Source organism: Wolffia australiana, chromosome 6, assembly GCF_029677425.1.
Source record: "Wolffia australiana isolate 7733 chromosome 6, ASM2967742v1".
In the NCBI taxonomy this organism is placed as follows: Eukaryota; Viridiplantae; Streptophyta; class Magnoliopsida; order Alismatales; family Araceae; genus Wolffia; species Wolffia australiana.
In genome coordinates, this window is record NC_135840.1 from 18,680,956 (window position 1) to 18,753,044 (window position 72,089).

General features: G+C 40.0%; 3 protein-coding genes and 1 long non-coding RNA gene across 7 annotated transcripts in view; 2 read left to right on the top strand and 2 right to left on the bottom strand.

Moving 5' to 3' along the window:
- LOC144704583 (putative beta-1,3-galactosyltransferase 2) overlaps nt 1-2,836 on the top strand; it is an 8,290-nt gene extending 5,454 nt beyond the window's left edge. The window contains exon 11 of the mRNA XM_078577047.1: nt 2,420-2,836. Coding sequence (XP_078433173.1) covers nt 2,420-2,568 — 149 coding nt within the window. The 3' untranslated portion in view covers nt 2,569-2,836. The remainder of the gene's footprint in view (nt 1-2,419) is intronic.
- A 19,665-nt stretch (nt 2,837-22,501) lies between these two features.
- SS3 (starch synthase 3) lies at nt 22,502-46,755 on the bottom strand. 4 transcript variants are annotated; one of them, XM_078577598.1, is made up of 18 exons: nt 46,626-46,755; nt 46,220-46,473; nt 45,133-45,202; nt 43,675-45,060; nt 42,739-42,953; nt 42,327-42,597; nt 39,753-39,928; nt 39,516-39,623; nt 35,993-36,102; nt 35,510-35,615; nt 34,832-35,002; nt 34,625-34,753; nt 30,762-30,944; nt 30,556-30,687; nt 30,300-30,411; nt 26,776-26,899; nt 26,116-26,278; nt 22,502-22,803 (listed from the first exon to the last, which is right to left on the bottom strand). In XM_078577598.1, exons 2-17 carry the CDS (start codon nt 46,277-46,279, stop codon nt 26,149-26,151), a joined length of 3,483 nt encoding a protein of 1,160 aa, XP_078433724.1. In that variant the 5' UTR covers nt 46,280-46,473; nt 46,626-46,755; the 3' UTR covers nt 22,502-22,803; nt 26,116-26,148. The 4 variants fall into 4 exon arrangements, with proteins under 4 accessions (XP_078433724.1, XP_078433723.1, XP_078433721.1 ...); XM_078577597.1 differs by having other exon boundaries at nt 46,591-46,746; XM_078577595.1 differs by having other exon boundaries at nt 46,220-46,745.
- Nucleotides 23,901-25,728, bottom strand: LOC144704616 (uncharacterized). Its single transcript, XR_013581862.1, has 2 exons — nt 24,140-25,728; nt 23,901-24,067 (listed from the first exon to the last, which is right to left on the bottom strand). It is a non-coding gene; the product is annotated as an uncharacterized LOC144704616 (long non-coding RNA).
- A 19,257-nt stretch (nt 46,756-66,012) lies between the features above and the next one.
- On the top strand, nt 66,013-67,568 carry LOC144704276 (putative membrane metalloprotease ARASP2, chloroplastic). Its single transcript, XM_078576633.1, has one exon. It carries the CDS (start codon nt 66,114-66,116, stop codon nt 67,389-67,391), a length of 1,278 nt encoding a protein of 425 aa, XP_078432759.1. The 5' UTR covers nt 66,013-66,113; the 3' UTR covers nt 67,392-67,568.
- Nucleotides 67,569-72,089: the final 4,521 nt, after the last annotated feature.

The window sequence follows — 72,089 nt, forward strand, 5'->3', positions numbered from 1 at the left end:
CAATCCCTGCCAAAAGCTGGAAACCCCTCTGATTGGCCTTGATCTCAGTTCCCAATTCAAAAGCATGCTGTACATATCTCGTAGCACTTTCGTGACCATGTCTTCCTCCGGGACCATAATCTTGGCCACCCATTTAGTTAGCAGTGCTATATTCATGGATTGCAGACGTGGTACCCCTAGTCCGCCATGTTCAACTGGTCTACACACCACCTCCCATGACACCCTTGCTGATACCCGGCCAACTGCCGATCCAGGCCCATTCCAGAAGAACCGCCTCATCAGAGTTTCTAACCAACGACCAATCCCCTTAGGCAACTTGAAAACTGAGAGGTAAAATATTGGTATTGCCGATAATACCGATCTCACCAAAGTCAGACGTCCCGCTTGTGATAATACCCTACTCTGCCAACCCTCAAGTCTCTTCTCCACCTTCTCGATCATAGGAGACCAATCTGTTGCAATTAAATGCCCCCTCTTCAGGGGTAAACCTAGATAACGCATTGGAAGTGTTCCAATGGGGGTCCCCAGAGCTTCTGAGCACTGGACCTCCTCCGGTCTAAGGCCCAATCCCACAAAAAGGGGATTTGGAACGGTTGATCTGTAGGATGGAGAAGTCAGCGAAGAGGTCTAATAGTGTTGACAGATTTTGGGCTTCCTCCACTGAGCCTTCTATGCAGAATGTAGTGTCATCTGCATACTGTAGTATAGGTATACCCGTTGGGAAGCTTGCAGATTAAAAGCCCTTCAGTTTGCCCCGTGCGCATATCTTTACCGTGCAGATGGCCAGGTTATCCACTGTAAGGACAAACAAGAGCGGGGCCAAAGGGCAACCTTGTCTAACCCCTCTTTGGGGTTGGATCCAACCTCCCTCTGGTTTACCATTCACGAGGACCGAGAAGGAATTTGATGTCACACACCTTCGCACCCATTGTATCCATTCCCTCGGAAAGCTCCGCTGTCTCAACGAAGCCCATAAAAACTCCCAATCAAGTGTGTTGTATGCCTTAGCACTCGACCGTCCAATGATACCCTCCCAACCATGGTTGCCTCACGAAATCTCTAGACGACTCTTCAGTCAAATCCCTCATTGGCTTGGCAATCTCCTAGCGGCTTGTCCATGAACAAACCTGTCTCTTTCGTTCAACATTTCATTTTCCCCCCTTCCCTGATAGGAATCTAAATGATCTTATCAAGGTTGGTTTGTATCAGGCCTATATTCAGGTAGGTTGATCTTATTATGTCATTGAGGAATATCTTGTATAAGTGGATGCAGACTATTCTATTTTATGCTCATGGATCATAGGTAATGAACAAAACCCATGACGTGGATTTCTGACAGAGCTGAGTAGCTGAGTTCACTCCTTTTATTTATTAAGTTTAATATATTTGGTTGTTGATTCTGAACATTTATTAATCTATTTGAGCCAAGTCAAAAAATACTTTGAGACTGAACTTATGTTCAGCATTGCATTTACAAAAACATGATCATTGGGGGGAGTTAGGAGATCATCTGTTCTCCTTCAGAGAGAGAATTTCAAAGAGAGAAATAAAGTATATAACTTAAAAAAAGGAAAACTACATGGGAATATGAGCGGTCATCCTGAGTTTTGGCATGGGCTCTTGATACGATCCTTGGTCGTATCGTATAGTTCTTGTACTCAAACAGATCTCATTTCAACGATGAAATTTGGCGTCTATAGCAATGTTCCACGGGAGAGGAGAGGAGGGAAGAGGGAGGAGAGAGTTCCCGGGGTGGAGAGAGGAAGGGCGAGAGGCGGGAACGGCCGGAGGTGGATTGTCGGCTCTGCGGCAAGGAGGACGCGTCGATCTACAATCACGAGAGGAGAGGAGTGAGGAACCCGGAGAGGGGGGTCAGGAGAGGAGGGGAGTGCTTACTTTCTGAATGCCTGCCTTCCCCATCCTTGGGGACGGCTTAAGTAGGCGTCGGGGTCGGGAGGGTCTGTTCCGGTGTGACGGGCCCGGCCCAGTCCCTACGCCTCGTGTAAACCCGTCGCCGGATCATATCAGCTCTCATCTTATAAAATTCAAGGTTGATTGATTACAGAGATAAATGATCGGAAAGATGGGAGTAAAATGCCATGGAAAGATGGGTATTGCTCCAGAGTTTTTTCTTGTGTTCTCATCATTTATCTTTTGCTCCAGAGTTTTTTCTTGTGTTCTCATCATTTATCTTTTAGTTACTGTGAAATCATAAATAAAAAAATGATGTTAATATTTTTTGGAGAGAGAAAGAGGTGGAAAAGTGAGCAGTGGCAGATATTCTCCGTGAGCTCTTTCCACTAATATTTTTCTTTTTTTCGTGTGTTACCGTAAAATTTTTAATTTGATGAAAAATTTGACTCTTTTCCAATGTAACTACTGAAACTGTTAATTTGATTATATTTTTTTACGCATTCAGATTGCGAGTGGAAGGCCCAGGCAGGCAATGTATGCGCTGCTTCGTTCGACTGGACTTGCAGCGGAATCTGCAAGTCTGCAGAGCGGATGGCGGAAGTTCATCAACGCTGCGGTGAGGGTGAGAACGCCCTTTGGAGCTCAGATTTTTGATGAAGCTCGTCAGTTGGTTATCGTTCCAGCCAATGTGATGGTTATTTTTTTTAAAATCCAATTGGTAGAAATATTATGTATTGTATCATATCCTTGTCATGCCTCCCAGCAGAAGACAGCATCTTCATATTGATGCATCTGCTGTGGAAGGTTGGACTGAGTTTCATCTTTCTCTCCACAGACTGTAATTCTTTTTTTTTTTGAAAAAAGACTGTAATTCTTTTTGGAGGCCTTCTTTTTGTGGCTTTGGCAATTATCATTGTATCTACTGTGTGGGTCTCTCTTTTCCCAATATCATATCATATCATATCATCTCTCTCTCTCACCATTTCCTCACTTGATTCAATGAAGTGCGAATGAGAGAGATAAAGGTCTGGCAGCTCTAAGATTCAGATCTGTTATTTCAAATTCTCTCTTTCTCTCTATTATTTCTCTTTATTTTTAATCTCACCTCACTCCACTCAATCCATTGAGGGATATGGTAAAAGAATGAAAAGAACCACGGAGAGATGCGGTGAAGTCATAATGAGACCATCTTTTGTAGCATTGGTACTAAGAATTAGACCTACTATGTCAGTCTCTCTCTGTCTCTATAATTTCTCTTTATCTTTTATCTCACCACGTTCCACTCAATCCAGTAAGGACAATTTTAAATGAAGTGAAAAAAGGAGAGAGATACAGTGCTTGGAAACAATATAAAGACCATCTTTTGTGGCATTCACCCTATGATGCGGAACTTGCCCTTGCTCCGCCATCAGGAGATATGGTACCACCTTTTGAGGAGACAACTTCAGTCATGACACGCCTTCATTGTCAACCCCGGATCTGGCATCTAAACTTTATTTATTATAAAGATATAGGGTTTGCCATCTTTTACCGAAATTCAGTAAAATTGAACCAAAAGAATACCGTCAGTTAGGGAATGTCGAGTTTACGAAAAGTTTGGTACCGGGTTTGGTATCTCGAGTAAACCAAACTGAAAACCAGACCAAAAAGTATAAGGGAAAAAATATTTACAAAAATTTGGACAGCCGGGTTTGAACCTGGGTTGGTGTCATTGAAGAGGCGTTGTGCCTACTGTACTACTCATATTACTCTTGAGTTATAAATAAAACATTAAACATCTATAAATACCAAAAGAAAAGTATGCAAATAATATGTACAAAAAATTACATCAATATGAAAAAAACATCGATAAGCAAATACTATTAATATGCAAATAACATATCCAAAAAGTGAATAAATATGAAAATGAGATAAATATGCAAATGTCACATTCAAAAAAATTCATAAATATGAAAATAATATAATTATGCAAATACTATTTATATGCAAGTAACATATACAAAAAATACATAAATACAAAAATAAGATAGATACATAAATAATATCTACAAAAAACATAAATACGATAATACGATAGTTAAACAAATAACATCTAAAAAATATATGCATATGAAAACAACATAAATATAAAAATGACATAAATACACAAATAACATAAATATGAAAATGAGAGAAATATGCAAATGCCATGTACAAAAAAACTCAAAACTATGAAAGTAACATCATCTGACAAAAAATATATATACAAATAAAAAATACAAAAAATACATAAATACGAAAATGAGATCAATATGCAAATGTCATATGCAACAAAATCATAAATATGAAAATAACATCAGTATGCAAATAAGATATGAGGGAATAACATACACAAAAAATAAATAAATACGAAAACAAGATAGATAAATAACATCTAAAAAATACATAAATATGAAAATAAAATAAAAACACACATAACATAAATATGCAAATAACATATACAAAAAATAAAAAAATGTGCAAATGAGATAAAGACAGGAATATCATATATAAAAAACACATAAATATGAGAAAAAAAAATAATGTAAATATGAAAATAATATAAATATAAAAATACACAAATAATATAAATACACAAATGACATGGATATCTAAATATTCAAATACATGACTACACAAAAATGTAAGCCCCTAGATATGTAATTGTGTAACTACCTAAAATTCTAAATATATTAATATGTAAATCTATGACTAATATTTTAAAATCCTCTCTCTCCTCGGGCAGAGCTTCTCTCTCCTCCGAAATCGGCGATTTCTTCATAACTTTCGCTAGAGAGCTCGGATCGACGTGATTTTTATTCCATTGGAATCAGAAGGTCGCAATCTATAGGAGTCAACTCAAGAACGTCAAAAATAGATTCCTACAGCTCCTGTTCAAGAGTTTTGATTCCAAGAGGTAAGTGGTTCTACCCGATTATTAAATTCACGATATCCTATGATTTAGAGGGGCTAAATAAATGAAATTTAGACTCTAATTGTTCGTCTTGACGAGCCACTTTGTTCTATATCAATAGTTTTGCATGAAATTGCTTCTTTAATCAGATATTTTGTTTTTAAAATACCTCTTTCCGTTTGAATGAACTCGCAGCCCGCAATCCAATGCGGGCTGCTGAGTCAGACGAGCCGTTGCTGGCCGCCGCCGCCAAGTCGGGGAGCCAGCTGGCCCAGTCAGCCCATGTGGCGGAGGCTGACGGGTCCACAAAAACTATTGTGGACCCATCAACAACGATGGGCCTAGCTGGATGCGTCCAAGCTAACGGATCTGCCAGCATGGACGCATCCAACGGCCTTAAAAAAGAAAAAAAAAAGAAAAAAAAAAGAAAAAAAAAAGAAAAAAAAAGAAAACGACAAAAAAGGCGCTCTAGAAGCATTAAATGCTGCCGCTCTCGTGGTCTATGAGCCCATTCGGACCATCGCGATGGACGCGTGTCACAATCGCGACAGTCTGATTGATGGACCCGCTGTAGACCAACCAATATATCAAAAAAATGAGCCGTTGAGGCCAACGGCCGACGGCTAATTAAATATGCCTTTACACCTCGGGAACCCAAACGACGCCACATCAGATCTGGCGGCCAGCATTGGATCTGGCCGCCAGCTGGACGCTGCAGGCGCCGTCCGATCTTCTCCCCCAGCCTTGGAAGAGTCAACCTTTGCGGGCGCCGACAACGCAGTTAATGCGTTGCCGGTAAGTTCACCCCCGCCCGCGGCCGACTTTGTTGACTTTTCTTACCTCTTAGTGCAGTCCGATTCCCACATACCATACCCGTCAGAAGGCCCAGATGTGGCCACGTCGATGGATCTTCCACTAATAGAAATCCCGTCTGACGTGGCCGGGCTCCACCGAGTCGACTCGGCTGAGCCGCCACCAGTCGACTCGGTCACGCAAAACCGAGTCCACTTGGCGGATCTCCGCCGAGTCGATCGGTCTAACTCGGCCTTTCTAGGGCAAGTCGACCAGGTCGACCATGGCCGAGTCGACTTGCTTGACTCGGTCGATTTCGACCGGGTCGACCTGGCTGATTCTGACCGAGTCGACCCGGTCGGTTCTTACCGAGTCGACCTGGTCGACCGGGTCGAATCTGACCGAGTTGACCTGGTCAAACCGGTCACTTATGACCGAGTTGACCTGGTCAACTCGGTCAACACTTACCACGTTGACGCAGATTATTTGGTCAACTCAGACCAAGTCAAACTAAGTGACTCGGTCAACCAAGACATGGTCAACCCTGATTGAGTTGACTTGGTCAACTCTGAACGAGTTGACTTGGCCAACTCTGACCGAGTTGATCCGGTCAACTCTGCTCAAGTTGACTCGGTCAACCAAGACCTGGTCAACCCTCATCGATTTGACTTGGTCAACTCTAACCGAGTTGACCAGGTCAACCAAGACCCGATCAATCCTGATGGAGTTGCCTCAATCGACTCAGCCAATCAGGATCACGACGAGCAGGCCGACCCGGTCAACCATGACCGAGTCCAAGACGAGCAGGTCAACCATGACCGAGTCAACCAGGCTGACCCGGTCAATCGTGACTGAGTCAACCCGATCGCCTCAGTTGCCTCGACCAATGTCAACCCGACTGATAGCATGGAGGACCACAACGCATCGCAGACGCAAGGACCGGTGCCTAAGGAGCAACAAGATGAACGAGTACCACTGAGGACATGAGCGGCGCGCGTGGCGGGACCTGCACACACGGGCGCTAAAACCACGAGTACAACACTCCCACTTCCCAAACTCGCACTCCCCCCCCCCACTATGATGCTTTGACCCCCAAACGGGGATACACTGACTTGGACGGTATGCGCGTAGTAACCTTCTCCAAGGAGGAGGTCTCGCGGATGGCCGCACCATTTGCTTTCACACTGATTGGGCGATTCACTACGAAACACCCACTCATTCATGATATTACGAAGGTATATCTAGCGCCGGGACACTTCCTCGGCCCGGTGGTTATTGGCGCACGCAACCATCGGAGTGTCTTCATCCGCTTTCAATTGGAAGACGACTTTAGGAAAGCCTGGAGTCGGACTACATGGACGATCAATGGCTCCACCATGCACACATATCGCTGGACGACTGAACAGACGAGTACCACCCGGGAGCACTGCCCCCACTCCGTGTCGGTATGGATAGGCTTCCCAGGGTTACGACCCCATCTCTTCACGCCGGCTGCTCTTGAATCTCTAGCTGGTGCAGTAGGAACTTTTATACGTCTTGATAGGGACGTACATTTGTTTAACCGCCCAGGATATGCGCGGGTATGTGTTGAGATTGATCTCCTTGAGCCCATTCACCACATGGTACTTATTAGGAATGGGGATGAGTTGATCCGTCAGCCGATCGTGTTTGAGAACCTTCCACAGTTCTGTACACACTATACCCTCCTCGACCATACTATCCACACGTGCCGCCAAAAGGCGTCACAGACCACACCAACTCCTATAGAGGAGTACCTCCCCCCTTTTCCGTATAACGACTATATATTAGCGGCAAGGCCGACTACCCACGACTGTCGTCCTACACAGAGGCCACCCCAGACTGGCCGCCATACCCCTATAGCGCAGGGAGTGCCTTGTGCTTCGCCCTCACAGGGGCCCCTGCTGTCTAAGCCGGTCTCGGCCAAGCTTGGCCAGCCTACATCACAGTGGGTGAAGAAGGTCGCTAACAAGCGACCTCCAACCCTAGCCCCGGAGACATCCCCTACTAAAGCGGGGGTACGCCATTTAATATGGGTGCACGGCTGCAATTTAATCGCAGCCGTTGGGCCCAGATGAGCCCCATCTAACGGCCAGGGGCTGTTCGGTCCAACTCTGCCCCTAGCCGTCGACGCCAACAGCCGGGCGGTAGTTGTTGGCCGGAGGGGGGGACCGCCAGGCCATTCAATGGCCTGGGAGGACCCCCAAGGCCCTCCCCCTCAATTGGACAGCCTGGGAAGTCCCTCCACGGCCATTAAAGGGGGCTCAAAGGCCCCCATTTCAAGCATCTTTTGACCATAAGTCCATAGTGACGACGTGAATCCCATCCAACAGCGGCGAGAGCAGGAGGGGCATGGCAAACCTCCAAGCATTCTAGAAGCTCCAGAAGGTGCTGAAGAAGTTCTAGAGAAGCTTGTATTCGCACCCAGACGGAGGAGAAGAATGAGGGAAATCCTAAACTGAAGCTCGCTGCGGCGATCGGCGCCGCCACTCTCGTCTTCAAATCAGGGCAATTCAGGTCATCTTATGAGTTACTTTGGTTGAGTTTATGTTTTCTGTTAGTCTGGATGTTTTTCTCATTCAATCTATATCATGATCGAGTTTTTGTTGAAATTGGTACCGCAGACTCTTTGTGGCATTTCATCGAACACCTCGTGTGTTCGATGATTATTTGTTCAATTTGTATAAGTTTGACTTTATCAAGAATGATAAAAACTAAATACATCCCTCCTATTCTGCCTTCTATCGGGCATTATGTCGAACACCTCACAAGCATTTGACAGAAATTCCCCCTTACCTTCGATTTTCTATATAAAACCTATATAAAATACTTATAAAGAAATCATAATATAAGTAATTAGACTATTCATCTATCTGTTTTTGACTTCCTATCGGGCATTGGGTCGAACACCTCTCGGTTGTTTGACTAAAGCAACCTTTATTTCATTAACTCGATTATATAAAAAATACATAAAAATATAAATCATTTGTTCATCTTGGCGATCTGTGTCAATTGGTACCCTTTTCTTCCACAGTTTTTAAGTGTTTTCTTTCAATTTTATGTTTAAAACTCTCTATTCTGTCCAAAATCTGCGTCGCCCGCAATCTGATGGGGCCGCCGAGTTGGATGTCCTTCCTAGCTGGCCGTCTGACGTGGTTAATATGTCAGTCAGCCAGCTAGGCTCATCCGCCACTGTGTACTAGCTAGAGGGCCATTCTTCTAACATGTCCACGTCAGAAGAAGGCCGAACGACACAATTAGCATTGAGATCCATCCAGGCCAGTAAATCTGACAGCTTGGATGAAACTTAAGGCCAGGATTTGAAGAAAACAAAAAGAAATTATACAGAAAAAAATTAAAAATGTAATTTCTCAGCTCTTGACATCATTAAATGCTATCTAGAGCGAAAGAGTCAACATGAAAATGTGGGCTCTTCCGATGACACGTGTCATGAGAACGACAGTCCAGATGATGGACCCTCGTGAACCAACTACAGATTCAAACCAACGAGCCATTCGCATTCAATGCCAACAGCTCAGTAACTCCACCTTTTCTCATGGATACCTGATAACACCCTAAATATAGTATTTAGTTCAAGTAATTAGCATAATTTAATGCATTTAAAGAGGTTAAAATACGGTCATTATCATACATTTACATGTTAATTAATTTCTGATTTTCACCTAATTTTCTGTTAATTTCTGAATTTTATGGAATTTATTTAAGCTTAGAATAATTATATTTAAGTGAAAATGGCAGGTTTAAAAATTAATTTTAATGTTAATTATTTTGGGGTTGAATTACTGAATTTTCTAGATTTTTTGAAACCTTTATTGGATTTTTTGGGAATTTATTAAAGGAAGAAACAAATATTTAAATAGAAAAAGGATGTATATAAGGAAAATAGAAGTTTTAAAGATTTCTAAAGTTGTAAGGGTTATTCTGAATTTTTTGTTGCAATTATGCCCTTAAAGCAGTTCTGAGTCACCCATTGCAGGCGTAAAAATCCAATTAAAATAGTCACAAGGTTTACATCGAATTAATCGAGATGTTTGTATGTTTTTTTATAAAATATGGAGGAGGGAAAAGGCGGAGGGGCATATACATTAATATGTTTTGGGCGGCGTCCATTTTTGCACACCCATTTAATCACGGACTTTTCTGCAGAATTACGGGAAATTGAATTATAGTGCTACATGGCATATTCTCAGTCGTCGCAAAGGAATCCGAGAGCTTTAATGCATTCAAGTGTAATTCTTCCTCTAGGCGGTAAGTTCACCGCTTGTGTTGTGCATAGAAAGCGCATGCACGAGAGGTGACGTGGCCAAATATGAGTGGGTAGTGCATTTAAGATGTATTTCCACATTTTTTTTACTCTCTTATTTCCAGGACGGGGTACGTGGTGCATCGAGAGAGGAGGTGCCAAAAGCACTTTCAAATGCACCAGCCAATCAGGAGGCGACACGTGATTGCGTGTTTCAAAAATTAAAATGAGTAAATAAAAAGTGATCCAATGGCTTAGATCGTTCAATTTTCATTTATTAATAAATTTTGAACCTGAAGTCGGATTGAGCTCAAATTTTTATAGATTTTCTTTTCTAGGCCTCCTATTTCTATCTGTATGGTTGGATTATTCAGATAAAGCTTACACCATTGGATAAAAATTATTTAATAATCGGGGATAAAATGGTAATTTTTATGATTTAACCCAAGTATAAAAGTAGAATTTTGAATGGAGGAGGTCATTCTGAAAGGGGCTCTTTCACAGCTACAAGACAGAGAGGAGAAACAGATTGCAACTGTATTTGTTACTTTTTTTACTACATTGTATTTATTTTTATTGTGAGTTGGATTAAGTGTTAGTGGATTTTTTTATTCTTCTTCTTGCTCTTGGTCTGAATTTCTAAATTGCTAGACTTTGAGCGGAATGTAAAAGTCATTTCTAGGATTAAGAGGAGTGAACATTGAATTGATCTAAATATTCCACTTGCAAATCAAGAACAACAAAAAATAGATAAAAAAGTTTAAATTTTAGGAAGATTAGGGTGTGTTTATGAGATAGTAGTTAGTGAAATGGATACCCAATTCCCCCAAAACAACGAAAATCAGATTTTCTTCTCAAGCCCTTTTCTTGACTTCTTTAATCTTTTTTATTGGATCAAAGAAGCCAATTTAGAGATCCCTAATTATTCTAGTCTTCCCATCTCTTGCACCCTCCTTTCTAAAGACTTCATCTAATTAGGGTGATTTGATCTTCATTGAAGGGTAATTAGGGTCAAATTATTCATATAGATCACAATTGAATTACCTAACTAGCTTCCCTTCAAAGATACTGATACTTATGATTATACATCTTAAGTTAAGGTTTTATAAGGGATGACAAAAGTTCATAATTCACCCCTAATGTTTGGCTTATCAATAACCAAGAGACTGCCATGTCAGATCTAACAGCGAATCATGACCTCCCAGCAAGGATGAACTCGCTGGGGTCCATTTCCATCTTAGTGAGACCTCAACAGCCATAGGATTCATCCAACTTGGTCGAGTCAAACCGAGTTGACATGCTCGAGTTTGAACGAATTGACAAGATTGACTTTGTTGAGTTTGACCGAGTTGACTTGGTTGAGATTGGCTGAGTTATCTCGGCAGAGCCTGACTTGGTCTAACCCAGGCGAGTTTACTCAACCGAGTTTGACTCTACTGACCTGGCCCAAGTCGACCCGGTCGATTCTAACCAGGTCGACTCGGCTGAGGACTGCATCACCTTGGTTGACTAGGGTAGAGTCAACTCGACCGAGTCAGGCTGAGTTGACTCAACTAAGTCAAACCTAGTTAACTCAGCCGAATCATGATGAGCCCAACTGACTGATCTAGGCTGCGTAGACTTGGTTGACACACGCCGAGCCGACATGATCCTTTGAGGGTTGGTCAACCCATCTGAATGGGTCGAAAAGCTTGCGTTTGACAGACATAGGTAACAAGCGCCGAAACTGCCCATCCCAAGTGGGGGAGAGGGGGGGAGGGAGCCCGTGCCTGCACGGTTTGACCAGCTTGAGGCCCTCCAGGACTGGCAAACTGTGCCCATAGGGATCGCATGGGACGGGCAACTTGAGCCTCAATAGGACATGCATACTGATAAGCCAAAAATAGGGGTAAATGTTATGCAATTTTTAACCCTTGTCATTGTCAATTTTAGCTTATACAATAAAATTTACAAAAACTCTACTTAAGATGTGTAGTGATAAGTACGAGTGTCGTCCAAGGGAAGCAAGTAAGGAATTCAATTTGATGGTTTTCTTGGTAATTCAACCCTAATTAGAGTTAATTTGATCTTCAATGAAGATCAAATCACCTAATTAGATGAGAAATTTAGAAAGGGGGGTAGAAGAGATGGGATGAATAGAAGAAATAGGGAGCTCTAAATTGGCTTCTTTGATCCAAAGAAAAGGGTCCAAGGGGTCAATTAGAGAGGTTAAGAGGGAAATTTTGATTTGAGTTGGTTGGTTTTGTAGGTCTTATAATTCAGAAATAACTACACAATTAGATAATACAAAGGGAAATTTACTCTCCTAGAAATTGAAGGTTTTTATAGTTTTTTAATTTGCACTTGGAATAGCTAGGTAAATCTCTCATTCTCTCCTCTCAATTTTAGTAAGGGCTCGTACCTTCAGCTCAAGCCTAGCGATTTAGAAGTTCAAACCAAGATCAAGAAGAATGAAGAAGAAATTTCACTAAAACATCATCCAAAATACACTAAAAGTTCAAATACAAACAAGAAAAAAGTACCGGATAGGTTGATCCAAGCTAGAGCTCCTCCCTGTCCTGCAGCTGTGATAGAGCACCATCAAGAATGACCCTCTCCTCTCGAAATTCGGCTTTTATACCTAGGTAAAATAGTAAAAATTACCATTCTACCCCTAATTAGTAATTAATTTTTATCCATCAATGTAGGCTTGATGTCAATGATCCAACGATAGAAATAGAAAGAGGGATCAATACGAGCAAATCCATAAAAAAATCGTCTCAATCGGACTCCTGGATCAAACGTTAGGAATAAATGAATTTAAACCAATATTAGCCATTGGATTTAAATTCATTTATTTATTTTATTTTTTTTCGCGTGCTGAGGTGTCTTCCGGTGATTGGCCAATGGCTCTTCAACTCCTCCACGCGGATGCATCCTCGTTGCGCCACGTACCCCCCTGGCGAAAATAAGAACAAAAAGAAATGTCAAACGTCGCGTTTTGGATACGTTTTGATACACACTTACATGTGAGTTTCTTCATTCGCCACATCACCGCCCATACACACGCATTGTATGCGCTGTGCAAGCGGTGACTTTACCTCCCAGCACTGGCTCTCATTAAGCGCCGTCGAATTATCATCCGACGGCCACGCTGAGGCCACGTCGGTCGGACGGAGACTTCCTTGCAAATTTGTAAAAAGGTCCCTCATAAAAACTGGCATTGCTGTATGACGCCGCCCACAGGTAATTGCGTATATACCCTTTGCGCACTCTCTCCTCCGGTTTTTTTCCTAAAACATTAAAATAAATAATAAATCATTTGCAATAAAACCCTAGAATATTTTAAATCATATATTTACACCTGCAACCACGACCGAGAGCCGTTTTGGGGGTATCATTGCAACAAAATTTTACAAAAAGGCCCTCCAAAGTTCAAAAATAATCTTAATACTCATTTTTTCCTTATAAATACACTTTTTTTTCTTAGAAAAAATGCATTTCCTCTTCAAATAAATCTCAGAAAATTCCTAAAAAATCGTAAAAAACCCTAGAAAATTCACTGGTTCATCCCTGTACTGATAAATCTCAAAATCAAATATTTAACTTGCCATTTTCATTCAAAAGTAATTATTTCAAGCTCAAATAAATCCCTTTAAATTCATAGAATTAACAAAAAATTAGGGAAAAATTAGAAATCACTTGAAAACAGTTTTTTCATGTAAATGGATGATAACAACCCAATTTTAAGCTCTTTAAATGCATGAAATTGTGCTAATAGCATGAAATAAATACAGAATTTAGGGTGTTATCACATACTAAGCCCGACTAGTTTGCATAGCTAGGATCCGCACAGCCTGGGCAGACTAGCGAACATATGACGTGGGCGGTTCGAGTCGTTCACCCTTTCATAGGCGGCTCTTGTACCACCATTTTCGAAGACGACACTCATGCCACATTATGATGACATGATTCCAATGCGCGGCTATACATAATCAAAGGGAAAGCGACTAGTCAATTCTCTAAAGAGTAGGTCTCCCGGATGGATGAGCCATTCACATACACCCTAGTAGGGAGTTTCACTATTAAGCGTCCCCTAATAGACGACATTCCACAAAGCGATCTCACTCCTGGGAACTTCCTCAGTTCTATCGTCATTGGCACCCACAAGAGCATCTTCATTCACTTCCTACTAGAAGCCAATTTCAGAAACTTGGAGCCAAACTCTAATGACAATTAATGGCATCCCTATGTACACATTTCGATGACAATTAATGGCATCCCTTGTCACCGTCACATCACCGTCATGGTGACAGCGTCACCGTCACCGTGACGGAAATTTTTTTCATTTTTATAGGTTATATATTTTTATTCACATAACGGCACGTCCGGGAGAGAGAGAGATTGGGAGAGAGGGAGAGAGAGAGAGAGAGAGAGAGAGAGAGAGCGATCGGGAGAGAGAGTGCGAGAGAGAGCAATCGGGAGGGAGAGTGCGAGAGAGAGAGAGATCGGGAGAGAGAGTGCGAGAGAGAGAGATCGGGAGAGAGTGAGAGAGAGAGAGAGAACGAAAGATAGAGAGCGAGAGAGAAAGAGAGAGCGAGAGAGGGAGAGAACGAAAGAGAGAGAGCGAGAGAGGGAGAGAACGAGAGCGAGAGAGAGCGAGAGAGGGAGAGAACGAGAGCGAGGGAGAGAGAGAGAACGAAAGAGAGAGAGAGAGAGACTTATTAAAATACCATCACGGACGTCATCCGTGACGGACGTCACTCGTCCGGACCACCCCGTCGCCGTCACGTCACCGTCACGGACCATCCGTCATTGTCACCGTCACCGTCACGGGCCCTCTGATTTGTCAACGTCACGGTGACGCGTGACGTGACGGATGACGATTGTCGATCCCTAATTGCAGGCTCTGGTTACTACTATAGGGATGTGTCCCCTCCGCCCTATTTGAATGCTCATGCTTGATGGAAATTTCTCTTGTCGGTGCTGTTGGGATCATTTTCGGGAGCGATCCTCTACACAGCCCTAGGGCCGCCGCATCTGGCATCCTGCGATTATCACTCATGTATCCTTCTTTCTTTGGAGACTCATCCATCGTGGCCTCCCTACTGATGATCGGGTGACCCGTATCAGCCACTCACTCAGTTCGCATTGCCGTTGCTGCCCCACTTCTCTCCATAGTGAGATTGCGGTAAATTATGGAACACCTTTTCTACCATAGTGATATTCCTCTAGACTATGGATTACCTTTGCTACGATAGTGAGTTTTCTCTAGACTATTGGCGCCAACTCTCACATCATTGGCGCCCATTTCTACGCACGTGCACTACTCTAACACCGTAGAGTGTTTTGACGTGATGTTTACTCGTCAACACGCTCTAAGAAAAGCCCCTATCTACACATCATTATGGCTTACTTACTATAAGAGATATGGAAAGGGAAAAATTCTTCTCGTTTTGCATGGATTCCCATGCACGCTTTGGATATCATGAGACGAGTCAATCAATGGATACAATGCACACATCACCTCATACCACCCCTTGCACTATGACACAGCCCCCACATGTGATCTTCTTCACAACTGGGGCATTCTGGCGACTTTGACTCCCACTACCGCTTGGATACAAATTGGTCATTGGCATATGCCGCCAATTAGAATTCTAAAGCTGAATGTGGATGGTGCAGCCAAAGAGAACCTGATCCTAGCGGGTGGATGAATGTGGAGGATCATGATCACACAGGGAGTATCCTTTTTGCTTTTTTTCCTATTTTTATGGAGTCCAAACTAACACAATAGGCAAGGCTATCGCGATACGTGATGGCTTGCTCTTTTACGAGGAGGGAAACCTCCACAATATCATCCTAGAATCAGACTCATAGTTGTTAGTCGATATGCTCAATGCATGTACATGCTCCTAGTGGCGTCTCCAGAGCGTATGAACATACATTATATGGTGTCACCACTGCTTGACAAGCATCCATCATCAGTTGTGCAAGGGGAACCAGATGACTGATGCCCTTGCAAACTATTCGATATTGATGCAACACATCGATCCAGGATCATTTGGCACGTGTTACACCACAGGGGAAAGGCAAGAATGTGAGATGCAAACATGTATGAATGATGCGTAATTTAAATTCAATGAATAAGGTGGAATACCAATTGATCCGGGACATAAGCACAAGTAATGACTCGAGGGGTCGGATCAAGCTCCCAAAGACCCGAGCGATCGGATTGAAGGTCGACGGAGTGAGGGACGTTCACTGTCTCGGCGGGTCCATGCCCATCGACGCGAGCGACGCTAATCCAACACTGACAAATAGGGTCCCTAGCATAAGTGTTGTGGCTAATTCTATAACATGTATGAGGACTCTCGAGGCAGCGGAGCAGGCAAAAGACGTAATGATACTCTAATGAGGGCTAGGGAATACAGACTTTTGGTTCGGTACCAGGTGATCTAGGGGATGTTCATGACCAGAGAAGATGGATGAGGGCAGTTCGAACGGGAACGACACCTGGCACCGTAGTCGGGCGATGATAGCATGTAGGAGCCGGCGATAGGGCATGACAGGTACACTGTGGAGTGCAGTGTACTAGGTCATTAGGGCAGTAGTGGCGTAGCAAAAATATAATTGACTCAGGCAATATGCTGATGTGCGGCAGTGTCGCATGGTCGAGAGCAGATCTCATGTGGTGGTATGTGGCCCCATGAAGGACTGCCACCGGTGCAATTGCACGCCCGGGCATAGTACCGGAGAGTGACCTACGAGGACTACGAACGGCCAGGATGATGCAGCGGCAATCGGACGAAAGGGGGTAGGGGGGAATCGAGGACCATGTAGGGCAGTCAAAGACTTGCGTTCAACGCTCGTTGTACATGGTGATGTGGCTGACCCGACATAAAGAAAAACAGGAGCCCGGAGTCCTTGACGGGGTCGAGACAACAGTCGAGAGGCGATAAGCAACCTTCGCGTGCCTCGTGCAAGGGAAAGGATGGGGGACGATCACAACGATGTTGTTGGACGTCATCGGGGTTGAGGGCGAAACGTCAGTCGCAAAGAGAGGGCACATGGGCTCAAGCCACCTCTAGGAAGCAATGCGGCTGTCGATGGTAGTGCAAGTTCCACGACCGCAGTGGAAACATTTCTGGAGGGAAGGGGAACTCGATCTCCTAGAAACAAGTGGGAGGTGGCCGGTGGACACACGTAGATGGGGTGATGGTGCTGGAACTAGAGGGAAAGCCCCAGAGGCACCCTAAGGTGGGTTGACATAAAATAACGAGCAGTATTTTCCCCCCAAGGGAGGAGGTGTAGGGAGACCCCTGATGAACAACGAGGTGATACTTTCTTCTTCTCATAATTCTCTAAGTCCAAAGTGAACCCTCCTCCTTTTCCTTTTATAGTAAAAGAGAAGGGCGGCTTATGGGTGCCCTAATGGGCTCCTTTAGGGGGAGAAGCCAAACATGGGCACCCCCCCATAAACAGTGTAAACAAAACACACAAATCGAACAAAGCACACACGTAGGAGGGGGCCTCCCTACAGTCAAAAGGAACGACGAGATGAGACCTAAAAGACACGAGGGGCCCGTGCGCGGGGTTGGGACTCCATAAAACCAAAAGAAGACACAAACACAAAATAACATGATGCAAACGCAGTTTCCTCAAACTTGGTAGCCAAAACTAGAGTTCTTCACGTCTGCTCGGGCTCCACGATGCGATTGATGATGAGTCTAGACGTCTTGTCGGATTGTCCCCCATCAGGTATGCTCTCGTACCCCTACCTCCCTATTTCTTACTTGGCAGAATCTCCCTCGGGCGGCTCATGACTGCCATCATGTTGAGCTCCTCGGCCTGCCGGCTCTTCTCATGCATCGCACCCTATCAAAGGATGGCCCCCGCGAGTGGTGTATAACATGGAGTATTAGAGGCGGGAGCATTCACCCTCTCACCTGATTACTGTACCTGCCACGCACCTCAATGACATCTACTGAAGGCGGCGGATCACGGACACTCCATGCACCACCATCGCAACGGGGCATCAGCACGCTGCAGGTGCAAAGTGGCCTCCTCCCGGAACTGCCTAGGTATCGCTTCTGTATCATTTCTTTTACTGCGGCATAGGCATGGGCGAGTAGGGTCCATGTGTAATTGGGACATTTACGCTCGCTCCACGCCTATAAACACTGATAAACACTACACTTTTATATAAAATCCCCTTGGGTGGAAACCAAGGCACGACTGGATCAGTCTACGGGGACAACCGTAGGGTTGGACGTATTTTGTCAATAATATAAAAAAAGAAGGACGAGAGGAGATACATTAAAATAGAAGATTGTGATGTGATGAATACGAGGTGGTGAGAGGGTGATATAATTATTTTATAAGGATGATATAAATTTTAGTATGAGGCATAGGTAGGAGGATGTTGATAGATCAAAATGGAACTAAGAGAGTGAGATAAATGAAAATGTGAAGTGATGGCGGATGTAGAAGATAAATAAGAAGATAGGAGGATAAAATGGGTGAATGGATGTGAGTGGATGTGGATGGATGACTGTGAAATATAGTGGTGGAAGAAGAAATGATAATGAAATAATTAATGCACGTGATGAAAGAACAAAGAGGTGGCTGTGAAATGAAGAAGATGATGATGGACTAGATGATTAAGCATTTTTATATGAGACAAAGGTGACGAGATCGAGATTGAGATCGAGGTATGAGATGGCTATGGTACAGTGAGATGATGGAGGACGCTGATGATAAAGAGATGATGAAAAGAAGGATATAGATCTAACTAAAAGGATGTGAAGGAGAGAAACCAATGCAAGGCGAGAGATTAGCCGTCGAGATCAAGGAGCTTTCCTGATGCTGAACAAGCTTTTCACTTCTATGGTAAACTTTCTACAAGCACTCAAGATACTAAAAACACTGTTGATGGACCTTCAAAACTTCAGGTTCTTTCAATGTGCCTCTCTAGGAAGAAGTGAGCATAAAGATAGTTTATAAAAAAAATCTGAGGCTCCATTTATAGATCCAACTATATGTATGAAAATAAAGTCTTGATCAAGATTTCAGCCGGAAACTCCTTTTGGATTGTTAGATATTGTGATTTGAACTTGGATCATTATTAACCATCCAATTTTCTCATTTTATCTGATTTTAGAAGACCAGAAAAAATAGATATTAGTTTCTAAAAATGTTAGATATATATATATATATATATATTGAATTTTTAAAAATGATATGTCTTCGAGTATAATGCCAAACAATTTAGGAAAAATCATGTTTGGACTAAAAAATATGTTATTTCAGAATATGATGCCATAAAAATAATAAAAACATTCTTAGAAATTAATAAAATTGAAACTATCATTCGAAAAATGAATTTAATCGTTTAGACTTGATATCAAACATAAACAACAAATTTAATGCATATAAACATGGAAATACGGTCATATTAACATACTAAAAAGGCATGTAAGCATGGTTTCTATCACATGTACCTGTGCAGCTCTCGTTGTGGCCCACCATTGAACACACAAAATTAAGGATAAACTATGTCATTATGAATTGGAGTTTATCAATAAAATTTATAAAACGTATTCTCATGAATAATTTGACTAGATACTAATGAGCATGGGTCGTCCCCACATGGAACAAATCTTAGGGAAATAGCTCTATTGGGTGAAGATGAGATGTTGAGAAGGGATACATATAGTGTAATAGATAGCGGTAGGATGAAAGCAGTGCTAAAATATGTGGATAAATCCTATTGAAGAAAAATGAGATGAGTATTACACTAGTAGTGGTCGTGATCGGAGCAAGTTAAAACAAGAGATAAGGATGAAGGAAGATATGAAGAAGTGACGATAAGACAAGATGAGAAATAATGATAAGAAGTATCTGATTTAGGGTTCAATAATTTAGGTTTTAATAACATCGGGTTTAATAAAAGATACAAGGGTGTGAAGGTGAGACGTGATAAAGATCATGGCATGAGACGCAGTGATGAAGGTAGTGTAATAGAGTGATGAGTGAAATAGAGGAAGACAGCGTTTAAGTTTCCTTAGACAAAGGAAGAGGGAGACACGGAGCGAGATCGTGAAGGGCGTAGGTGACATGTGAGGTGAATGGTAGAAAACGATAGACAAGGATTTTGGTAGATATAGATGATGGATTATCGACCTAAATGAATGTGTTGAAGAATGACCAATATAAGGCAAGAGACTAACATTAGATCCTTATTATCTGTCGGGATCAAGGCATCTTCCTGACACAGGTCAGCCTCTCCATTTCTCTATTGATCCTCTCCAAGCACTCAAGACACTAAGAACACTCTTGAGAGAGCTTCAAAAATTCACTTTCTTTCAATATGCCTCTTTAGGAGGAAGTGAGCTTAAAGAACTTTTTATAAAGATTGAGAGCTCAATTTATCGATCAATTTATGGATGGATAGAGGACACAAATACGAAGATACTCTTAAATTTTTCAGCTCAATCTGAGGTTTAGGTTGTCAGATACCAAGCCTAGAACTGTACTATTCTCAATCGTTGATTTAATATGAATATTTCTCTGCTCGTCACCATCGCTGTTGTCATGTCCTTTTGTTTGGATTTATCTCATGGTGGTATTTAATGTAATCGTTGGCCCAAAGTAGTCCTCATCATTTGCGATTAGCGAATCCCATTATGCCACGTATCACGTTCTAATAAAATAAAAGGTAAATTTTTAATTATATTTTATATTTTCATAATTTAAAACTGAAGAGGATGTGTGATGTGGCGGTGCGTCAGCGTGCACCACATCAGCACGCCTCTTTAATGAATTATGAGTGTAAGACACGTGCACACCACATACATGTGGCGCCACATGTCTTGCACTATGCCTGTTGCGGCACAATGTTGGGCTGGTAAAATTATTCTAAAATCATTGTTTTAAAATTTGAGCCATGGGCTCTGAGTTACATTTATTGCTCTGAGTTACATGTTTTCATTGGGCCATATCATCATGGAAAAAGAGAGAGAAGAGATAAACTATTAGTAAAAAATGCCATAATGATTTGCGTGAAATGATTGGTTGTTGCTCAACATATCTAATGGTGAGACGTGGCATGGAGCAAATAAAGGCTTAAAACTTCATATAAATTAAATACAAACCTCAAAAATATAAATAAATATGTATTTTGACTTAGAAAAATCGTATCTTTACGTACATAATGTTGAAAAAATTAAGAAAATGTGACTGGAAAAATTATTTTCTTTGAGAATATTTTGGCAGAAAAAATTCTAAAAATATGTACAAATGCATAAAATTCAAAACACCATTCTAAAAATAGATTTAATCATTTAAGGCTTGATAAAAGGCATATATAACCAATTTAATGTGAATTAATATTTAAATATCATCACATTAAGCTATTAATATAGTGTGTTATCAGACATCATTCTTTGTCAAAATGATGTATTGCACCACGATTTATCGCACCACCTATGTCATGGCACAATGTTCTGGTCCCTACCATGTCGTCTAGTGCTGCCCACATTGCACAACCTCATTCTCCTGGCGCCACATCGCATTTAACATTTATATTTTAGGGTGTTTCCTGAAAACTACGAGGGGGTGGCTTCCCCTTAATTCCCCCCCCAACTGACCACACAGTTGGACGAGCATCCGACCTCTATGTAGCACATATCTCCTTTGTCTGAGCTCTCCCAGTACTGAAAATTTTTATTATCTTCTGTGACATACAGTAGATAATCCACCTTTTTCTAGAAGAGCAAGAGTCCACTAATACATGCCCAGGTTATACTTACTCTTTACTTGAACTAGTCACTCACTTTATAGTTTCCTTTTGGAAAGAAGAGGAAACTGTTTGCCCAAAATCTGAAGATATACCATTAAAAACAGCCAGCACGAAGAAATACATGAAATTGAGAAGTTTTCCTTAACCAAATCATTCAAGTTGATGTTCGACCTCATAACTTGTTCTCTGAATGCCCTGCTAGTTTTTTACATGACAGGTGTGCGAAATCTGCTGCATCAACGAAAAACAGTATCTATCTCAAACAAAAAATGGGAAGCGAACACTTAGACAAGAGAGATGGAGGATAATTCGGTCATCTCACTCTTTCAGTTTCATTTAGACACATTTTCATGGTATAGCCAAATACCAGCACTAAATCACCTCTAAGAAAACTGCATTAGAAGGCAGTTTTAACAGAAGTATGAGGTTCTTTCACATAACTAATAGCACAGAAATGTTTTTTCCCTGGGTGAAGTATAATTGTACACATCCGAATATTTTTCAGAACTCGGAATTAAATTCAAATATCACCTGACGAAATAGATTTTTTACTAAATGTAACATTTGGGAAAAAATCTGGGGTGAGAAATAACGTCAGAAATACCAACAAAGAGACTCAACAATAATGATACTTCCTGTTGGATTAAACACAGGTTTTCCAGAACTTATAGTGGAAGACTTGTTGGTTTGGGTCTTGGAAGACCTGATATGAGATCCGACCTAAACGGAATAAGGGTATCTATACAAAAAGAGGTGGGATATATGCTTTCGTAAAGAAAAAAGGATAATAAAGAGCCTGTTGACAATTAAAAACAACCAGAGGTATTTATTGAACTAAAATTTTGAGTACCGTCTTATTGATTTCCCCATCAATTTGGCAACTCTAAAATCCACAATCCTACATGAAACAATTAATCTCATCAACCTGTGTGGGATCATCAGAAATATAAGAGAAGAAAATTGATGGTATCTATACAGAGCTCTGGGACTTATTTATCTGCTGCAAAAATAATTAAGAAAAACCGCCAAATTGGTGAACAGCAGTTTCGTCTGCCCAGCATTACTGCATTCCTCCGATATGATAATGCTGATAGCTCACACCTGCCCAAAAATTAGAGGGAAATATTCAATAAATTATATTACCATTAATTGGGTGGAACGCTGAATTATGTTACTGAAAATATGAATTACATAAAAAGAAATCCCAGTTTGCAAGCTGATTTGAATGAGACTCATAGAAGTCAAATAAAAAAATATAATGTTCCTTGATTAAAATCCATCAGAGACAATGATTCATGCTACATTCAGAAAAAGTGGCATTCAAAGATCCTTGAAATCGTTAGAAGTTTCAAGACTTGTGGTATGGTGACAACCACAATGGCTGGATGATGACCATGACGAAGACAACAACGTGTCGTCATCTGATTTCCAAGACCAATCCTCATAGTCAATGTCACCCATCAGTTGATGATGGATCATCTTTAATCATGCTCATCAAGTTTTCAAGAGCCATCCTCATCATTGTTGCTGTCATCCATCAGTTGATGATGAATCATCTTTAATCTTCCTCATCAAGTTTCCAAAAGCCATCATTTATCGACTTCTAAATTCCAAAAGCGTCATTGTCATCCATCAGTCTTATTGATCATTGTCATTTGTTCAAGCCTAACCATGCACAAGGTGATGATGATCATATGGATGAGGACAAAAATTCATCATTTTCTGAAACCTTAAAGGAAAATTTGATATGACATCCATATAACAGTCAAACGAATACTGGATTTGATATATGAAGGCTGACGACTATAGTCCAACTTTGTCCTAGGGTTGAAGAATCTTGTTCAGAAGAATAGGAGCGAAGATGGAAATCTAGAGAACTGTGATTATAATTTTTCAGGTTACGGACAATGGTCAAGCAGGCTTTTTTTCAGTTTGATGAATTAAAGGAAGGCAAAACAGCTCATGCAGCACTAAAGTTCAGCACCAATTGTACCACTAAGAGAAAACATCAAACATAAGGCCATAAAGCCAAAGGTCCATTCATAATGTCAGCCGAAGACCTTCCTCAACTCATTTCCTTCTATTTTTGGGCTATGTTGTAAGGCTCCTGTTATTTCTTCTCTCCTATTCTGTTACTGGGCCCAGATTGTAACCTCATACATATGAAGCGAAGTATCCAGTAAGGTGATTCTGGTAAGTTCCCAATAAAACACGAAGGGTTCCAATAGAATTCAAGGTTGTCCAGGGTTTGAGGGAAATGAAGAAAGGTGATAGAGGTGAGAGTTGGGGTCGGGGAAGGGAAGACGAGGAAGAGCAGAGGGACAACGGAATGCCCCGAGCAGTCGTTGCCTGCAGCTTGAAGGGCCTGCAAGCGCAGAGAGAAGTAAGCACAACTGGTAGGAGGGAAGAGGACGGGGCAGGATAGAAGGAGACTCACTCTTGGTTTTTCTTTTTTTCCCCCTGACCGAGGAGGACGAACGGCTTAAGTACCCTCGGAAGGGGTCTGGACACTCTCTTCCCCTTGGGCTCTCAATTGGGCCTAGATCGGACATAGACCTGATGTGGGATCATGTCAGATTCAGTCTGCTCTTTGTAAAACCCTAGTTCTCTCTTGTCTCACTATCGTGAGCTCTATTGCCAGACACACCAACACTTGGAGAAGAAGGTTCATGGCACATAAACATAAATTATTTCAATCAGAAGATATTAGACACAGCTAAAAAGTGGGCATTAGCTCCACTGAAGGAACACTTCATTAGGGCTCGGCACCCAACAACAATCTGTCCACCTTCGTCGTCATTGACCCTTGTTTATAGTGGTCAGTGCGGGTACAGTGGATGCTTAACATTGACGTGACAAGATTATCCAAAAAGTTAGATTTAAGAGACAGCAATTGTCGACTTACCGTCAACACACTTTTAGCAAAGAGCCAGCGCTTTTCTCTTCTAGTTCTACTTCTCTCTGCATGTAGGCAGGCCACGTGTTAAAAGTGGGCCAACTCCGATCTCTGTTTCCTTAATCCTTTTTTTACGTGAGTGGGCTATGTGACTTATAAGTGGTCCACATGACTTGTCTTTTAGTCACTTATTCTCACGTAGGAGAATAAGTGACTTAAGATAAGGGGATCTGATCCTCTAACTTGTAATGCTGGTATTAAAACCAACTCTACCTCAAGAGCATCATAACTGTGATTTTCTTCTTGAAATCTTAAATGTTCTTAGGAGTCTGGCTGCGCTGGAAGGGGTCTGTTCATCATCTTATGGGGTGATTTTTAACTCCAACTTAGTTGACATTGCCAAAGATGGAAATTTTGGTACCCATAGACAGTTGACATTGTCATTGAAGTTGCTGTTGATGTAATTGGCATTGACGCCGTTCTTGTCAATTGTCAACCATCTGCCAATGTCGACACTGGCATCGCGTCAACTAAGGATTGCCCATCGCAAAGCTAGAATTGGATACCTATATAGAAACGGATACCTATATAGAAACGGATACCAGTATTGGATATTGGTAGCCACAGTTATGATATCCGTTTTATCCGATATCCTAGATCCACATCAGATATCAGATCTCTCTACCGTAGACACTGATATCAAATATTGACCTCTGGACTGATATAGACATCTGCCAACATCTCATTATTCGCAGATATCAGAAATTGTTTGCAGATATTAGAATACCCCATTCAGTTATAAAATTTAGAAACATGTCTGCTTGCCCAAGGGGAATTCTGAACTAGGGACCCTGGGCACAACCCCAACCTTCCACGTGGTGGTGGGAACATGGGCCAAAGGGTAGTGCGGGATATCAGACTTGTTTCTCTTGTACTTCATCTGAGAACCCAACATTATATATATAATATGACTCCCATTTATGATATGGGACAAAACAGTTGTCATAAACAAAAAGGAAAAAATCCAAAAACAGCCCCACACAATTAGCAACTATTGACACAGAAAGCTGACTAGATTCTTATTTTTTGAATTTTAATCATGACGTATTGTGATTAGCTCATAAGCTTGATCCATAATAATCACATTAATTAGGGAATACAACTATAATTACATTTCAGGATTGTTATTCTGTCATGCTTAATATCCTTAAGGAAGGGTTTTTTATCATCACTGTCATGATTCCGTACTTTTATCGAAGTATTTTTTTCAAATGGGGATACAGGATACTGATACTAGTATCAGCGTCTGTCACTCTCCACAAGTTGGCAATTCCCAGACTGATAACCAACATTTGATATCCGCTACAATAACGATAGCTGACACCTGGATCTGTCCCCATTTTTCTCAATATAAGATAAGGGGCCAGATGTCGATAGGCAAACCCAACAGTTAATGTAAATGAAATGAGTTGAATCCTACACTTCGTCAATATAATGAGGAGGGAGAAAGAACAAACCTAGAATCCATGGTATAATAGAGCGAAGTTGGGTCACTTGAGGGCAGAAAGGTAGAGTTCCAAGTAATCCAACGCGGGGCGATTCCACGACCAATCCTGTTCCATCACCCGCCGACATAGCCCCTGAAACCATTCCCTGCCATTGTACCATGCGCCGAAAGCTCTGGTTTCACCCCAACCAACAGAAAGTCAGACCACGTGGTGAACCATCATATGCAGTTCAGTTAAACAAAGATAGAAGAATCAGGATGTGAGATCTGGGAGCAACATCCAAGGTCAATTACAAAGGCATCCATAAGAACAAATTCAAATAGGCTGCTCCACATTTCAAGGAAGAAAACCAGAATGAGAAACTTTAGCAGTACTGGAGCTATTTATGTGTGCTACGGAAAGGTCACGAGAAAAAATCACAGAAAAAAATGAAACTTTGGTTAACGATACCAAAATTATAACAAGGTTTACCAAGGGATTTCTACTTTAGAATGAATAAAATCTCGCAGCGTGTTTTCAAAGTTCTATGATCAGTTTCACGGAAACGTATAATATATTTCTTTTGGCGATGAGGGAAATCATTCAGGTAAATCAGAAGGTTCGCTGGTATCATGAAAAGGGCTCTTAAAAATATTTCAGCTCTCCTATCTTTAATTTAATAAGATAAACCTGTTGAGAGCGTAATCCACGCCAGCAGGATCAGCCCCTTCGAAGTTGAACCCATTGGGTTCCAGGCCACGAGCCTGAGCTCTTTCCTTGTCATTGTCAACGTCAAATACAGTGTCGTAGAGTCCTGAAATTAACTTAAAGAACTTCAGACATTAACTTTCCAGAAGGAATCGATTATTTTGTTATTTAAAGATAAGGTTCAAAAGTGTATTCGTAAAATGCAACATTAAATGTGAACAGGATTTTGCCATACCAGGACGGAGTCATCTTCAAAAATTTGTTTTTGGAAGGAAAATAGGGAAATCACACAAAACTGGTGATCATCCCGATGCGATAAATAGATATGATTGTTAGGTACACATAAGCTCTTAAGGGTCGCCCCGTTCTTTGGCTTCAGCCCTTTAAACCATGAAGAGGCGAGACTCGCCACTAGTAGTACAACAACGCCAAGTGATGCCTCCCATCCTTTGAAGATGAGCTTGTTCTTATGCAGCCATATTGCCTAGAGCACCATGAAGTGTGGACTACACCCCCCGTTTGGCCCCCCAGTGCACCGCCCTGTATTGAGTCCCTGAATACCCCTCTGAGGAGACATCCACCCATGTGGTTGGCCGTTGGGTCCTCCCAGTCTTCTTTGCTGCTTGTGTACATAACACATTCAGCCAAGGTTTCAGGAGCCACCTCTTCCTGATAACTTTTGTCACTAGTCTACGTGGAAGGAGCAGCCAACAAAAGAACCTCACCTTAATGGAGGTTCTTTTCTTTCCATATGGTGCGACACATGCGAGTGGTCCAGGGTTTTTCCAATATGCATCTGTGGCTGACCCTCATATAAGCATCCCAAAAACAAGGATGTCCCTATCCACTCCCATTTGTCTTCTATCCCTCTGAGGAGGTAGGTAAATTATGGTCTGATATATTCTCGTTCTCCCCTCTTTGGTTGAACATAGTATGGACAAAGAGTGGGTTCCAGCGCCATCACAGCACTCCCAAACTGTGGCACAAAGGGTCCGTGCAAGGGCAAATGGAGTGGAACTCTGTCTCTAGTTTGCCCAGAGCCGACCATGGGTTTAAAAAAAATTGGAAAGCTGTGATGCCTTCACGCTTGGCTTTGAAGAATTACCATACTTGAGGAATCACCTGCATTAGCCCTTGCCCAAATGCATAGGATACTTGAACCAGATCCACCCAACCCTCCCAGTACAACCTAGATCCATAGTCATCCTTTAGAACCCATAAAGCCATATCAGTCTTTGGTCCCATAAGTTTGCCCACCTAATTGGCTACTAATGCTATGTTCAAATCTTGCATTTTCAATACTCCTAGCCCCGAAGAGGACTGGTATGCATAATATGTCCCAAAATACGAGGACATCCCACCCATACTGCAACTCTGGATTTTCTCATCATACACTCTAGGCGTTTGTAAATCCCTACCAGTAATTTCAGCACCGAGAATTAGAAGATGGGAATCTCTGAGAGCATGTGTGGCCTCAAAACCAATTTCCCCCCCTTGATAACACTCTGACCTGCCAACACCTTCTCCAGTACTGGTTGCCAATCCCTGTTCTCCATACAACCCTCGCCAATGACATGCCCAAATATTTTATGCCAATCCATGTTCTTCATACCTCCCAGTTGACCCTGGAAAATAGGGCCTCCTCTTGCAATACCCTAAACACGACAAAGGCTGGCTTGGCGCAGTTCATGTGCAGTCTCCAACAATCCATGAACAGGTCCAAAAATATGGATAGATTCTTGGCATCCCCCTTTGAACCCTCCATCAAATGTGGTATAATCTTCATATTGTCGGACATTAGGATTTTAGTATCTTTTTGGGGGTTTGGGGGGTAGCGGGCCGGCCTTAAGTGGCCATGTCTGTAAATGCTATGTACATAATGTTTGCTTTTTTTTAATGGAACAGGTGGACCACCGGTTTCCGGGTGGCCTGCCCTATTTCTTTCAAAAAAAAATAATCTGCATATTGTAGTAGACGGATATCCTTTCGAAAGATAGGGGACAGAAATCCCTTCGGCAGGCTGACAGAGCAAGCCTCCATAGTGCTTCTGGCAAGAGCCTTCCCTGCCAAGACAAAGAGCAGCAGAGCTATAGGCCATCCCTGTCTGACCCTTTGTTGCGGCTAAACCTATTCCCCTTGGGGACGCCCTAGGACCAAAAAAGAGGGGGACGTAATACATCTCTTGTCCACCCAATCCATCCTGCTGGAAAGCCGCAGAGCCACAAAGATGCCCATATGAAATCCCAGTCAAGAAGCACATAGGAAAGCCTTTGCGAAATCCACCTTCCACATAAGCCCCTTGACCTTCGTTCTTATACACACCATCAAGATTTCTATTGCTATAACTGATTAACCAGTTGTTGTCCAGGAATAAAAGCAGATTGGAATAGTCCAATCGAGTTGCCAATCTCCTTCTTAATCTAGTTGGTCAAGACCTTAGTTATGATAAGATATATAGAGTTAGGCAATATATACTGATCGTAGATCTGACACAGAGAAGCTGTACTGAACATATGAACCTGTCCTGGCAAGATAGTGCGGTAGGCCACCTGCACGTCCATGAGCCCCATTTCGTACAACCCTACCCTTAATATGAAAGATCAAAAGGCTTCAAAACCCAGGCCTCGCCACCAACTTCATTGAGTCTATCCCCTGTCAAAGTTTCCCAAAACAGCAGCGAGAGCCTTTGGAAGGCTGACACCACTCTCAGTCAGCTCAACCCCCCCTAGAGTTTGAAAATATCAATTTGTACCAGGCAACCACCAAACCCTTGGGGCAACCATTCACATTCACTTGCAAGAAATCCTTCAGAAGTTCTCCTCCCACCAAAGTCCAATACAGCACCTCACACCTTTCCAGCATAAACTCTAGCAAGCAGACCACCATGGCACCCCACTTGCACAGGTAACTCCACACTACTCACAGTTGCTCATTACAGAGTCCGTGAATGATCCATTAATCTTGCCCTCCAGTTTATGAGAGGATCCTTCTCCACCTCATCATCCTCCCTTCTGCTAACACTTTCTTCTCATTCTACTTTGTGTTTGTAGCAATTCCCCCCCATGACGATTATATGAGAAAGCTGGTTGACCATGATGTGAAGACAAGTTTGGATGATGTGTGGATGAATAATATAGAAAGAGAGAGAGAGAACTAGAGATGGACTCGCATGGATTGATAGAGGGAGACGGGGGCTAGACAGATAGAGAGATATATGTATACATGGCATATCCATTGCAAGAGATGGATATGAGATGGAGAGATGAAGCACATGGGAGAGGGAGGGAGAAATAGAGACTAAGAAACTTATGGCCCATGATTCGCGAGAAATAGTCTCGACAGAAATGATTGGAGATAAAGAAAAGCAGAGTAGTGGTGTCTTGGTCAAATCTTGGCCAATAATGGTGGATCAAATCATAAAATAACTGTCCACAGTCCATTTGGGGCCCAAGAGCTATTTCTGAATACAGCATAAAATGAAAACAATAAGAAAAAGGAAAACAAACCTCCAGTTTTCCGAACAATGGGAATGGAGCCATATCGCATCGCAGTGAGCTGAGTCAGTCCACATGGCTCAAACAATGAGGGGACTAGAATGAAATCTGATCCGGCATATATCTGTAAGATCACACACCAAAAGCGTTATCATCAACCCCCACAGATAACATAAAGAGTAGACGGAGAGAGAGAGAGAGAGAGAGAGAGATGGAGAGGACGGAAGAGAGAGTAGACAAACAGAAAGATGGACAGAGAGAGAGTCACCAGGTGGGAAAGAGGCTCGTCATAGGTCAAACACAATCGAACACGGCCACCATGTGTTGAATGCAATTGATTGGCCAAGTTGACAAACTCCCCTTGTATTCGAGGGTCTGGGGCTGAGCCCAGCAAGACAACCTGCAAAAAATAACAAAAAACCTTGTTACTTGAACTTGGTAAAGTGCTAAGAGAAATAAAGTAAGGGCACAAACCTGCCCATTCTTTTCTAAGGTGTGAAAGATGGCATGCTTGATGAGATGAATACCCTTTTGAACAGTCAAACGAGTGATGATTCCTACCAATGGGGAGTCAGATATCTCAAGGCCAAGCCTTTGCTGCAGGGCCTCCTTGGCCATTCTCTTCCCTTCCACTACATTCTCAGCAGTATATGGTACCTGAGAAGAGAAAAATAAGATTTTGACGTGATTAAAGGAAAAGCAGATGATAATGAAATTACATGAAAAAAGAAATCTAAAAGACTCCTTAAGACAACTCAAGATTCATAGACACATTCTTATAAAATCAAGGTGCATCTTTATAAGCTGACTAGGTTAAGTAAAAATTACCTTGGAAAAAATGCAACGGATTCATGGTTATCTACAACTATGTGAATGCTCGTGTTGAAAGCAGGAAAGACACAACTCTTCAATAGTTAAAATATATCAAGAAGATGAGTTTGGGGAGTTAGGTGATACAAAATACATTTTTAAAAAAAAACTTGGGGAAAGGTCAACCTCGGGATCGGTGGTTCTCCCTCTGTGATTAGTAAATATAAGTCATAAATACAGCCTAGACCCAAGAGGTCCCCATACCCGTTCACCTCCCTCTAAACCAAACCAAGGCTAAGTTCTCCACATGTGTGCCCTACGCTGACCAGCGATGCCTATTGTCCTTTGAAGATGACCTCATTGCGGTGCAGCTGTCTGGCCCAGAACACAGAAAACAGCCATCCCCGTTCCTCTCGCCCCTTAGGTACCCCAACCCCTCGTGAGTCCTGGAAGGAATCCTCTGAGGCGACATTCACCCTTGTCATATATTGGCTGGCCCATGCTGCCCGAGCGAGTGGGCATTCAAAGAAAAGATGGGAGCAGTCTTCTTCACCCTTTGTGCACATCACACATTTTGTAGGGGCTTCCAGTAGCCATATCTTCCTGAAGGCCTGCGTCATCAATCTTCATCTAAGTAGCATCCATCCAAATAGCTGCATTTTTAGGAGGATCTTTAGCTTCCATACAACTCCGCATGCATTGATGATTGATTGTTACTCCTATGCCTATTTTGTCTGGTCTGTACTTATGCACCCTTGACAATGAAGGGTTTGCCTGACCACGTCTACCCATCTTGAGCCATGATCTTAGGTTGCAGACGCAGCAGGGACTGTTGCATCTTGTCATAATTTTCCACCCTTTGCGCTGACAAGTTGCTGACGAACAATGGGTTCCAAGTGCCGTCCCAACAGTCCTTAACAAGGGCAACCAACCATGGGAACTCTGCACATATAGGGCCCAAAGCAGACCAATCATCCAGCCAATAGCAGAAAGTGTTTCAGTCGCCAAGATTGGCTGCGATAACATTATTGAACTTGAGGAGAAAACTTGCCTCAGGCCCCCAGAACACAGATGCCCTTTTGCTAGGAGTGAAGCACCTGTCCTAGTCAAGCCATGGTCCATAATTATCCTTCAAGACCTTGATTGCCATATCCCCTGGTCCAATAAGTCGGCCCACCCATTTTGCCTAAAGGGTGAGGTTCGCGTCATGTAGGTGCAGCATCCCTAGTCCCCCCTGGTTGACTGGTCCACACACCACGTCCCTTAGATATGAGGACCATCCTCTTACCCCCCCTCTAATGCTGAGACTTTCCATAGAAGCCTCTGCATCAAACCTTTCAGCCACTTCCTGATACCAACAGGTAGCTTGGAGATAGAGAGGCAGAAAATGGGGGCGTGATAAGAGCACTGACTGCACGAGCACCAGACCCCACTTGAAAACAACACTCTGGTTTGCCATCCCTGTAGTTGCCACTCTATCTTCTCCACGACAGGCTGCCAGTCCATGGCCTAGAGACGACCCCAGTTAAATGAAGGCAAAAGTACCTTAGGTGTAATGCGTTGATTGGCAGAGGGATTCATCATAACCCAAAGCCAGCAAAACCAGATTTGGCGTGGTTGATGTGAAGTCCCCAGCAGTCTGCAAATAGGTTATGCAGGGCGGAGAGATTTTTGGCCTCTTCTATTGACCCCTGCCCACTGCAGAAAAGGGATACCTGCTGGGAACCTAGGGGTCTGAAACCCTTGTTGCAACCTGTGGGAGCACGCATGGGTTGTGCTTATAGCGAGGGCGTTCATTGCAAGAACAAACAGCAGCAGTGCTAGGGGGCATCCCTGCCTGAACCCCCTTTGCAGTGGGATCCATCTGCCCTCAGGGCGCCCATTCACCAACAGAGGAGTAGGGTGTGATGCATCGCTTAATCCACACCACTCATTTTTTAGGAAAGCCTCTTTGCCTCATAGATGTCCACAGAAAATCCCAGTCTAGTGAGTTGTACCTTTGCAAAATCTACATTCCATACGAAACCCTTGTTCATCATTCTTTTCCATGCTGCTAGAAGACTAGAACGGTCCAACAAGCTCCCTGACGACCTCCCTTAGCCTGTTATCCAGAACCTTGGCTATGATGAGATATCAAGAGTTAGACAATGAGATCAGCCAAAACTTCCCCACATTGATGGTCCATTGGCACTTTGGGATTAGAACTAGGTATGCACAGTTTATCTCTCCATCTAGTAATTTCCTTGATGGAACTCCTTGAACATGGCCCTAACCTCTATTTTAACCATCTCCCAGATGCAGTAAAAAGGAAAAACTGGAATGTCGTCTGGCCCTTCGACCCTTTCCCTGTTCAGCCCCTTGGCCATCCTAGTATCTTCCTCTAAGAAGGATCTCACCAACTCCCCCTGTTGCACCGGCGTCAGCCTACTTGCTCCCCTGCTACTCCATCTCTGACATATTAGTTTTATGAAATTTATTATAATCAGAGAAGAGGAGAGAAAACTGTGATAATTTTATTGAAAGGAAAAAAACAATGGTATTATCTGGATCCACAAAGATAATTAATTAAATATATTGTCTGCTGTTGACTAGGTTGACCGTGATGGAAAATTAATGAAACTGTAGTCCAATTCTCCGAAAAGTGTGGATTTTTGGTTGGCTGCTGTATAGGCAGAGACTTTGTAATGCAAGCCTTGCTGAAGAGTTTATTCCTTGACACTTTAGCAGAGTGTGTTCTATGCACCAAAGGTGAATAAGACTGCTCTCATTTGTTCTTTGAGTGTCTGTTAAGCTCAGAGGTTTGAGCCGACCAGATGATTTCATGAGTGGATGTTTCTTCAGACCCAACCTTCTGCGCCTCTCTCAGGGGCAGAATATTTAGAAGGGAGGCGGAGTGGGGAAGACTCGTTGCGGTGTGATGGGCAATTAAGCTGCATCATAGTGAGATTCATACCGATGGTGTCATTCACAATGAGGAAGGTTTTTCTTCATGATGGTTTAGAATGGTAGGAAGAGACCAGTTTGGTCCTTGCAATTCTCATTAATATTTTTACAGCATCAGGTTGATTGCAAATCTCAGCATTCCTTCCTTTTTCATAAAAAACAATTAAAACTGTTGTCTGATGGCATAATGCTCTGACCTCCTGCTAAAAGCTGATCAAAGCAGTCTTCCAGATTATAGAAGAATAATCATATGTCCCTTAATAATTGCAAAAAGATGTTGGGCAAAGAGGTCTCTTATGTCCAAGGGGGGAGCTTCAACAGTCTATGATACAAACACAATTTTATAAAGAAGAGGAGTATAGACTAACAACATAACGAGATGCGTTCCTATGACAACAAAAAATCTGTCTCAACAATAGTACAGAAAATGCAGGGTCCGTAAGTTATGAGAGAAACAAAAAAAAAAAGTTACACTACGGAAACCAAGTCCCAAATTATCTAACAGAAATGGAATACACCATCCATAAAAGAACACCAATTGAGAAAAAATGAGCAAAACATAAACTAACGCATTTATCACATACGGGGATGAAGTTGTCATTGTATGGATCCCAGATGTCTGGATCAATCCCATTAAGTATTCCATGGAACTTGTACAGATGAGGGGAAATAACGGGGTTCCCAGAAACTTCTCTAGCATACGTATTAGAAACCTGTAAAAAGGAGGAAAAAATCAGAATGAAAAAAATTCGAAAGGAACCGTGGACTTAAAATCTAGGAGAGTAACATACAGTAGTAGCCTTGTCAGCATTCAACATTGCTTTTCCAATGAAATTTCCTCCGAATTCAAGATTATGAATGGTGAAGACAACACGAGCAGAGCCAAACCCATAATGCCTATAGTGCTCTTTGAATAGCCATGCAACAGGGGCACTAGACCAATCATGACAGTGTAATATATCCTGCAATTTTTTAAAAAAAATCATCCCATAACCAAATACAAAGTTCATCTGGAAAAGCATTGGGAACATATCCAATAAATTCGCTACTAATAATGAGTCAAAAACGATATCCACAAGTGCATAAAATGGATAACAATGAGAGGGAAGAGGGAAATATATTTGCATGAGTTGAAAAATTACAAAAAAGTACATCAAAATGGAAATATATAAATAAGGAATGAGAACTTGAAACTTTTAATTGATAATAAACTTCGTTTTATGCATACATTTTCCCAGATCTTAGATAGCAAGTATAAACTAGGATCTATGTGTTATCCTTTTGGCTAGGATGGTACCAGAAGTGACAAAAACTTCTGGCACAGAATGATGCATGCAAGTGCCACAGTTTCAGGCAGAAACAATAGTTACTGATATGTACAATGAAGTGAATTTATTGACTAAATGTACGAATAACAGAATAGTAAAAAAAATGGTTGTATTTCTTGAAAAAAACCTTATGTTACTTACGGGAGTTGATCCTCTCTGAAGCAGAAATTCAAGTGCGGCGTGACAGAAGAAACCAAATCGTTCTGCATCATTACGCCCGCCATATATACAGCCAGTCCAGAACATGCTGCATGAACCGAAGTACTGAGTTGGCTATTTGTATGCATTGTTCAAAGAGACAAAACTGAAGACTACGATGTTCCAATCGCAGCAGATTAACATATAGATAAACTTAAACTGATAAGGAGAGACAGGAATGAACGAGAGTGAGAGAGAGACGACATGACCGGTCAATATCATTCTGCCATTCTGTTCAGTCAGGCAAGCATGTGGCAAGGAAATAGATTGAATGGGAAATTTTGGACAAAGATGGAGAAGATACAATGAAAAAAATTAATTCAGATATATGGGTAAACTCTCCAGAAGACTTACTTTAAAAAATGAGATGTACTGTGAAAGGAACAAGAAAGTGGGTGGAATACAAAACATAAGTGTTTTCATTACCTGTTCTGTGGTTCCAAAAAGTAGACAGAAAGCCCTTCAACTTTTCCAAACCACATCTTTATTTCCGTTCCCCCCCAGCTAAAGCTTTGGCTGAACTGAAAATCTTTGACCTGGACCTCAACCATATTTCCCTTATGTAAGGAACCTCGGCATTATGATGCAAAAAAAGTAAACTATGGTAATTCCCACAACGCAGAAAAATAATATCAAGGAACTTAAATTTATATATATATATATATATATATATATATATATATATATTGCAAAAGACTTCAAGATTCTACCTTGCATTATTGATTAAAACAATATTTTTTTGAAGGAAATGACGACCATCCATGGCTGCCGTATCATATGCAAACTAAAGATCCCACAAGAGCTGTGGGTTCTTTGGCTGGTTGCTCCTCAAACGAAGGCTGGTGACGCGGGTCATCAGGAAGAGATGATTTCCAGAAACATAGACAGAATGTGTTCCATGCACAGGGGGTGAAGAAGACTGTTCCCATCCTTTCTTTAAATGTGCATTTGCCTGGAGAGGGTGGGCCACCAGCACATTAGAGGGGTGGTTGTCTCCTCAGATGAGGCCTTCTGGGATTCTCTTCAGCAGTATATCTAGGGGAAAAAAAAGTGAAAGAGTGGGATGACCTTCCACAGAGCTCTGGGAAATATGGCTGCATCAGAATGACATTATTTTTAAAGGGGGGGGGAAGCATCACAGGATGAGTAATACAAGCCATGCCAAGTCTTGCTTTTTCTTGGTTTAGAGAGATGTGATCAGAGCTTTGGCCCGGTGTGTATTCATTAAGCATAATATACCACATTGGGAGGATCACTTACCTTGGATAATCTTTCACTTTTTTTCCAAAAAATGGAGAACAAATGGGGTTGCCCCATTCATAAATACAGTTGTTGATCATATTGTACAGGCCCATTAGCAGATAACATCGAGCCCATTTGTATACATTGGCCACTAGAGTTATAAAGGAAAGAAAGAGCAACAAAAAGAAGTCAATGGGGCTAACAGATATTTTGAGGTGAATGAAAGAGTGAGGTCACATGTCCTCAAATAGAGGAATAGAGCAAGGTGAAGAGTGTACACAGTACACGGAGAGGTGTCAGAAAGTTGCTTTGGTGAAGAGGTGCTCGGCCCATAGGACTAGTCGGCGTATCAGACACAAATGGACATTTCTCACACAACCAACATTATCCTTATGAGTAGCATTAGATTCCTGGTTCCTCTTTTGAGAGGCAGCTGGATCCTTCCCCTCAACCTCATAAGTATCTGACACTTGCGCCTCCAGATCTCCAATGATCATAATAATAACTGGAGTGTGTTGGCTCTGATAGCAGATCGATACTTTCTCAGTGATATCAAGGAAGACCTCATTCAATTTGAGATATCTCAAGATGTTTAGAACTAACTGATCTAGTTCCCTGAAGAAAATAACAGTCAGAGATATGAAGAAAGAAGAACATATGAGGAAGTTGGATCAACTCTTCCTTTTTCACACAACACCCCGACATGGACTTTCTTGGAACTTGAATCTTCACTGTGGATTTCCTGCCACCTCCTTTTGAGGTTGTTCACATCTGCCTCAGTTGACGGCATGTGCCGGGTTCTCTCTTGTGTGTTTTGAAATATTCAGCAACCTTTTATCTTCTTCGCCCTTTCAACGTTCTCAATTCCTAATCCCTATTCTCTTCTGCTCAACACTTGTATTCTGCCTTCCAGGTCTCTAAATCGGCAAGTCTTCCCCATGTTTTCCCATCACTCTAAATCTAGTTCACCAGTGTCCTCTACGAGTCTATCAAGATACTGAGGAGTACTAATATTTTTATCTTCATTGTCATGACCATCAAAGGAGTTGCTTCAGTACAAGATCAGGGAAATTTTGGACCTCGCTATCTTAAATACAAGATATAGATATATCATTGGAATAAAAGTACTGATCTACTATTTTGATGGCATACTTAAATGGATTCATACCATAGTTTGACCAGTGTTTTATTTCTCATTTCTAGGCAACAAAGGCAATGGTGAAGCCAGGGCCCACAAGATGTCAAAGTTTTCTCATTGCAGGCAATGGTGAATTAGTTTATTTATCTCATTTATTCGTATGGCAGGCTGATAGGTACTCTAGTAAATCCTATAGAAGACGGCGGTTCAAAAAGGTGGGAAAAGGAGCAACAGAAGAGAATTGAAAAACAAGAGGCTATAAATAATACTGCAGAGAAGGGGCAATCAAGACATTTTTTCATTCCTCAAGCCCATCGCGGAGCAGGAGCTGGAGCAGTGATGCGATACGACACCCCATCTACGAATGTCGGCCCAGGCCCACGTCAGGGGCCAATTAGCGGGGGCTACTTCAGCTAGCCGGCGTAGAGAGAAAGAGGCTTTTGACTCAGGTAAGTGCTATAGCACATCCCACTTCGAAGGCCCTCTCTGACCTTCCTCATTGCAGAAGATCACTCCAGCTCGACGGCGGCATCCCAGGCCTAGTCCAGGCGTTGTCCAATCCGTCTGCTCGGAGGCGTCGTCAACCCCGCCACCCTTCTTTCTTCTTCTATCTCTGTCTCAGACAACATGGGTTGTTGGCAATAGATACATTTCCATCAAGGTTCTTTTGGAATTACAAGGGGCGTAACAAGCAGTCGGAAGGGAATTCCCCGCAGCCAGTTGGGGAAGAGATCCAACCAGATCTCTTATCGTTTCTTCTCTCTTTTCCTTTATTCATCAAATGCTGGTGTATTTTCTTCAGCTACATTCTCAATCAAAGCTACATTGTCGAATTTACGAGTCGATATGGCGTGGATTTCGTTGGTTGGTTCCATCTATATCACATGCTTTCTATACAGAATTTAAGCACTAGCCACTGGTGGCTTCAAGATATTTTTTTTTTTTTGAAAAGTGATTTAAGGCGGTCACCCGACAAAGCGGTAACCACCCGGAGTTACATGTGGAGAGAGTTAAATCTCTCCTCCCCACCTGGCCAACCCCTCTAGCGAACCAGCATGCCATGAGGCCTTCGACCTCGTGGGCTAGCCCTTCCTTGGATACTTTGCCCCCTCTAAATATAATGCCTTAAACTGCTACCGCTGACATCTATTTAGACCCAGCCATATTTCTCAGATAGACTGTAGAGAATACAACATAACAATATTATCCCTTGATTTTTTTACCAAAGGAATTAGTTAACACATCTGACAATAGGACAATATAACCTTGACTCGATCTCCATCAATCTAAATCAATCATTGTGTGTACAATCTTTTTCATTCTGAGGGCCTCAGTGGCCACCAAGGCCAAGAAACTCAATATTGGCATGTTATCTATGAAGACCTCATTGCCAGAGATATAGAATCCGAGAATGGAAATGAGGAAGAATTCAGAAGAAAATATATAACCTCTCCTGATGCCAACCCTGCAATAAAAAGAATAAAGTGCAGAAATATGTACAAATCCAGGCAAGCAATACACAGTTTTTTCATGAACACGCCAAATTTATTTTAAAGAGTGTGAACTTACGTTGGAAAGATTCATGCAGTCATATTTGGGAAGGATAATCTCAACGTTATGCCCAAGATCCTGAACAGCACGTGAAAGACTGGTAACAACATCACCAAGCCCTCCGACCTAAAATATAATCAAGCCATCATAATTTTCTCATGAGAAAATAATAATAAATTAGGCATGATAAAAATTGAGACTCATTCACAAAATGAAATATGTAGATCATAATTTCTAAAGGCATTCTAATATAACCTTTGCAATAGGAGCCATTTCAACGGCAATGTGAATGATATGCATCGGTGGCTCTTTCTGAAGCCCGCCGGCTACAGGAATGTGATAATCCATTCCGTTTCTATTATCAAATATTCCGCCATCTTCACCATCGGAGAAAACAAAGTCCATCATGTAAGCGTCTGACGGAACCTTAACTACAAAGAAAGAAAAACACTATAATATTTAATTTCCTTCACGAAAGAGCAAGCAAGTATTAATAAAAAGCTAGTGAGATAAAATAAATATCAAAAGCGGTACTCAAGAAAAGTATCTAAATGAATGTCAGAAGCTGCAAAATAATTGCAAAGTTACATATGCTATGCCAAACCAAACATTTCACAAATTCTAGCCGTGAAGATTTTAATGTTGATCCAAAATCTTTTTGGCACGAAGAAGTTGGTGTTGTGAGTTTATCAACAATCTCATATGATGATGCTTTTACCAAATATTGTGCCATGCATTGAGAGCACTACTCTAGTACTTTCTTACGTACATGATTACACTCCCCTGTTTTCCACCTATACGTGAAGATAGCAGTATATACAATACTGCTCATATTCTGGAGTCATTATTGGCACCTCTCAAAAATTTTCCTTTTCTTGAAAGGGGAAAAAGATTATATGCTGATGGATCTTCAATGGAACTGAGGGGTTCAGTAAGAAAAATACACAATCCAGTAGATCATAGGTCGAGTAACTGTAGAAATGATAGTGGAAATGAAGGAGAGATGGTAGAAGTAATTGGAACAACGTATAGAGAAAGGCAGAGTCAAGCCACATCAGCTAAACTCTGCTCTGGAAGGAGGAACTCACGCCAGCCTCAGATAACTTCACCACTTTAGGAATAATGGTTATGCTGCTTATTGACAGTGGGGGACTTATTCAAAGGGGCTTCTTCTTTCCTGCCCAAGCTCCTCTTTCAAGGGTGTCTGGGTATCTTTGACTTCTTCTCTAGGACGTTTCTTGTTTTCTTCTATCTGTCCTTGGGAGGACCATATCAGAATCTGCAATCAACCTAATTTCTCTAGAGATGATATTAATCGCTTCCTTGGCTGTCTGAAAGATCTTGCTAATATCACTTTTTCGGGGCCAAAATCCACGTAATGTTTTTTCAACCAATTATTCTATACACACATTTCCTGAGTTTATTTAAATTTTGCGTCCACAACTTAGTTGTTTCTTCAAGACCCTCAACAACTGAAACTCTTATCAGTCACCAATAGGGATAGTAGGGGCAGAACTGTCATCTGTTCTTCTCATTTATTTCTTTTATTTTTTATTTTCTGTCCTGAACAAGCTCACAGCTACTCAAATACAATGACAAAATTCAGGAGGACGACAATCAAGAATAACGAAACCTGAATGAATGAGAGGCAGTTCAGAAGGTAGGAGAAGAACTAGCTACCATTTTAAAATTCAAATTGAATTCAAGTATATTTTCATGACTTGCATTCCCTTATCTACTTCAATTTCCACCTTACGAAAGTAAACTAAATTAGACTAGGTTACTGGAGTAAACGCTACACTAAATCTGACCTTGTGCAACCAAGTCCTTCAAAAAGTCAACAAGTCAACCTTATGCAACCATGCGTGAGCAGTGTGGACCCATCAGCCAATCAAGGGGCTGAATGTCTCTTCAGAGGAGGCTTTTTGGGACTCTACAGATTGGTGCACTCTGGGGGTGAGAGGGGCATGTTCGACCCTTTGCAGTGCTCTGGGCATTATGGTTGCACAGGAACGAAGTCATCTTCAACAAAAGGTTTAAAGGCCCGGGCCGGCCTTTTAGACCTTACGTGTACTCAGCAATCATATATTTTTATCTCAATGGGAGGGTCACCAACTTTGTCTGATCTCCCATATCTCTCTTCAAAAAAAAAAGTCAGACAGGCCGATGATCATGGTATTAGCCCATGGAAGGTTTATATGGGTTGCTTTGATGACAGCAGTGTTCAAACCTATAAAGCGATAGGTTTAAGGGTATTACAAGCAGCCATAGGTTTTTCTGCTGCATGGTTTAAAGGCCCGTGGCCAAGGCCCAGCCCGGCCTTTTAGACCTTACATGTACTTAAAAATCATATATTTTTATCTCATTGGGAGGGTCCCCAACTTTGTGTGATCTCCCATATCTTTCTTTAAAAAAAAAGTCAGACAGGTGGCCCATGACCATGGTATTGGCTCATGGAAAGTTTATATGGGTTGCTTCAATGAGACCAGTGTTCAAACCTACAAAGCCAGTGGTTCTTGCTTTCAGGAACATAGTTTGGTTATTGATAATGACTTCTTGAATACTCGCCCACTTTTGGTAGACTGCGTAGTCTTAACAACCAAAAATTCCGTCACCTAAGCATAAAATGTTCACAAGTCAAGTCATCTTAGAACAATATTTACGGGTCCCATAAAAATAAAAAGAATTACAAAAATTATTTTTGATAGATACGTAAAGAAGCCAATAAGCGAATTTCCATGATAAGGCAAATTTGAGCAAAAATACTACCCTAGATTGATCTTTCAATATCACATGGCTTTGAAACAATATCTGATGCCGCACACATACCAGTTGCTTGGACATGGGAATTATTTCCTGACGGAGCCATCTTTTGAGGAGGCAAAAGACCGACAGGATGAGTCCAACGGTTAAACGAGCATCGAAGCCAAATATTCTCTCTCCCATTCAAAAGAGTGTTGGAAGGGTTATAGAACACTGTAACTGGTCTCCCTGCTACAACATCCAATGGCTCCGTATAAACTATATGTTTTTGTGATAATAGAAAGCTTTTCATTGTTCTTGCCTTTGTTTCAGCCTTCATGAGAGCTGTTTTTTCCGCCTGTTCGTAAATAGATATTCAAAAGATATAGAAGGGAAAATCAGTTGAAATTTTCTATAAATAATTGGATTTAGGAATGTTTTAGGAAAAAATACAGTTGCTTCAACAAAGATAGTCATAAGAAGCCACATTTTGACCCACCTTTCTTTTTACTGCTTCCTCTTTTGATTTCCTTTCTTCCTGAAGCTTGTTATATGTGTACTCTTCTTCGTCAGCCCATATAATTTCCTCAGAAATGCAATTAGGCACAGTTGCATGGAAGTCCTGATTCTTATTGTTATCATATATCTTGGCATTCTTTGGAGGTCCGTCGGCAAACACCCAATCAAGCACAATGGCTCTGTCAGGAACGAGAACTGCACACAAGGGATTATTGGAATAAAGAGGCATGACAGAGCAAAGAATTTCTATGACAACTAAAACTAAAACTTGGGTTTGGCAAAGAAGATTAAAATTGAACATAATTTTTGTACAATATTCTGACTATTTCCAAATAAAATCTAGTCAAAACAGAGAAAGATAAATGATGGGAAGATTGACTTTCTATTACAAGCTGTTGACTTTCTAACATGGTAAACTGTTGTATTTTTCATGGGTTATATCTTGTCGTTCATCCATCCAAGATCTTGCCTTCTCTTGGAAAGAGCTAATGGTACAATGAATCTTGAGAAAATCCATAGAATATCTCATTTTCAAAGAAATTTTAACTTATAACACTAAGTGAATATTCTATTACAAGGCACTTAACGTCACCAAAGAGATGTACATTTCCATTTATCCCAGTATAATATAGGACTAAATTGAAGAATTCATTGAAGGTCATTCTAGGAGACAAGTTCAAGTTTTGTACATATACTGAGTAAAAAAAAATGCAAAAAAAGATCCAAAAAGCAGAAATGACCAGAGATAAACAAAACTTCTATTCTAGTCAAATATATAACGAAATAGTAGAAGTCTTCAAAGGACATTCAGGCCACAATATTAAATTTTGTTTACACATCAAATCAGAAGAAAATGCAAAAGAAAATCATCAACAGAAATGACAGAAGAATAACAAAACTTACTGTATTTCATTACCTTCTGCATACCACCAATCGCCATCATTTCTATCCGAACTGGTTAGTCTTTCTGCAATGGAAGGGCCATCTTGCCATTTATTATAACCTCCATGGATCCAAATCTCATTGGAATGAACAAGTGGACTGGAGTTTCGATTGTAAAATATTTTTATTCTGTCCCTTCCTTTGAATGAAGCAGGTTCAATATACCATAAATTATCAGGTGATGTTAATCCCTGCCTAAGAAGATGATGTAAAGCTTGCCGCCTTTTCTCAACCTCTATCTTTGCTTGAGCTCGATCGGCCTCTTTTCCTGCTCTTTCTTCCTCTTGCCGACGTTGTTCCTCTGCCAGACGTTCTCTCTCTGCTTGTTCCTCAGCAAGCCGTTGAATCTCCCTTCGTTTCTCTTGAACCAAAAACTCATCAAATTCAGATGGACTCATTCCCTCCACATTTAGATAAAAGTCCTTGTACCCATTATTTTCGTATACACCCCCGCCGTTGAAAAAAACAAAGTCCACCTTATAAGCCTCTTTAGGGATATGAATCTGACAGGACCACCAATCTCCAGGAAGCTGCGTTTTCTGAAGCTTCGCAGAGAAAGATTTCCATTTCCAGTCATTGAAAGCCCCTTTGATAAAAATTTCTGACTCATTCACTAAAGCAGACAAGCCTCTATGAAGGAAAACTTGGCACGGCTGATCAGCTTTTAGCACTTGAGGATAGCAGAAGATCTTCCCCCCCTTGACGACAGTTTCCTCTGCAATTTCATTCAGAATCCTCTTCTGTATCTCAGGATCAACCTCAACTGCTTCTTCTTCTTCTTCCCCCTCATTACTGACTTCTTCCACTTTTTCTACATCACTATCAATTATTTGCTTATCCAAAGATTCATCGCCATCTTGCTCTTGATCTACAATGACGCCTTCCAATTGGCCTTCCACATTAATAACAACTGGTTTTAGAGAATCCGAGATCACTGTGTCGCTTGTGGTGCTTAATCTTGATTTGTCTTCTTGTTCTGGCCATACTTTCACAGCATCACCAGCATCCCGAGTTATTATTTGATCATTTGAGTCATCTAATAAGTTGTTAATCGATGAAAGATTTTCCTCTTTGATTCCACCTAGATCAGTCCGACCATTCCTGAACGTTGATACACCCTTTTCATCAGATTCCACGGCTTCTGCTTCTTCTGAAGCAATAGTTTTGTTAAGAACAGCAGAACTCTTTCTCTCTGGAATGGTCTGTTCATTTGACCTTGAAATAGTATCGTTTCCTTCTTTTGCAGTATTTTCCTTATTTGACGTGCTTGTTCCCACTTGTTGCCTCGGAGAAAATCCCCTGGGGGAAGAACGTTGTGTCTTTGGGACTAAACTCTTTCTGGTACGTTTCTTTGGGTAATCTGAAAGTGATTTAGCTTACATTAAGAATTTGGAACGATTTCTATGAAGCAAAAGAAATATTGGTCTCTCACCAGAGCTTGCTGCCATGCAAGGTAGGGCTTTTATTCGTGGGATCGGCCTGCAATAGATTGGAGACTGAACCTGTCCAGTAAGAGGAGAGAGAATGAGACTCAGACCAAAGCAACGAGATGATCTTAATATGATAACGGGGAGATGATCCAAAAAATACAACAATTCATGTCCATAAAATAATGTATCATTCTTCTAAGATAGTCAGTGAAGCTTGTGACTTATGAAAGAATTTTCTGTGATCCAACTGATCAAGATTTGTTTTTGAAAGAAAAGAGGTTAAGATCACCCGAAATCGGTGATCAACCCAAAATTAGTAATAATGTCTACGTCCGTGAAAATTACATGCCCATCTGACCAATCAAGACAGAGAATCTTTTCACAATATCTCAAATAATCGTACAATATTTAACCAGAACATGCAGATGAAGAGCAAGGTAATGGCAAAAAACCCAAGTTCTAATTAACCTTCTAAAGAACGACAGACCTAAATGCCTACCTTCAAAAAACATTGTTTCAAGAATTTCTTTAAATATGACAGTGTTCAATACATCTGGGGAAAAAAATATGACAGTAAATTGAAGGCAATCGAAGTGATCCGGGAGATTTCCATAGAATTCGTTTGCAACTTGAGAAGATAGATGCGCTACAGGTCTGATCACATATCCTGCCTTAAAATACTGATACTACGAAACGAACGCAATAAAACACGTACTTTGATGTCGATGAAAAATAAGATTGTTATGCATTATTCTTACAGGAGCTTTAGTGAAGATGGTGATTAAAAATGCATTTGTGATAATACGACCGATCAAAAGCTAGAAAAATTCTCGATTTCTCTCAAATCATGGCGAAAGAAAAAGAGAAGAAGAGACTTAAGTAGAACATGCGGATAAAGAGAAAGCTAATGGCATAACTCTAACTAATATTCCAAATAAGAACACACAAAAACGACTACATTAAGAAAAATAAAGTCACAATCAAGATGTCAACATTGCTTCACCAGAAACTTGTAAAAATAGAGTAGTGAACAGACAGAGAAAGACTTGTAATTTGATAGAAAAATAAATAAAAAATTTTGCGACTTACTTGAGAAGATAGATGCGATATGGGTCTGATCATGTACCCTGCCTTGATAGAAAACTCCATTGCTCCTCTTCTTTTGTGGTTAATGCAAAATTTTCCGAGATCACCCAGCAGACGTCAATCACTGAGCTTGCTTAATTCAGCAAAATACGATCCAAAGACAGCCCAAGAAAGGTCTCACGACAAGGAAGACGGTCGAACTACCCTCCGAATTACCCTTCTTCCTACCCTTATTAACCCTCAGCTCAATTGTCATCCTGCCATGCTCAGATCAAAGAAGAATGACAGAGAAAATTGAACGGTGGTGAGATCAGAGGGCCCCCCCTGCTCCCTTGCAATCCGACGAATATTCTAGAAAGAGAAATTGAAAATACCGCGAGAGAAGCGGAGAGCGAAATCAAGGCCCCACCTCCATCAACCTAAGCGAGATTCGAGCAATCCATGGCGGCCGCGATCGTCGGTGCCTTCGTTGTCGCCTGCAGAGAACGTTCTTGGCCACACGTTCCAGATCCTGCGCCAGAGAAATGCCACAAACTTGATAACTTCACTCTTTCTATTGGGCAATGCAAGCTCATTTCTATAAGACTAATTACTTATAACCTTACCATCAAATAATTACTTCTAATCTTACCATCAAATAATTATTGGGCAAGGCAAGCTCTTTTTTATAAGAATAATTACTTATAATCTTACCATCAAATAATTACTTATAATCTTACCATCAAATAATTATTGGGCAAGGCAAGCTCTTTTTTATAAGAATTATTACTTATAATCTTACCATCAAATAATTACTTATAATCTTACCATCAAATAATTATTGGGCAAGGCAAGCGCTTTTTTATAAGAATAATTACCAATAATCTTGCCATCAAAGGTTTTTCTAGCTTTTTATCAGTAGTTTTTTTCTAGCTTTTTACAGAGATAGTAAGTTCAAATACGCGTCTCGAGCCGCACCGGCAGCCGCGACGAAAGCCCAAACAGATTGGAGGCCTCACACGACCGAGGTTAAATACTAGTTTTGATAAAATGCTTTGAGTTTCAAGTTTTTTTTATCCAATTGGGGAAGCTTTTTCTAAGTGGTCGGGTCGGGTGCACGGCTGCCGTGACAGAAACCCAAACAGATTGGGGGCCTCGCACTTCTAGGGTTAAATACTATGGATAAAATATTTCAAATTTCAAGTATTTATTTTTTATTTTCTGGAAGTTTTTTTCTAAGAATATGTCCTCACAAGTTCATATAATTGCTTGTCTGGGATTTTCTAGCTCTTGCGATCTTCAAATCCTTGGATGATTAGTTTCAAATAAGTGTCCTGAGCCGCACTGCTGAGGTAGGGTTGGTAGCATGGCCACTGCGACGGAAACCCAAACAGATTGGGGCCTCACATGGCCTGGTTTAAGATACTATGGATAGTAATGTTTATATTTTTTTTATTGGGTAATCATGGTGTTGTGTGCTCATTGTACCTGGTCGCCGCATCTAGGGATATTTTTATTGATTGATTAAAATTTTGGTACATGAGTTCATTAGCAGGACTATGGCATTAAATTACATCCAAACTACATGTAGGGCCAAGTGGTCGGCTGACTAGCCGATTCCCCACAAAAGATAAATATAGTATTCTAAAGAGAGCTAGAATGCCAAGACAAAAAGGAGAGAGAAAGAAATCTATGGCAGTCAAGATCAACGATGCCTCCTTTGTCACTTGCGGTGGCAGTTCTTGACCATATGTTCCAGGTCTTATGTTAATGTGGCCATAGAGATGATAAGTTCATTTTTCTCAAGCATATCCATTTTTTAAGAATAGCCCCTCACATTTTAAAATAATAACTTGTGGACCCTCTTGCTCTTGCAAGATTCCCTGTCCATGTCTTAGTTTGTGGAAAGCCAATCTCCCCTTTCTCTTATGCTAACATTTTTATGGATGCCCTCAAAAGTACATCTAATTACATGTGTGCAACTAAAGCAGCTAGAAGCAAAATTTTGACCATGTAGGGAAATAGGGTGCAGAAGAGGACATCCATAATTGTCAATAAGTTGTCATTGCAGAATCTGAATCACGCTACCTCTGGTGAAGATTCTAATTTTGAACTGATAGAGCCAGCTTTCTTATGAACTCGATCTTGATAAGTGAACTAAACCCTGAAATAGTATCTAGGTTGCCCCAAGCCTATGTAAAAATGCTAGATGTTGAAGATGCTACTTTAATGCAGACATGCATGCCCCATCAATGATAGTTAAAAGACTCAAAAAATATACGAACACTATGATAACCCCCCTTGATGTCACATCATAGATCGACAATGTTGTGATTGAGTAAAGTAATATGTAGTGAGAAGTTGACTCTTCTTGAGTCCAGATAATGCTCAAAGAATCAACACACTATAGATGACTCCTCTTGAGCGACATACCTTCAAGGTTGCTCCATAAAAAACATGTTCAAAATTTTCATTAGAACTGTCAAGCTAAGGGAGAGGCCAAGCTAGGTGAACAACCAATGAGAGAACCCTGAAAGGATTCAAGTGGATCACCGTGGAGGGGACCTCAGTATAATCAATGACATAAGCATGGGTGAAGCCTTGAGCAATCAACAGATCTAGTGATGACCAATGGAATCATCAAGGCTTATATTGAAGTGAAAAATTCATTTTTAGGTCTCGTTGTTGGACTCATATGTGTCCAGTTCTGTTTCCGTGATTGATGATCCTTAGATTATTTACAGAATGCAATAAATAGAAATCATAATGAGTCTCTAAAAAAAAATGGAAGCATCAATGATTGAATCACCTCATGCTGAATTAAATCCACTATCCTTTTTGTTCCTCTAATTAGTCTTCACGAGCCACATGGGTCTAACCTGTAAACATATCCACGTAAAATTTTTATGTCATTAACCTTTTTCGAGAGAACTTTTTCTATTATTAATTAATTCAAAAATACAATCCCTCATCACGAGACACTCCTAGGTTATATAGTCAACTACCAAACCCTAATCTTTCGTTCTACTTTGGACTGAAGCTTTGGAATATCATTGGAAAACTCTTTCTATGTTATTTTATTGAATTGACTGAAGTTTTCATTGTGTTGTCTTTATAGTGCAGGGACGCGGACGGGACAATTTTTTCATCCCAGAACGAAAAAATCATCCCGTTCACAAGGTTGGGCGAAACTCGAGACAGAAATTCATCCCGAGCCGAATGAACGGGACAGTTTTCGTCCACTTAGACAAAATAACCGTCCCGTCCGGAGATCTTGGACGAAAAAACTGTCCCGTCTGCGTCCCTGCACTGATTTTGGACGTCAGAAAGGATGATCTTCGTCCCGTCATGTCCATAGTCCACATCATGGACAATGGACATCACGGCCCAGCATATGTTCATACTATCTCCACAAAAATGTTGATGGGATCAACTACAAAGTGCACATTTTTTATATCCTTATTGAATATCTTTTGAATATGAATTTTTGGAATAGAATTTTAAATATAGTAAATTCTCATATCAAAGATTGATCACATATTTTTTGAAATATAAATGCCCTTCAAGGCAATGACACACTCCATGTCTCATTCAATATTCATTGATACACCATCTTCATTATAATGCATGTGTGATATCTATAATTTAAGTCCATGAATACATGAAATGACCAGGTGAAATAGGATGATATCATAACTATTGTGATCACTAGTTTTATAAAAATTCATATTCCAAGGATACTTAAGAAGGAGATCAAAATTACAAGACATAAAAGCATTGTCTAGTCAGACTCAAATGTTGAGTACTATTGATCCTATAGCCATTTGTGAAAAGACACCAAGGACATACATTGGATGTTGATAAACTCAAAATTAGGGAAAATTTTAAGTTATCTTAGATTTGAGCTTAATTAATAAAATTTATATACCGATATGTAAATGTACTAGATAGTGGATGACCATAGGTCATCTCCATAGTAGATCTTAGGGAAATAACTCTCTCGGTATGGTGATTTCTATAGGACGAGAGAATATACATATAGCGTAAGAGGTAGTTTTGTGGCTGGAATGGTGAGATGGGAGGAGAGTACTAGGTGTTGGATGAAGATTTCATTGTCAATGTAAAAGTAGTTAGAATGACGTGGATAGAGTGGATGACCTTGAAGGAGCGAGATGGACGAAGAGGTAGTGCAAAGACATAGAGGATGAATAAGAGTTGAGTAGGAGGAGATACTGGTTTAGGGTTTAGAAAGTAGAAGAAAATTATTTGACAAGGGCATGATGATGTACGTGACATGCGACGTAGGTGATGGATGATGATGGAAAGTTATGGATGATGGGGGATAGTGGTGGATTATGGTGGATAGTGATAATGAATATGATCTACCTTAGTGAATGTATTGAAGATGGATCAATGTAAGGCTAGAGACTAACCTTAGATCTGCCACGATCAAGAAGGCTTTCTAATTCAAATCAACCTCTCCACTTCTTTACTAACCTTATCCAAGCACTCAAGACATCAAGAACACCCTTGATGGATCTTCCAAATCTCACTCTCTTGAAATCTGCCTCTCAACGAAGAAGTGAGTTTATACATTTTTTTACAAATTGGGGGATACAGATACAACATGGATAGAGGAAGAAAGACAAAGCTACCATCAAAATTTTTGCTCGCTTTGAGTTTTGGATGGTCAGATATCTAGCCTTGAAGTTGGATAATTCTTAGCATTTGATTCAATATAAATATACTCTCTCCTCGTCCTCATTAGTGTTGTCATATCATTTTTAGTGTTTTTCTTTCATTATGGCATTAAATGCAATCAATGGCTTGGATTGGCCCTTGTCATCGATGATCAACAACTCTCATTGTGCCACATGCCATGCCGAGAAGAGACAAAAAATTGAATAGCTGCATCATAATATTATATATATTAACAATCGCATACACGTGACATGGCGTCGCGTTAGTGTGCACCACGTTATTGTGCTTCCTTTTAAAACACAATTAAAGTGAGACATGTGGCACCATGTGTTTCGCAACATGTCATCAGCGTCGCCATATTTGACTATTCAGACTCTAAAAATGTATCTTTAAAATTTCTCCCGGCCCGTTAGAAAATTTTCTTTCTAGTTGGGCCACATCATCCGGAGATTTTAAAAATATGAGAGAGATTTTGTTAGTAATAAATGACATTATTACATTGCTAATTTCTATGCCATAATGGTTTCGTTTTTAATGATTGGCTGACACCAATCCTTAAGGATAATCATCAATTGGTCGCCATTCATCGAATCAAACAACGACCCATGGCATAGCAGAAATGAAACTCAAAATTACATTAATAATTCATATAAAATTAATTATAAAGCCCAAAGATATATAAATGTACAACTCAACATTAAAAAATCATATCTTCATGAATATAATGTTGAAAATTTCTTATTATGACTCAAAATTATTTTCTTTCAGAATATGATGTCAAAAAAATCCCTAAAAATACTTAAAATGATAAGGTCAAAAAATCATTCTAAACATGTAAATAATATCATCATTTTAGGCTTGATAATACAAATATATAATAGAATTAATGCCAATAAACATGTAAATAATATCATCTCACCCTATTAATATTGTGTGTTATTAGACACTATTTAGGAAAATAGTTGAATGAAGTTATTTTTATGAATCCCTAAGTATTATTTTATCTAGTGTCAATTAGGTTGATTCATGTGACAGTTGTGTAAGTTGTACTTAGACCTAAGACACCAAAGATGCATTGTAAATGGACAATTGTATTTTGATTGTGACCTACAAGCATATAATTATGATATTACAAACTGTCCTAGTATGGATGCACCACCAAGTCCATGAAAGTGATTGTGTGGTTAAGATGGGATCACTTACCTTCACTATAAGAGGATACGGCCCAAGGAATAGGATGTGATGAAGCCCTTAGCAAAGACTATAAAAATATCAGTATGGTCAGTGCAACAAGGTGTGACAACAACCAACATAAGTATTAGAATTGGTGACAACAATATGCAGTTGTGGCAAGCCTCTTATTAATTTCTTATAATCGAAGCCCAAGTTGCGCATATTTGTTAAGAATTGCTAATAAACGTGATACAACTCAATTGTGCAGCAACATATTGAATCAAGCACAATTCTAAAAACCAAACACATAGAAAAACTTGAAACATCACATGTGCATCGATTGATTCCATGATTTATTCGTTCATTGAGTGAGCATCTTCAAGCCATTCAAATGTTTGACCGTTAGAGGTATCCACAGTGATCTACATCATGTAATTTCACTTACAACATGATGCCAAAAATCTGATTTCCTCTCAATTCAATCTCAATAGAAGCAACACTTAGGAAAGAAGAAGATAAGAAAGAGGCACACTCAAATTCACTAGCATGATTATCAAATGAAGGTGCCCCCCTCTATTTATAGTTTTTGGGACATATAAAGGTCCCCATCTCTAGGAGCATTTAATAAGGGTATCTAGACTTAGAGTATATCACATGATGGATATAATGTGGCCGTCAAGCCAATCACACTACCAGGTTTATCTAAGTTCATTGAATAAAATATTTGCGTTCATTATTATTCTAGTGTGATGTTTCTAATGAAGTCCATGAATACGTGCAATGATATAGTGAATTATGATGAGATCATAATACAATGATCACTAGTCTTTAAACATATATTCTAAATATTCCTATTCGATGGATAGTCCAGACGGACATTGAATTATCCAGATAGAATAACACTAGACGATCCTACTTATACAATACATATAGATGATCCTATGGCTATTAGTGTGGCAAAATTAAGGACAGTTAATGGGTGCTCTTTGGAGAAAGAGTTCACTAAATTGATCCGTACAATTCCCTAAATGGTATTATACCTTAACGTCAATCAAGTTGATTTAATTCACGATTGTATAAGTGATCCACTAACCTGAGACACCAAGGACATCTCATGAGTGGACGATTATATTTTGACTATGGCTTATGAGCCTCTAATCATGGGATTCAAATAAGTTATAGATTGAATGTAGTAAGAAGCTTACGGAGATGATTGAGTGGTCAAGACGAGATCATCCGCCCTCGGTATAAGAGAAGATTGACTCAAGAAGATGATGCAGAAAAATCCCTAGCAAGGGTAGTGAGGATATTGGAGAAGGCGTTCTCCAATGATCCCTGTTACACATTAATACTAATCGAATGATGGAATACGGGTTTGACGATAAACCATGCCCTGAGTCATTCGCGAGTCTCGCGCGGATGATGGATTATACATATATGGTAACCGATGACAATAAACATTCCATGAGAGAGTTCGATACTCCTCAGTATCTTCTAGAGCACGAGGTATAGCTTGGCACCCCACGGGTTGGAAACTTAACTTATCGATTGGGTAAAATCGATCCTTATTTAATTAATATCTATTTCGATATAGTTAATTAATAAGGTTGGTCAATAAATGTTATTGGGCCACTAAAATTATTAACTAGAATGATACATGGGCCTAGAGGGTCACACGCACAAGGTCATAAGGGCATTGGTCGATATATTTTACTTTGTAGGGTTTTTGAGAAAAACTTTAAGTGAAATATAAAGAGGGAAGGGGTCTCATTTGAAGCACCCATGAAAGCCTGCTTTGAGAGTCCCTCCCTTTCTTCATTCTCTGCATCACTACTCAACCGAGGAAAGAGTCTCCAAGGAGAGTTGAACAAGATGAGGTGGAGATCCAAGCGTCGTGTCATCGTGTGGATCCTTCTAGAGGTTGGACGCATGAACGGCTTTGGAACAATCTAAAAATAAGCATGTCAAGGATGGAATAAGTTCCCCAAAAAGGTACATTTGATGTTTTTTTAAGATTGATTATGAATCGATCGACACGCTTCTGCATCCATGGAAACATGTTTTCCATGGACGAACCAAGGCACACAACCCAATATCACCAACCTACGAAAATCTTATGTATGTGACCCTCTAGGTCCATTTATAAGTCTAGTTAATAACTTCAATGGCCCAATAATCTTTATAAGGTAACCTAGTTAATTAACTATATCACATATATAATAATTAATGATCAATTTAACCCACTTGATTAGTTAAGTCTCTAGACTATGGGTGCCAAGTTATGACTTGTGCCTTAGAAGATACTAAGGAGCATCTCAGCTCTCTCATGGAACCTTTATCCACATTGGTTATTGTGTATGTCTAACCTTCCATTTGTGTGATCCTCCTCAATGACTTAGTGTAAGGCCCCAAGATAGGCTGCATTCCAACGTAGAGGCTAGCATGTTAAGTGTTGAAGATATGCCTGCATACTTGGACTTAGGACTGGAGACTAAGTTTGTAGTGTGCACATCACACGCATCATAAGTGGTGACACCCATCCTTAATCTTCGTAGCAAAGGCCCACATGGTGCTTATGGTCATCAACACACAAGCGCGACAGATCATGTCAGGTTGTGTGTACAGGCTGCATGTACTACATCCATAGGCCGCAGAGGATGCATTGGCGCCGGTGCTACAAACCAAGGACCAAAGCAGAAGAGGTGTCAGCACGAGGATCAAGGTTGAACGTTGCGCATAAGGGTGCAGCAGATGGATGCCAAAGCATGTGGCATGATCAACTAGAGAATGCATTGCAAGCGATCACCCACAGGCATGCAGCACAAGTGTGTAGCCAAATTATGATGACATGCGTGTAGCCAAATGACATAGGACATGCCTGTAGCCATGGTGACCGCAAGTGTGTGTAAGGCTACAAGCTTCATGGCACAAGAGCGTCACTGCTAGATGGCGCACATTGTGCCCCGTCTTATTACTTAGGTATCATCACTGGTCTTCCCCTTTTGTAATGGACATGGCCTTGATGTAATTTAGTTTATTATAATACAATGTCCAAATTTGATGCTAAGGACGTAGGCCTACCCTCTCTCCTTAACCTCCAGTAATCTTAAGCTATTCAGAGAGGCTTTAGCTGCACAAGTGAAGGCTTCTCAACATTCTTGCCCAAGCTTTGGGGCTGGCATGAGCTTGATGTGAGCATTATTCTTAGCTTCAGATTTTACCACGTGAAAAATAGGTTATGGTTCATACTTGATTGCATCCTCTTCCTTCATCTGTCCCCTCTTATATTAAGGTTGTGAGATTCTATCTTGACCGCTGAATCACCTCTATGGATTTCTTGTTGGATCCAAAATAAGCCGACGAAGAATAGATAGTGCTACTCTATCAAGATATTTTGATGTTCTTATCAAATATCATATGCATGAAATATGTAGATAAGTAACACAGATATTATGATCTCATCATAATTGATTAATCATTACATATATTATCAAACATATATAATCATGAATATGACTTTTATTAGTAAACAGTGAACATAAAATGTGTGATCGGCTTACATGATACATGTAATTCCATCTATCTCCCACCTATAAAAAAAGTCAATCACTCGTAGAGAACAATTTTGTTGCTTTCTAGGATGCTCAAAACATCTTGAGGTAATGGATTCATCTATCGATGTGCTATATAGTTGATGGATGTAACTATTTCCATCAAGAGAACTCCTCTAGCAATGAGTCCCCAATCAAGTTAGATTGCTTCAGAATTTTATTTAACTTTGATGAGACCATGGCTCTCTTTCTTGTGAAATGGTACCCTTGGTATCACATAATAATGTAGATGGTCTAAGATCAAATGGATGAAGTCAAGGTTCGTGCTTTATTTAGCCTCACTTTCTCCGTGGAGATATCTATTACACTAATGGGTTTCATTTTCATTGTCAGAACCTTTCAAATATATTCTACCTTCATTCATTGTTCTTGTTAATCCAGATTTAGACTTGTCATCATCTTATAAAATACTCAATTTTTTTGTAGCACGAGTTTTAATTAGCCTCTAGGAAGTAGAAATATATCCATAGGTCTTATTAAGACCCTCATAATACATTCCACATCATTATGTCTCCTAACCCAAATCTATCATGGAGAAGTTCTTTGATAACCATGTATTTATAGACGAAATAATTCTTACATCATTCTTAATGAGCACAATGTTATATACATAATTGATTATGAATGTAATTGTGCTCCCACTAGTCTTTATGCATACACATGACTCATCTTTATTCTTAATAGAGTTATGAGATTTGATAACATTTTCAAAAAAAAAATTATAATGTAAGGAAACTTTCTTCAATCCATCAATGTATATTTCGACTTGCAATCCTTATATGGAAATTCTTTGGATGCATAACTTTTAGGTTGTATCATACTTGTACTCATTATCTCCATTGAGGAAGGGAATCTTCACATTCATTTACCAATTACTTGCAAAAATGATATGATTTTATCTCTATAGGAATTATGATTAACTTTATCATGAAGACTAGTGAAAATATTTTGTCATGGTTAAGTGTTTGTCTTTGACATCATCCTTGTTATCCACAAACCTTACTGTAAAAATGTCAACTTTTACATTAGCATTGATCTTTCTCAGAATATATAATTGCCTTTTTTGAATCCCCTAGGAGGATCTACCAAGTTCTAAACTTGGCTTGGTGCACGGTACAAGTTTCCAAATGCAACTCTTCTTGGAAATCCAATAGCTAGAATCATGGAAATGCCTCAGCGAAGGTCAAATCACTATCTTGACGTTAACCTGAATGATTGTTTGTAACATATCAATGGTGTTATCTAGGTACTATTTCAAACCTATGAATTTGTTACATTTATATCTAAAAAAAATTAGGGGCTTTTCCCAACATCCAAAGATTTATGTTAGTCTTTAAATTTTACTTTCTTCTAAGACTACTTTTCTGCCGCCATCTTCTCATTGAAGACATGTGGCTCCCTATGATATAGTTTTTTCTAGAAATAAATTTTTTTTTATTCATCAGATGATGTAGTATCCAAACAGCTATTTTGGATATCAGTAAAATCCACATTTAGAGTCCTATAATATTGCTTATCTAAGTCATGCTCGTTCTTATGGGCAAGACTCTCCACACCTTAATATATTTAAATTTGGGTTTCCTTCTTTTCAAGATATCAGATGGGATGAAAGTCAAAAATATTTTTGGATAACATTTTCAAGTAGATAACCTTGAGTAGCTTATCATGAATCACATCATGTCCATGATAATGAAGCTTATCCTCTTTAAAAAAAGAAGCAAAATCCTGAATTAGTACAACATTATTCTTCATGAACAAGTTAAACTTGTTTGCTTATCTTTTTCATTCATTTACTAGTACTTGATGGAAATATATACGAACAACATGCAAATGATGCATTCCATATCTCCTCCCATGTTCATTAGTACGATCACTATAGTGCATGTGATATGCTAATATCAAAGTCCATGAATAAATGGTCCTACTTAGTGAATTGTGATAAGGTTAATATACGAAGATATTTTATAAAGTATATGTTATAAATATATGTGAACATATACATATTCATATTCAAGTATATAAAATAAATATTCATATTCTAAGGATAGTTGCGAAAGGCATTAAATAATACTAATATAATAGTACGATTTAGTCTTACTCATATGATGAGTATGCCAAGTACAACATCCATTAGTGTGGAGACACTAAGGATAGATAGTGGGTGCTCTTTAGCAAAAAGAATTCAATGTATTAGGCTGCAAGATGGTATTAAACCAAAATGTCAATTATTTTGATTCACAAGATGGTATTATACCAAATTGTCAATTAGTCCCTAAATGGTATTATAACAAACTGTCAATTGGTTTGATTCGTTTCATGGTTGTGTAAATGATATTTAGACTTGATACGCCAAAGACATCTTGTTGACGAATGATTGTACTTTAAATACGTCTTATGAAATTCAAATCATGGAATTCTAAACATTCTAAGTCTGAGTGCAGCAAGAATTTTGTAAAGTTGATCGAGTGGTCAAGATGATATTGTTAGATTAAGTTGCTAAGGAATAACCTAAGGGGGGATGAATTAGCTTCTCTAGATATATTATTTTTTACTTTTTAATTAACTTAGGATTTTTCTATGTAATTAATGAGGTAGAGGACATGGGAGACACCATTTATATTTTTAGACAGCTTAAGTTAATCCTTAATGTTGTTCGGGGATATCCGTCCCAAGGTGATGATGTGCTCTAACCGTTTTCGTGTAAATGCCCCCGAAGAAAATCACTTGGAAATAGGGCTGAACAAAGATACCAAAAAAGGAAAAACGTTGATGAAGCTATGTAGTGATCAACCCCAAAAGTCTTCCACCGAATGAAGTCACTTGACCTACTTCGAATTGGAGCCCAAAGCCTAAACCTACCTGACTATAAAGATTTAGGAAGAAAAATATATTTCTGAACAATATATTCTCCTCAACAACTCTTAGTATAACAACTCCGACAAGGCCTAATTTCATGCATTTCAAGAGGAATATTTTTAGATCTGAAATTTATTGCCTTAGATATAAAAATTTGGAAATATAATTATGGCTTCCTTGCAACAATACCTCCCCATTTGTGGTCATTGTTTCCTTAAGACCTCCTCCCCTCCACATTTCTCTTTGGATGCAGTTACTTGTTTCATGTTTGACCTTTTGCGCTTACAACTAAAATATCTTCCTCATTCCTACATCAAATGAGACGATTCTACCTGTAACATTTTTATAACACAATTATGCACAGCTGTTATCTCATACATAATGGTCAAAATTGAATCAAAAAGATATCTAGAGATCAATCTTTCCACGTTCTTAGTGGACTGCCTAATTCCTCTCTGTCCAAGTTCAAAACCCTGTAACTCTATCAAAACTCAACCAAAATATGTCATTCCAAGTTCTTCGGATTCGTACCAATGATACAAACTGATAACACGAAAATAGGATCTAATAAAGAGCTAATTTTGTCATATTTTTAGGATTTTAATGCGTGAAAAGATTAATTTTTAATGCATGTTATCATGATTTTAGCTTAAAACAAGAATTTCCTTAAATTTCAAAGTAAATGATGTATTTGGCAAATAATTAGGTCAATTTGGACATTTTTAATGGTTTTTAAATCATCATTCTAAGGATTTAAATGCTTTTAAATTGACCTATTCCTATAAATAAAATAAAAAAAAACAATAAAACTTATTTTAGACGCTATTAGGACATCTTTTCGCATTATTAACCTTTTTCTTTCATTTTATTTCAAAGTATTTCTTTTACAAATGTTTTTTTTATATAGACTGACCCTTATTGGGCCAGTTTTCGGCTCTAACTATGCTTATGAGCGCAGGGCTCACGAACGAGGCGATCCGCACGCAGCGCCGCGCGAGCATATCAGAAGGAAGAGCCAGAGCTTTCCGTGTGTGACACGCACGTGCCCGATCCCGTGCGTGTCGCGCACAGAAAGAAGACACGGGAAGGCTCAACGAGCCAGTGGCATCACGTCGTACGCCCACCATACGACGCGAATCAGATAGAAGTTCTAACAGAATCGGAAGCTGTTCTTCCGATTCTGCGGCGATAAATAGGAAGAAATGTGAAGATTTCAGATCATTCTTGATTTTTTAAGCTCAAGGAACGATCGCCTAGCCTCCTTGAAGACTCAAGAATCAGCCAGGAGCGATTGGGGAACAAAATTGAGCTGAAATTCCGCAGATCCGGTGCCATCGTTCTTCGTCAAATTCAAACCAAATCTGAGAAAAAATCGGCGTCCGTTGCTCAGGATCAGCTCGAATCAACTCCCTGATAGTTTCTGGTGTATCTAGGTCTCTCTACCTTTGATTTTTTCACCATATTTCATCGTTAACTTTTTGAAATTTGCACTCGTTTATTCTCGCCATCGTTCTTTTTATGCTCCGATTTTAATCGTTTTATTTCATAGATTTTAGTTCGTTTTAAAATCGTTTGGTAATAGTTTAGTATAAACCTCCTCTTTCGAATCTTATCTGAAATTAGAATCGAATCAATCAGGAACTGGATTCACGATTCCGTTCATCTTGAATAAGCAAATCGTAAATCGAATTCACGATTTGCCGTTTTACGACATATCTACAATTTGGAAATAAATAGGATAAAATAAAAATGTTATAAAGATGCACTACAAATCCCATAAAAATTAGTTTCTTTTATTCTTAAAAAATCAATAAAACGTCTTCTGACAAAAATAGTGAAATAAATCAAATTAAATACGAAACACTTAATCAAATTAGATCTCAAATTCACTAAACAAAATTACAAATATAATTCAAAACAACTAAAGATTTTAGATCAAATATAAATATAGAATTAAGTGATTTTATATAGCTGTTATTCAATAACAGAGAAACAGTAAAATCACTTAAGTTCAAAAGGATAGAATGTTAGGTAAAACTTACAGCTATTAGCATCTAAATAAGAAAACAAAACATCTATTCACTTGGGTTTAAAATTGAAAACCCTAATCAGAAAGAAAACTGAATATTTTCCATCGCCTCCCTAGGGTTCGACCCCTTACTCAAGTATTAAGGGATAAATAAATTTTAGTGATTAAGCTCGAAAAATCCCTAAATAACGACATATATAAACGTAATTTTTGAGTTTATCACAAACTATTCATAAGTGATGGAAATATATGTGGCCAGCAAGTCAATCACACATTCCACATCTCGTTTCATGTTCATTAATACAACATATTCATTATAGCGCACATATGATGCTTATAATGAAGTCCATGAATATATGATCGGACATACTGAATTATGATGAGATCGTAATACGGAGATCACTAGTCTTTAAGCATGTATTCTAAACATTCTTATTCGAATGACACTCGAGAAGGACATCAAAGCATCCAAATAGAATAACACTATTGAGCCTTACTCATATGACGAGTATGGCTGGTCCCATAGCAAGTAGTGTGGAGACATTAAGGATAAATAGTGGGTGCTCTTTAATAGAAAGAGTTCACTGAATCGATCCGTACGAAGCCCTAAATGGTATTATACCAGACTGTCATCCAGGTCAATTCACGACACGATTTTGTAAGTGGTCCTTAGACCTGAGACACCAAAGATATCATATGGATGGATGGTTGTACTTTGACTATGGCCAACAAGTCTCTAATCATGGGATTCTAAAAGATCTTAGTTCAGGTCCATCAAGAAGTTCACGAAGATTATTGATTGGTCAAGATGGGATCGTCCACCCTTGGTATAAGAGGTGATAGCTCAAGGAAGACAATGCGATGAAGTCCTTGGCCAATGCAATGAAATATTGGAGAAGAGTTCTTCAATGATTTCAGAATGCATCAGTATAACTCGGATGACCGATTTGGGTACGACAGTTGACCATACCCTAAGTCATCCAAGGAGCGTCAAGTGGATGAGAGATTATATGTACACGGTAACAGATGGCGAATAGGTTCCATGAGTGAGTCAATATACACTCCTTTGTATCTTCTAGGACATGAGGTGTAGCTTTGCACCCCACGTCTTGGAGACTCAAACAATCGGTTGGGTGAAATCGATCTGACATTAATTAATCTATATGATAATATATTTAATTAATTTGTAAGTCCAGTAAAGGTTATTGGGCTGCTCAAGTCATTAACTAGACTGATACGTACACCTACAGGGTCACACATAAATGGTCTTTTGGACGTCAAAAGATATACTTAAGTTTTTGGGGGTTTTTATAAAAAATACCCACTTAGTATAAATAGGGGAAGGCCCTGAACGAAATTCACCTAGGCCAGAATTGTTCAGGGGCCTTCCCCTTCTTCTCCCCTCTCCCAACACCCCTCTCCATGCTCGATGCGATCGAAATAGTGGAACGACAAAGGCGTAGGTAGAACGGGGCTTGTCAATGAGGAGGAGATTTGACGTGCCAAGGATCGCGTGGATACATATAGAGGCTGCACACTTGAGCAACTTGACTCGTCTCACTCTGGGATCCAAGAAATCACGAACGCGATCCATGCAAAGGTACTTAGTTTAATGATTTTATCGATGCCGCTCAATTTCGTTCAAGTCTTTCGTTGAGGAATATTTTTGATTTGTTCATCAAGATCTAGGCCTCAAAAACCCAACAATAAGTTGAATAAAATCTCAAAATCAATATTAAAGTATGTTAAAGACATCAAAATTATCACAAGGTCATGGATGTGCAAATTTCAGAGGCCAACCTTATTTCCTTTGATCCTTAAATCACCCTGCACCAAAAATTATGATTTTAAGTTCAATGGATGTGGATTGATGTTAGCAAAAAATCTTGTCTTAAAAATTACTTCAAGGATTGAAAAATCTCTCAAGCTTTTGATTGTAATATTCAAAGGTCGAGGGGAGTTTGAAATTAGGCTCAAAGCTGTATATAAGGACTTAGAAATAAAAAAGAGCATAATGGTAATTTTTCAACATTCCAATAGTCATATGTATTGATTATGATTAGAAAATATAAAATAGTAATCATTTTAATTTAGAATTTTTATATTTATTATGTTGTTGTAAGTTCAAAATACCTCTCAAGTGTTAAGACAAAAACTAGCCATTATGCCAAGAATTTCAGTTTTGAAATACTCTAAAACTTTCAGGTATTTTTACAAGGTCATTTCAATCAAGATATCAAGATTGCATAGTAATATCTTCATGTAATTAATTTTCATTAAATCATCAATAAATTCAGCCTTAAATATCCAAAGGTAGTAATTACAACTTTGAAGAAGTTATTAATCAAACCAAATGAACTCAAAATAATAAAAATATTTAATCATTATAATAGAATATGTTTATCTTCATGTCATTGAAAATACAAGTCCTAAATACATGATTTGACTTGTTCACCACACTGTCAAACTAAGTAGCCTTTGAATATAACTAAGGCTATTATTGTATCTTCGCTTAAAATTAGTCAACTAGTTGATCGATGACATATTGTGCTTGAGCACAACTCCTATAGAGGTATGCATTACTTTGAACATTTATCAAAACACAAATTAAAACATTTTACCAAAATGTCCTTAAAACTTAATCTTTAGGGATCATTCGCCCATTGATATAAGAGGAGAAAACTCATGGAAGATGATGAGGCTTCGATAGTTGATCATACCCTAAGTCATCTTAAGAGTGTCACAGGGACGAGTGAAATACATACACAATAATCAATGATATGTAGATTCCATGAGTGAGTCATTAAGTTATTTGTATCGTCAAGAGCACGAGGTGTAGCTTGGCACCCCATTGCCTAGAAACTCAACCTATTAGTTAGTTAAATTGATTTCTGTTTAATTAACATCTATGATGATATGATTAATTAATTAACTAGTATGGTCAATAAAGGCTATTGGGCCACTAGAGTCAATAATTGGACTGATACATAGGTTTCGAGGGTCACACACAAATGGTGTTTTGGACGTTAGAATATAAACATAAATTTTATGGTTTTTTAAAAAAATTCCACTTATAATAAATAAGGAAAGACACTGAATGAAATTCACCCATGCCAGAATTTTTGTGGTGTTCCCTTTCTTCTCCCTTCTCCCCTTTTCTCCTCTCCATTCTCAATGCGATCATCACAATGTAATGAAAATGGTGGACTAATGGGACTCATCAAGATGAAGGAAGGAGATCCGATATGCCAAGGATCTTGTGGATACGTCTAAAGGCTGCACACTTGAGTATCTCAAGGTGTCTCACTCGAGGAATCGAGGAATCAAGAAATCATAGATCCAATATGTGAATTGATAATTTGATCAATGGTTCTATGAATGTCATTTCAATTTTGTTCATAGTCTTCCATGGTGGTACTACCTTAAGTTTGATCCAAATCAAGGTCATATAACCCAAAATTATTCCTAAGCTCATAAAGGTAGGTCATAATCACAAAGTTATTTCTCTTCTTAAGAGCAAAACCAACTTGGTGATATTTAGTGGAACAAGTGCAAACTTTAAATAATGAGATTTATGATAAAAGCTCAGAAATGTAGGCCATACAAACCAAAAGATGATTTTGCAGTGTCTTGGGTCATTCGTAACAAAAACATCTCCAAAAAATGAAGAAAAAAGTGACATTATCATAGCCAATTATTGACAGATATTAATACAACACCTGAATTTATAAATGCATATAAAATAAATAATAGATAAATCAAAAACTGTTTTCAAAGAGGCTTGGGTCATTCACAACAGAGACACTTAAAAATAATGAAGAAAAAAGTGACATTATTATAGCCATTTACTCAAAGATATTAATACAACACCTGAATTTATAAATACATATAAAATAAATAATAGATAAATCAAAAGCTGATTTCTGAGCGGCTTGGGTCATTCACAACGAAAACACATAAAAAATGAAGAAACCAGTTATTACTACCAACCTTTCACTGATAAATATTATCACAACACACGAATTCATATAAAAATAAAAGAAATAATGGATAAATCAAAAGAAGAATAAAAAGGGAAAACCCAATCCTTGGATGGGACAAGAATGCCTGGGACAAGACAGGACGTGGACAAAAAATATTTGGGATGGGACGAACTCTAGATGGGACGATTCAAACGAACCTATAAAAATTGAAACGTAGGGCGGGACGATCTTCGTCCAATCCCATCCTTCGTCCTCATCCAGGACGCTCGTGCGCAGCACCCTTTATCAGACCATACTATCAAAATTCCCAATCCTAGACAAGAGGGAAAAAAAGTTTTTTTTTTTATGCAACAAGGAAGAAGAAGAAGAAAAAGGATAAAACCCAATCCTTAAAAAAGAAAGTCTTGGAGGGGACAGGACGTGGGCAAAAATATTTGGGACGGCATGAACTCTGGATGGGACGATTCAGATGAACCTCTAAAATTTGGGACGTAGGACGGGACGATCTTTGCCCAATCTTGTCCCTTTATCTGACCATACTATCAAAATTCCCAATCCAAGATGAGGGGAAAAAACTATATTTTTTTTTTGCAACAAGGAAGAAGAAGAAGAAGAAAAAGGAAAAACCCAATCCTTAAAAGAGAATGTCTTGGATGGGACAGGACATGGGCAAAAATATTTGGGATGGGATTAACTCTTGATGGGATGATTCAGATGAACCTCTAAAAATCGGGACGTAGGACGGGACGATCTTCGTCCAATCCTGTCGTTCGTCCTTGTCCAGGACGCTCGTGCACAGTACCCTTTATCTGACCATACTATCAAAATTCCAAATCCAAGATTAGGGGAAAAAACTAAAAAATTTTTTTTGCAACAAGGAAGAAGAAGAAAAAGGAAAAACCCAATCCTTAAAAGAGAAAGTCTTGGACAGGACAGGACGCGGACAAAAATATCTGGGATGGGACGAACTCTGGATGGGACGATTCAGACGAACCCCTAAAAATCGGGACATAGGACGAGACGATCTTCGTCCGATCCCCTCCCTCGTCCCGGTCCGTAGTACCCTTTACCAGACCATACCATCAAAATTCTGAATCTAAGACAACAGGGAAAAAAAAATTTGCAACAAGGAAGAAGAAGAAAAAGGAAAAACACAATCCTTAAGAGAGAATGTCTTGGACGGGACAGGACGTGGACAAAAATATTTGGGATGGGACGATTCAGACGACGTTCAAAAAGCTGGGACATAGGATGGGACGATCTTCGTCCAATCCCCTCCTTCGTCCCGGTCCAGGACGCTCGTGAGCAGTACCCTTTACCAGACCATACCATCAAAATTCCAAATCCAAGACAAGAGAAAAAAAAAAGAAAAAAACCCAAAGATTTTTTTATGCAACAAGGAAGAAAAAAAACACAATCCTAGTGTTATTTACAGGCCACATATTCCACCGCCACGTCCACACACCAAGCAGTCAAGTTATCGGCCACACAAGTCTTCCTTCCTCTTCCTCCACTGGCAGCTCGGCCATGGCAGAAAGCTGAGGCGGAGCCGGAGGTAGAAGACGATGCCCCTGTCCCTCTCCTCCCTCACCTTCCGCCCCTCGCCGGCCTTCCTCCCCGCCGGCCGCCCCCGCCCCTCGCCGCCCTTCCTCCGCCGCGCCGCCCGCCCCCGCCATGGCCGAACCCCAAATCAAACCCTAACCCTAACCCTAACCCTAACCCCCTCCGCGCTCCCCTCCCTCCTCGACTCCTTCTCCTCCCTCTCCTCCGTCGCCGAGGCCGCGGCCGTCCTCGCCGCCATCGTCGTCGTCCACGAATCCGGCCACTTCCTCGCCGCCGTCGTCCGCGGCATCCACGTGAGCAAATTCGCCGTCGGATTCGGCCCCGCCATCGCCAAATTCTCCTCCAACAACATCGAATTCTCCCTCCGCGCCTTCCCCCTCGGCGGCTTCGTCGCCTTCCCGGACGACGACCCGTCATCCGACTTCCCCCCGGACGACCCCGACCTCCTCCGCAACCGTCCCCTCCTCGATCGCGTCCTCGTCGTCTCGTCCGGCGTCATCGCCAACCTCCTCTTCGCCTACGCCCTCGTCTTCGTCCAGATCGTCACCGTCGGCGTCCCCGTGCAGGACCCCCTCCCTGGCGTCCTCGTCCCGGACGTCCGTCCCGGCGGCGCCGCGGCCCGCGCCGGCGTCATCCCCGGCGATCTCGTCCTCTCCGTTAACCGCTCGCCCTCCGCCCCGTCCGTCTCCGACCTGGTCGAAACCATCAAGCAGAACCCCTCCCGCGACGTCGTCCTCCGGGTCGACCGACCGGGACGCGGGACCCTCGACCTGGCCGTCGTCCCCGACGTCGCCCCGGACGGGACGGGACGGATCGGCGTTCAGCTCTCCCCCAATTTCAAGATTCTGAAAGTCCGCGCCGGAGACTTCGGGGAAGCGGTTCGGCTCTCCGGGAAGGAGTTTACGAGTTTGACTTTGACCGTGGTGGAGGGGCTGAAGCAGACGGTGGTCAACTTCTCGCAGTCGGCGGAGAAGGTGTCGGGGCCGGTCGCGATCATAGCCGTCGGTGCCGAGGTGGCGAGATCCAACGGCGAGGGGCTGTTCCAGTTCGCGGCGATTATAAATTTGAATCTGGCGGTTATAAATATGCTGCCGCTGCCGGCGCTGGACGGGGGGACGCTGGCGCTGCTGGCCGTGGAGGCGGTGAGAGGGGGGAGGAAGATTCCCAAGGAGGTCGAGCAGCAGATCATGGCGTCGGGGATTACGGTTGTGCTGTTCCTCGGGATGTTTCTCATCGTCCGGGACACGCTCAACCTCGATTTCGTGAAGCAGCTCTTGTGATTTCACGGTATGAATCGCCTATCCATTGGTTTCGGCTCGATCCGGTTGTAGAAACTCGACGAGTAGCTTCTCGGATCGGTTGTGCTCTTCGATCTATGTTGTGAAATATCTCTGATTATAGAAAAAACTTGCAATACATCCTCGATCCATCAGGTGTGAAAATCTTTTTTTTGTTGATCCGATCATTGCGGAGTAACTCCTCGACTATGCTGAACCTCGAAGTCGTGAAGCTGCTCTTGTGATCAGTGGATTTCACGGTATGAATCGCCTATCCATTGGTTGTGGAATTTCGACTCATTTCTGTTGTAGAAAATCTGAGTAGCTTCTAAGATCGGTTGTGCTGTCGACGATCGATCTATCGCTGTCAAATATCTCTTATTATAGAAATCTTGGAATACTTCCTCGATCCATCGCTATGAAATTATTTACTCTCGGTTGAATCATTAAATATTGAGGTTGTGTTAATTCTTTCCTTCATGCATAAATCATGCCAAATTCAGGAAAAATAGGGAATTTAAATTATGTCGGAATTAATACATGCAGTGCTAGTATTAATTAAACTCTACGGCGTATATTTCATAATTCATCATTTTAGGCATGATATAACCTTTAATTTCATAAAACTGCATGCATGAATTTCGATATGTATCATCGATCACCCATCCATTTCTGTGAAATTTTTTCTTCTGGATCTAATCATGGAAAAGCTGTGGAATACCTCATCAGTTATTGTCAACTATATGTTCTTTCTCTTTCTTTCTGTATTTGGCCCAATACGAGGCCCATTATGTATAACATGTATATCCATATATATTAGGGTATACAAGGACATTTGTGTCCACCCGTCGTACTAGTTCTCTTTCTCCACACGAGTTGTTCTTGTAATAGTTCTCTTTCTCCACACGAGTTCTTTTTCTACCTCCTTCCACCCGTCGCCTAGGGTTTGGCTGTAGGTGAAACTTCACAGTTATATCTGTGTGCATCTTCGATCCTTGATCTGTGCCTATGAGATTCTTTCTTCTATTAGATCAATCAAGGATTCGTGGCATACTTCCTCGTATCTGTTGCAAACCTTTGATCGTGGCAACAACATGAAGAATACCTTTTTCTCCTAAGGAAAACTCTTTCGAGCGTCTCTTGATCTCTGAAAATTTTCACATCGCATAGGAAAGAAATTCCCTTTTCCTCTCTGATTTCGTATTCTGAATAATGAATTCTCGTAAATTTCTATCCACAATCCGAAGAACTCTCCAATTGGTTCTTCGTAACCATGAATAGTCGTGAATTTCTTCCACAATCCGAAGAACTTGATGGTCATTGTGGTTCACCTCCTCCAATTGGTTGCATGCTGCATCAGATACCGAAACTAGGGTTTGATGGTCCTGGTCCGGTCTGGGTTTTTAGCAAAGACCTAAACCTTACCTAAACTTTGGTCCGATTCCAGTTCACTCTTATTCAGTCTTGGTCGGATCTGGGCTGGTCCCCGTCTAGTCAGGTTGACTAGTCAATGTCAAAGTCAAAGTAGAAAATTTATGTTCATACTAATGTTAAATATTCTCTACATCAAGTGGGTGCCCATAGATGTTCAAATATATGGCGTCTACTCTAAGTTCAATAAAAACCTCTCCATTGAGTTGGATTTGCTATTTTTAGAATTTTATAAAAAAATATTTAATAATTTACTTCCAGTTCCTGTCTGTTTTGTCCCTTAGACCTAAACTTGCCAGACCAACCGGTCGACCTTCTAATAGAGGACCAACAGTCCCTGTTCGGTCCAATCAAACCGGTGCTCAGTCCTAAATGTCCAACCCTACCGAAACATACATCATGGATCTCAATTGCATATCAATCAATTTCTGAATTTTTTTTTGAATCCAAGAGTAATTCTCTGATTATGTCTCTTTAGTCACTAATGGTCGCAAATTTATTTCCAGAATCAAAAGTGACTTGCAATGATCAAGTTCTGCTTCATGCTGCGACTAATGTCGAAGATATTACTTTATTTCACAGATCTTGCATCCCTTACTATCAATCTCTGATAGACTCTCCAAAATCCAAGAATATTTATCCTTTAATAGAGGCAATGTCATTTAAAAAAATTTAATGGCATCATTTGGATTTGCATTCTATCAATAACATTAAATACGACAAAACATTGTTGGCTGGTATCTTTCTGAAATTATTTAATTTGGAAATGTTCACTAGATCCAGCTTCATACTAATAGCCTCACAAATTAGATTAAAATATGTCATTTGGGTTTTGAGGTTATTCAATAAAAGATATTGAAAACTGATACTTATGCTAGGAAATTTAGGTAGTATGTGATGAGTACGGGTCGTATCTTGAAGGATTGATGATTACGATTACCAGTTGTGTCTGATTTTTTTACAATTTGGAAATATTCACTAGATCCAACTTCCATCACTAGTAACATCTAAAATAGGATTGGAATGTGTCATTGTGGGTTTTGAGGTTATTCTATAAAATGTATATAAAACTGATACCTACGCAAGAATATTTTGCTAGTATTTGATAAGTAGGGGTTGATCCTATGGGAAGGATGATTAGGTATTTGTCTGAATTTTTCTCTTTTGGAAACATTTGGTATATCCAGGTTTCATCATTATTACAGTAAAAAATAGGGTTAAATATGTCATTGTGGTTTTTTAGTTTAATCAATAAAATCTTTATAAACCTGATAAGCATGGTAATTTATGAGTATGAAGTGGGTATGGATTGGCTTCACGGGGAACAATGATTATGATTAGTGGTATACGTCTTAACTTTCCAATATGGAAGTATTTTCTCCATCTAGCTTCCTTCCGTAATAGACTAAATAATCGGGTTAAACCATGTCATTGTGGCATTTGAAATTAATCACTAAAATTTATGTTATAGTGATACTTATGCATGGAGTTTTAGCAAGAATGTGATAAGTACATGTCATCTCCACATGAAAAATTAGGACTAGGATTAATGGTACTAGTCTGAACACTACCCATTTGGAAAATTCACTTAATCCAGCTTCCATCACTAGTAGACTCAAAAATAGGGTTAAATAATGCCATTGAGGCTTATGTGTTTAATCAATAGAATTTATATGAAACTCATATTTATGCAGGGAAATTTAGCTATTGTGTGATGAGTACAGGTCATATGCACATGGAACGATGAATAGGATTCGTGGTATCTTTATGAACTTTTCCAATTTAAAAATTTTGCTAGATCCAGCTTCCATTATTAATAACCTAAAAAAATTTAAAATATGTCATTGTGGATTGTATGGTTATTCAATTAAATTTATATAAATTGAGTATGGGTTGTATCCACAAGGAATGATGATAAGGATTAGTGGTATTTGTCTAAACTTTTCAAATTTAGAATTATTGGCTCGATCTATCTTTCAAGATTAAGTAATTAAATTTATATAAAACTCGTACTTATGCAAGGTAATTTAGCTATTATGATGAGTACGGATCATATCCGTGAGGAATGGGGATTAGGAATAATTGTATCTGTTTGAACTTCTCTAATTTGGGAATATTTTTCTCATCTAGCTTCCACCAGTTCTCGACAAACAAATAAGGTTAAAATATGTAATTAATTCATTAATTTAATCAAGAAAAGTTAAATAAAACTAACACTTCTTCAAGGAGCTAGTAATGAGTACGCTTCGTATGCACATGGACTGATGGCTAGGATTACTGGTATCTATATGAAAATTTCCAGTTTGGGAATATTTTCTTGATCCATCTTCCATTACTAATAAAATAAAGAGAGGGTTAAAATATTTCATTTTGGCTTATATGTTTAATCAATAAATTTTATCTAAAACTGCTACTAGAGCAAGGAAATTTAGCTAGTAGGTGATAAATATGTGTTTCCATAAGGAAGGATGACTAGGATTTGTGGTATCTGTCTGAACTTTTCACTTTTGTAAATATTTGCTCGATCCCTCGTCCATTACTAGTAGACTCAAATATAGGGTTAAAATTTGTGATTGTGGCTTCTGATAAAATTTATACACAGTTGATATTTAAACAAGGCAGTTGAGCTTGTATCTGATAAGGACAGGTTGTTTCCATTGGGAGGATCATAAAGATTAGTGGTATATGCCTGAACTTTTCTAATTTGGAAATATTTTCTCGATCTAGCTTCCGTTTCTAATAGACTTCAAAATAGGGTTAAAATATGTGACTGTGGATTTTGAGTTTGATCAATAAAATTTATATAAAAATCATACTTACGCAAGAAAATTTAGCTAGTATTTGATGAGTGCAGGTCGTCTTCACAATGATTAGGTTTCTTTGTTTTTGTATGAAATTTCTAGTTTTGAAATATTTTCTCTATCCAGCTCCCAAAACTAATAGACTCAAAAATAGTATTAATAGTGTCACTGTGGCTTCTGAGTTTAATCAATAAAATTTATGTAAAACACATACTTACTCAATGAAATTTAGCATGTGATGAGTATGGGCTATCTCCATAGGGAACAATGATTAGGATTAGACTTATCTGTTTGAAATTTTCCAATGTGTAGATATTTAATAGGTCCAGCTTTTATCTCTAATAGACTTGAAAATAAGGTTCAAATATGTCGTTGTGGCTTTTCATTTAATCAATAAAATTTATGAAAAATTCATACTTATTCAAGTAAATTTAGCTAGTAAATGATTAGCATAGATTGATTCTTCGGG

What these genes read in the sequence shown, in the direction of transcription:
- SS3 (XM_078577598.1), bottom strand. Translation starts at nt 46,279, where the DNA reads ATGGAGTTTTCTATCAAGGCAGGGTACATGATCAGACCCATATCGCAT. An exon ending in TTCAGAGAGGATCAACTCCC is followed by an intron (nt 35,003 to 35,509) that starts GTAAGTAACATA and finishes AAAAAATTGCAG; the next exon opens with GATATATTACACTGTCATGA. An exon ending in ACGAGCCTCTTTCCCACCTG is followed by an intron (nt 30,412 to 30,555) that starts GTGACTCTCTCT and finishes GTGATCTTACAG; the next exon opens with ATATATGCCGGATCAGATTT.
- LOC144704276 (XM_078576633.1), top strand. Translation starts at nt 66,114, where the DNA reads ATGCCCCTGTCCCTCTCCTCCCTCACCTTCCGCCCCTCGCCGGCCTTC.